This window comes from Phacochoerus africanus, chromosome 7 (genome assembly GCF_016906955.1).
Source record: "Phacochoerus africanus isolate WHEZ1 chromosome 7, ROS_Pafr_v1, whole genome shotgun sequence".
Classification (NCBI taxonomy): Eukaryota; Metazoa; Chordata; class Mammalia; order Artiodactyla; family Suidae; genus Phacochoerus; species Phacochoerus africanus.
The window spans coordinates 65,030,410-65,091,357 of record NC_062550.1 but is presented as its reverse complement, the minus strand read 5'-3'; the positions used below and the strand labels follow the sequence as shown (position 1 = coordinate 65,091,357).

The following is a 60,948-nucleotide window of genomic DNA, read 5'->3' as shown; positions in this document are numbered from 1 at the left end:
CACTGAGCGAGGCAAGGGATCGAACCTACATCCTCATGGATACTAGTCGGGTTTGTTACCACTGAGCCACAATGGGAACTCCTGTTTACATGTTCACTCACTAAAATGCAAGCTCAGTGGGACTAGGGTCTTTTATTGGTTTGTGCCACTAGAATCGTGCTTGGCCCAAACCTAGGCTCAGTACATAACAAATTTAAGGGATAAATAGTCTGAAAGGTGCAATAGATCTGAGAAGTAATGACATCAAACTGACATACACTGTAGTATTTCTCAACTTGGGGGCATTATCTATTCCCCAAGGGAAGAAATGTGCAGTGTGGCTGAAAAGAAGTCCCCTTCCTCTTTTCTGAAAGACACACATATACAAGTACAACATGGCAGCTGGTGTTGAAAAGCTCTGGGGTGAGAAGTTCAAAGCTGTTAGAACTGCTAACCCCTTCATTAATCTAAAGAAAGCTGTTCATCTAAATGCCATCAGTCACCTTAAGCGAAGATTTACTCCAGAGACACAGAGCCCCAAAGCAAGCAAGCCTAGTGCTGAACTCAGATGTGAACTCGTTCATCCAAGAAGAATCCCATTTCCTATGAACTCGGCTCATATGCCTACATTTATTAAATAGCACTAATCCATAATCCATCATCCATCTGTACATTTGGCTTTGAACTATTCAGTGAATGAGGCAAGGAAAAAACACGAAATATATACTGAGATAGGAAAACATACTTTACTTATACAATTTTTTCCTTTCAAGGGTAAAAATTTTATTTTTGAGGAACTTCATACGGCACATTTTCAAAGAGAGTCACTTAAGAAAGCAAAATGTCATCCTCCCCTCATCCTAGAAATAAATAAGAAGGGCATAAAATTTCTTTTTAAATCATGACACTTGGAAGTTTAGCACCAGCATCCAAAATGAACAAAAAAGGAAAAAAAGCATTTACTATATATTTCAAGATTTCTTTGGTTTTCTTCTTTCAATTCATATTACCAAAACAGTAAAAACCAGGAAAAAAAATATAAACCTAGTAGTTGCTGAAACTGGGGAGGTTGCTCTCTTGTTCTGTGCAGGCGTTCCCAGGATCTCAGATTGCTGGAAAAACTGGCTGACATTTTCCTTGTGTAGTTGTTTGTTTTGTAAAGAATAATAGTAAACATTCTAATGTCCACATCTTGGTTATTGTTCTTCCACTTTATTGCTTGGACGTTTCTTTGGTGTTGTGTTGGTAAGGTCACGGTCTGCTTTTTGCTTTGTTTTATTTTTTTGAATGGTCATTAGTTCTTTAGGTCACCTGGAAAAAAATTCAAATCAAACTTACCAAGAGTGACAAGATGTCCAAAAGTTAAAGAATAAAAAGGCAAAAATGAGCTGCTCTTATGTAATTAAAAAAAACAATACTCTAAACAAAACCTATACATGTATCATACAGATTTGTACACTAAAACTTTAATGGAAACTTAAGTAAAATATTTTTATAGACCAGAACAGTCAGTATATAGTAGCAAAAATTTCATAAAATTATATAAAAGAAAATTCTCATCATGAAGCCTTTTCAAATAAATGATACTACAGCATTGATAGGTCTTCATAATTATTTCAGTGGCTGCACAATAGCTCCTAATACAGATATACCACAATATTTAACCACTTCTCCAATACTAGACTATAAATAGTAGACATTTTTTTCCTTATATTTTGGATTATTTTCTTAGGAACAGTATCTAAAAATGTTACTAGGTAAAAGACCATGACCAGATTGATACATAATTCTGCCAGTTAATGCAAGCAAGCTTGACTATGGAATTTACTTCTATGATAAATTGTCCATTATAGCCAGAGATAAAACAGAATTATTAGCATAGCAAATGTCTACCTAGTGAAAGGCTCATTTAAATCCCAAACCTCTGCATATAAAAGCAGATGGCATTTAAAAAGTAGAAACTCACAATGATCTCAAAATCTTAATAATTTTTGGAAAAATAACACTGATGCTATGAGCTCTACAACCCATCTAAATTTTAACTGGAAGTTAATTTCCTATTTATTTATTTAATGAAAAGGGCAACAACCAAGAAACACTGAAAAATTAAATTCTCAGGATTTGTATTAGATGAAAAACCCAAAATGAAACATTCTCGAAAGACAGGCTCCATAATTGAGTCAGTGTTTCTGATCTATTTCTACTTAAATAAGTACAATTTCCAAGATCTTTAACAAGAAGACAGAAAAAAGCTGGAAGCAACAATGAAGAAAAACAAGCTAACTTTTATGTCGAGCTTATTCTCCACCACGCCCTGCTTAACAGCACTTCCACATGTCACCTCACTAAATCTTTGCAACCTCCCTAGCAGGGAAGTCTAGCTGGTAACCTCAGTTCACCAGCTGCTGACTCTACTAAGGCAGAGGTTAAAGTAACTGCTCAAGATCATTCAAGCGAATGAGTAGTAGGTACTGCACTGGGTATATAAATCTACCAGCTTTCGTGCACTCCATGTACTGCATCAAAACACATAATGTTGGTTTTTCAAAGGGAACAGGCAAGAAAAAAACCACTCTAGTTTATTCTACAGGTTATTAAACTGAGGCCTTGTCAGGCACTTTAAAATGACTGAATTGGCCACTAGGTGTCACAAAAGTTAAAACTTCAAAAGTTTTCTTAAGTGGCATTGGTAGTTAACAACTGTCTTATCTAGAAAACTAACTCTGTCTGCACGTTTATGTCCCCAGCCTAGCAAAATAAGATCAGTCTCAGAGTTATTTAACCACCAAGACGGCTCTTTCTCCAGAATCCGGAAGGAGATTAGAGGCTGGCCCAAATGAATCCAAGAACTCGTTTAGACTGATTTGTGCTACTGTGAAGACCTCCGCGCTGTTTCAGAGAACATCAGCTGGGGTGTGGGCTGCCTGGGCCCCTACCTGCTGATGGTGAAGGTGCCTGGGGAGCCGCGTGTTACTCAGCACTGCTCTGCTCGGTGGCCGGAGCAGGGTTGTCAGATGGTGCTTCGCCTGCTTTGGTCTAAAACAACAAACCGCAAACCAGAAATGAATCTATTCATATGGCAGTGGGAAGTTCAAGACTAAAAGGTCTCAAAAGTCAAAATCTTCCTGCCTATGAAAGCAAATCACTGCGCAAAATAAAATCTTAACTATTCTTAAGTAGGAGTCAAGAATTTAGAACCACAGAAGGATGGCCTCCAAATGGCAAACACACACCACCTCTCTCTATAACAAAAAGCCACACAAGATGTACAGTTGCTTCCACCACGTGCCGAGAGGCAGGTTCCTCTCTCTAAGCGCTGTCCTTTGTGTAGAGAGCCCCACACATTTTAGCTCTGAATCCCCATCAGTATGGACAACTCTTTCAGAGGATGTTAATTAGCTGAATTCAAATATTTGGTCTGTGTTTATGTGCAGGTCATCCCTGCACCACTGCCATTATACACAAATATATGGAGTTTTAAGCAAAGTGCTAATTATATATAAAGATATTATACATTTTTTTTAATACATGAGTGTCAGTTTTCAGATTATAAAACCACTCTCAGGAGGGATCCTGAAGTTAGACGTGACTAAGCATGATCTGGCGGCACTGCCTCTGGCTGGCTGGACTCACCTCTTTGCCATCTTGTGAAGGAGCATTAGGAGGACGGGGGCGCCGCCGATAGTTATAGGGGCGCCGGTACCCACGGCGAGCAGGTGGCTGGTTTGGGCCATTGGCCGCTTGTTGATTCTCTTTATCTTCAGCCTCTCCAACAGCCGGGGCAGGTCGTGGGCGAGGAGGGCCCCTAGAACAGAGCACATAAGAGAAAACACATGCAACAAAACAGAGCCCTCAAGAACATCAGGTTTTATTTTTCAAGATTAATAAGTCAAAGGATGGAGACTTACTCCTAGAACTATGCACAGGTTAACATGGCAAATGGAACGAAGGCACAGTGAAAAAACCCTGCTTCTCCACCATTTTCCACCTTCACCTGAATACTTATTTACAGTGAATAAACATCTAAGAACATACACCATGGTCTTACTGGGCACTGCGATAGACACTGAGGATGGAACAAATCAAAAAAGGAAATGTGCTCTGGTATCTGCCCTCTAAAGACAGTGTCGAGTGGAGACTAGGGATTAATCATGGGAAGGAAACTAACATCACTCACTGTGCCAGAGCCTGCACTGGTGTGTTTTCATGTTGAATAGCTAATTCGATTTCAGTGCTAATTCTGTGAGTTAAGATTTATAGTGATAAAACCAAGAGGTTTAGAGAGGCTACATATTTGGCTGAACCATAGAGGATTGTTGCCTTTACAGATCAAAAAAGGTCAAACATGACTTTCCCAAGATCACACAGCTAGGGCTTGAAAGAGCTGGGATTCACATATTACTACTCTCTTTTTTTCCATTTTTCTTAAGACAGTTCTATGAAGCCTCTTCTATTTCCAAAAGTCCTTGGGAAGGAATCAATAGAATGATTATGTCTAAAACTAAAATGAATCTTGTGAGAAAGAAGGACATAGAGTAGAACAAATCCTTTCTCAAAATAATATACTCACTCTCCTCTCAGTGAACCCACAGGGCCGAACTTCAAGGTGGTGTAAATGTCACTCAGGAATGAAGCTCTACTTTTTCCACTTACCTCCAGGATATGGGAAAGGAACAAGAAGGATTATGATATAAAAAGCTTAAAAAGAAGCTTAAGGAATCTAGCTCATCTCAGTCTTTACAAGGGATAAAGAAGGAATAAGATGAACTAGCACTCTTCACTGACATTAGCATTAACTGGTAGTAACAATGACTGATGATTGAGTGGGGGCTTACTACACCCAAGCACCATACTGATTATCTGAAACATTTTAGTATTTCACCCTATTGACAACTGTTGAATATTCCTCATTGTCCCTTTTAGAAACTCGGTATCTAAGTCTGAGACCAGGAAATTTGCCAAAGGAGATACAGCTACTAATCACAGGTGCGATGAATCATAGGGTGGGAAATTAAGCAGAGATGATTTGATCTGTAGCCTGATACAGCCCCTGCCATAGACCACTTCAGTTCTCAGAATATTCAGTATCCTGAACACTCACGGGCACCCAGTTCTTCCTCCATTGGTAGCACTCCCACTGAACTACACATAGAGTTCTGTTTAACTCATTAAATAACAAAAATTAAGTATTAATTCACTTCCTGTGCAAGTTGCCAGAAATAAATAATACTTTGGTGCAGGGACAACTAAAAATTCTAATCATTAAGTAGGGGGGAAATGTCACACAGCCATCTAAAAACATATACTGCAGAATTCCCCCCAAAACTTGGACATACAGAGAAAGCAGTCACATCTTCTAATTACATAATGAATCCACAAAAGAGACCTGAAACCTCCTCATCCATCCTACTGTCACTCACTCACAAGTTCTCTGATAGGTCATTACTAGTAGAAAATGTTACATACCTACTACGGTACCTTGGGCGGTAAGTCGGATTTCGATGAACTGGTCCCTGAAGCTGTGTTCCCTCTGGGACTCCATCCTTCATTTCTCCAATCTCACCAGCCTAGGAGGAGGCAAGGAATGCTGAAGGTGAGTGTCAGGCTATAGGCTAAAACAGCACACAGTTGCATTCAGAATTTTTTTAAAAAGGAAAAAATAAAAAGCTTCATTACAAAGCTGGGAACTCTCCAACCTAACAGTAAACTGTGTACTGACTAGATCAGTGTGGATGACAGGAAAGAAAGCAAAACTCATTCCCACTATACAGTCTTTCGCCTCATCCCAGTGTGCCTCATTTTATTTTAGAATATTAAACATCTTGAAGGGTTGAAAGAAAGGCTCTATTACAAAAGGAAATGGAATGCTATACCACCCTGGAGCAACGAGAATCTTCTCTATTCAAACTCAGACCAACTACTTCTACAAACTGGGTACCCCTTCCATATGGTTTCTATATTCAAAAGTTCTCCTACACCTCTTACCTACATCTCCGATTTCTTCCTCTCACATTTTTTCCTTTTATCTATTTGCATCATTACTTAAGAATAACATTTAAAATAGAATATACTTCAAGAAATTTAAGCTGGGGGAATACAATTTATTGCAAAATTTTCAAGGGAAGAAAACTAAAAACTAAGAAACAAACAAACACCAACAATCTCTAAAATTCATTGTAATACAGCCACATTTCAACCTTCCTTTTTTTTCCTCAAAACTAATATCCCTTCCTCCTCCATATTTCACTAAGAAAAGCAATCAGAGAAGAAGCTCCACATTCTTTCACTATCAAATCTACCAACCTACCTGCATTTGTTTTTTCCTTCTCTCATCACACCAATTAAGTGGTCCAGGCTCACAGCCAAAGCTAACCCCCTTTTCCTGCACCTACTAGGGTACTTGAACTCTCAATCCTGCCCTCTGCTCCTTCACTGGATATCATTTCCCTCCTCTCCTCCGTCACTTCCATCCAGGCATAGAAACACACCGAGACAGCACCCATCTTTTCCAACTTTTTTCTTTAAATAATTACAAACTTACAGGACAGGTGGAAGCATAGAATCTAATCCACAGACCCCATTCAAGTTTTGACAGTTGTCCCAACAATGTCCTTTTTTTGCAAAAAGACTCATTTAGAACCATGCCTTGAATTCGGCTGTCGCTTTATCTGCAGTAGTTCTTCAGTCTTTCCTTGGCTTTCAGGACCTTGACACTTTTAAAGGTTACAAGCCAGTTACTTTGTAAAATATTCCTCAGTTGGGGTTGTTTGGTGTCTCCTCATGATTTAGTTTATGCATCTTTGGAAAGGAAGCTACAAAAACGGCACTGACTACTTCTCACTGCATCCTGTCACACAGCATATGGTTTCAATTCCTACTGCTGCTGACAATGTTCACGTTGAGAAACAGTTACAGCTCTTCTGCTCTAAGTTTATTCTTTCCTCCTTTGTAATTTATGAGCATTCTATGGAAGAAGTACTTTCAAAGTCTGTAAATATTTCATTCCTCATCAAATTTATTTATTTATTTATTTATTTATTTATTTATAGCTACAAAGACTCCTGGTTTTCTATTTTATTCAATGGGCCATAATCTGTTACTATCATTACCGGCCAATGGAACTCTCTCAAGCTGGCTCATGTCCTTCTGACATGTCTCCAGCATTCTTTGAGTACTTCCTTGCTTTCTGGCACAACAAGATGTTCCAGGCTCATATTGTCCTTTCTCTGGCCTGGCTCTAAAATCACCATTTCTCCAAAGGAGCTTCTTTTTTATTGGAGAATGGTATTTGTAAATGAACAGTCAGGGGCCAGGCATGCTCAATGCTACTAAAGTGTCATTGATTCCAGGCCATTTTTGTAGACAGATAGAAACAAGGAACACACATGCAAACACACATACACATAACACACACTCTAAGTTACACATGCATAAGTGTGTGTGTGTGTGTGTGTGTGTGTGTGTGGCATATTTGATCTGCCCACATAATGGATTTAGGAGTAAGGTGTTGGTGAGGGAAGGTGTGCAAGGAAGACCAGGAGTGAACTCACTCAATGTCAAAACAAAATCAAACCAAACAAACACCTTGCCTGACCTCCTCCAGCCACGTTCCCACCTCTCTGAGCTTCTCTGCTGACATACCTATTATAGGAAACCACCTCTACCACCACAGAAACCTCCTCCAAGGGGAATATACCTCCTCTTTCTCATCACTTGCTCTTTCCTGACTTTTATCCTCACCATACCACTCACCTCCAAGGTACCAGCCTCACTTCCTCGACTTATCAACAGCATTTAACACAGCCTTTCCCCCTTGAAGGACATTCTCCCGGTCTGCTCCTACTCATTGTCCTTTGCTAGACTCCTCATCTCCCTAATCCTTAAAAACGGGCGTGCCCCAGAACTCGGTCCCCAGCTCCGTTTTCTACTTACGCTCATTTTATAGTTAATCTTGCCTTTAAATTCGTTCTGATGTCTCCACGGGTGTATCTACAGTCTCGGCTCTCCCGAAAGGCTCCCTTCCGCCTCTGAACTCGCCATTCCCTCTGCCGCCCATGCCCTTCCCAGTATGTAAACAATCTGCCCCCTTTCTTCTTTTAGGGCTCTTATCAAACACAGCCCCAAAGACTCTATCAATCACTTTATCTAAAATCACACCATCTTAACTCAGGCCACTTTCTACCTCTACCTTTGTTTTATTTTTCTGCCTACTTGACTTATCCACTTGGAGGCAATATTTAATGTGTGAAGGAGTTCTCCAAAGGACTTCTGTCTCTCCCCTCAAACCTGGTCTTTCTTCACAAAGGTAACCTTTACTCCTCACACCACACATGCACCCCATCATTAAATGCTGTCACTTGTATGTATAAAACATTTCCTAAATCTGACCACTTGCCACACTGCCACTGCCAGCCCTCTAATCCACGCCATGATCATTTCTCCCAGGGAGGGGACAGGAGCTGGTTTCTCTACTGCTGCTGCTGCCTCCTGTGGTCCAGTCTCCTTAAACAGTCCAATGTCTTCCCAAAAACTTTCTTCCCTGCTTAGATCTCTTGACTGGTCTTTCATTTAGAATAGGCCAATAGTTCTTATCATGGCCCACCAGGCATGCTTGGTCTGCCCTGAGGCACCACCTTAATCTCACCCCCAACCCTCTCTTCACTCATACCACCCCAACCACATGAGCCTCCTTTAGTTCTGTGAACAAGCAAAGCTGTTGCTTCTTCAGTAACCTTGATACACACACACACACACACACACACACACACGCACAGAAAGAGAAAGAAAGAGCAATCTACATGTATAAAGGACGAGCATTTACTGGAATGAGACTGGATCAACAGACTGGGTTTCCATCAAGCTCTACCACTTCTTGCTCGTGTAGCCTTAGATAAAAGTTGTTAATTTTTTAAACTACTCAAATCCCTTCATTTACAACCACAACAAAAATAGAAACCACTGCCAACTCCATAAAGCTGTAGGGAAAACTGAGTAAGAACTGATTTCAAACATCTGTCACTTAGTAGATGCCAAACAATGTTTCTCCCTTTCCACTACCATGTAATTCTTTTTTCAAAGACTACAAATAGCTGATATTAGCTCAGTAACCAATTCTACTTATTTTTCAAATATCTAGAATTATTATCTTTTATAAATGGAAGTCATTCGGAACACTAATCTATCATGCTATGTCCTTGGTACATGCTACTGGCCTGCATATCATCCTTTCCCTGTTATGTCCAATAAATTTCACAGTTCTGTATATAGTGGGAAATATTGGCAAAGACCTTTCTGTGTGACCCCAATCATTTTTACCATCTCAGAGATCTAAGTTTTTAAGCCATTACATGGACAACCTGGAAGTAGCTTGGTTCTATGGGAGAAAGTTTTAGGGATTTTCATTTGGTGCTGTTGGTTGGCTTAAGCAGACTTGTGTCACTGAACATTCAGTATGGTATGTATTAAGACTCTAAGGAAAAACTGCTGAAGCGTTTATTTCAGCTATGAAGTGGTTAAGAATTTCAACCCGAGTTAAAACAACTAGATGACATTGCCAGAATATGCACACACTTTTCCAAATTAGTTTTCAACCTGTTTCTATAAATGATGTTCTACATGGCACTAGAAAATCCCTTTGCTCTAAACCTTCCATTCCTAAGGGGAAATATATTTTATTTCAAACAAGTTGGAAAAGAATCATAGTCTCAAAAAAAAATATGATACATATGTATATGCTAAATACTGAGAAGGATTATTTCAGGAAGGTACTACTAACATCCTAAAAATAAATGTGTATGACAATCTCCCTGACTCTTCCTGTCCTCCTTTCCTAGAGGCCCAGAGTGCTGCCCTAAAGAAGCCTACTATGCCTCATGTACCCAATCTCTCCATATATGTAAGGCGACCTGTTATTTTTAGCGCATTTGTCAGGGACAGCTGTTAAAGAGTAGAAGGGAAAAAAACAAGAAGCAATGTAGAAAGAACAGTCATGCATGATAGGCTAGGAAAAGGGCAGCAAAGAACAGACTGAACACAATGTTCAGTCAAAACACTTAATGGGAAAACAGAAACCAAGGACACTAAGAGGAAAAAGTTGTAGCAGATAGCAACAAAAACAATGTCTTATCTCAAGATTTATAAGGTCCTGGGAACTGCAAAGTTGGTATAAGGCTTATTAATTACAGGTCAAATTCATTATAGTTGTATCAATACTTTGCAGTAAAAAAGGAGAATCAATCAACAGTCTCCAATCTGTGTGAGGTTTTTGTAATAATCAACACCATCTCATCTAAATTAAGGACTTTGTAGTCCTTAATTCAATCCTGAGGCATCACACTAAGTCTTTACTCTTGAGTTTGCATCACCACCCCATGGTGGAGGAGACCATTCCCATTTAATGGATGGGCAAGTTAATCTCAAAAGCTCACAGATAGTAAGTAGCAGAGACAAGATGCAAATCCAGGCCTGCCCACCTTCAGGGTTAAGCTCGTACACATGGCATCTGTCTCCACTTTATGTCTTTTATTCTTCCATAAACTAGGAACTGGGCCCTCTCCACCCCCCAGTTATAGTCAAGGCTCGTGTGGTCCTGTTTTGGAAGTGTTCTAGGGTGACTGCTCTGAAAAGGCAGGCTAGAGGCCAGGCCTCCGCTGTGGTAGCATCGGGGAGCCAAGAGCAAAGTTTTATTTCCGGCAGCTGGTGTTGGAGGAGGAGGAGGAAGAGGAGGCAGAGGAAGGACGAAGGGGTGAGGACGGCTGAAGAGAAGTCCCAGGTGCCAGTTTACCTGCATTCTGTTGGGATGGGGAAAGACCCGAGAGCGGCGGTCAAAGGTCTGTCCCACGTGGTAAGGCGGGAACCGCCGCCGGTACTGAGGGCGATACTGGGGGCGGCGCAGCTGACTCCGGGCCCCAGAGAACTGCCCGTCAGTGGCAGGGGGCTCAAATCCTTCACTGCTGCCGCTCCCTTCCTCCTCCTCCTCCCCAGCGTACTAGCGAAGCAAAGAAACAGAGATTCAGAAGGAGTTTCAGCAGGAAAAGAACCAAAGAATACCATTTAGGATGAATAACACCAAAAGGGAGAAAAAAAAAATCTCCCCAAAGGGAACAATCCCTTCTATCATACAGACAAAATGCACTTATCCCAGATTATCAGGTGATTACCTGGGATAAACTACATTAAGAGTAAAGTAGATCTGTGCAGATAAAATACCAAGAAGCAGAAAAGCAAGTGCAATGGATCTATAATGCATTTAGGATGCATCTAACTAGAACTGGTGAAATACCTGTTGACCAACCAACCACCCAAAAAACATCTACAGAGTTGATAATATTTAGCTTTTTTGCCAAATGCATCTCCCCCGACATTTGCCACCCACTCAGGTAGAGTCAAGAAAAATATATTTTGTGGTGTTATCAACAGGTTGGTCTTAAGTTGTTTGCTTCCTGAGGTAGTTCTCAAAGTATGGGTGGGGTCTCTGAAACTCATAATGCTGGTAAGATACTATCTCTCTTCCCCTCTCATGCATGTTGGAGGGAGGCCGGGTCCTCCCGGAAGCTACAGTGTCACATGGCCTCTTGGCAGCCTGAATGCAGGAACTGCAGGAATCCAGCTGTCTTCTATTAAACCAGATATCACAAGACTTGCAAAAAAGCAATACTACTCTTCTCAATTAAAAAAGTACCATTTTCATAAAAATGGTGTTAATATCTATATGTAATGAGTTTAAGTAAATTAAATCTTTTAAATGTCTGCTTTAATTTTTAATACAATAAACATTCACAGATATAAACACACAAACAACAAATTCTGGGATCCTATAGTTAAGCAGTTAAATGGATCCAAAAATCAAAAGGTTTGAGAAACACTGACTTACGGCATGATCTTCTTTATATGTTTAGGAATAAAGTTTCAATTATAATAGACAGTAGTAAGTAACAGATACAGTTTCTAAATATAAGCGTTATTAACAAAGGGAATTACTGACTCATATTTTTTCCTGTATTTAAACTAACATCACATACTAATATTTTATATCAAAAAATATAAGCAAACAGTTCAATATCCGTCATAGAATTTTTAGTTCAAATCTTAAAAGAGGGATTGAAATGCTGAAAGTAGTCTTAAGGGAAGTAACTACAGTTTTAAAAAATGAACAAAATAAAATGACTGATTTATTTTGGGGATGAGGATATTTAAGATTTAGAACTGTCCAGAACCAAGCCCACAGAGCAATTAAATTTCCCAAAGAGGAAAAACCTCAGCTATAGCTTCAACTAGTTTAATTTCAGAAAAACCATGCCATTCTACTCTTTATAAAACCTGTAGCAATGACAATCCCCAATTACGTAAAGATACATTAGCATGGAAATGTTCACCAAAATATTAAGTATGAGACTGCATAAATCGTCTTCTCTTTGGTTTTTCTCTATCTTTGAAGTTTTATATAGCCACATCTTTGATTAAGAGTTTTACAGCAATTCCCTTGTGGCCTAGTGGTTAAGGATTCGGCATTGTCACTGCTGTGGCTGGGTTTGATCTCCGGCCCAGGAACTTCTGCATGCTGTAGGCATGGCCAAAAACATAAACAGAAATTTAAAAATAAAGTTAAAATCCAAAACATTTGTTAAAAAAAAAAGGGTTTTGGAGTTCCCATCGTGGCGCAGTGGTTAACGAATCCGACTAGGAACCACGAGGTTGCGGGTTCGGTCCCTGGCCTTGCTCGGTGGGTTAACGATCCGGCGTTGCCGTGAGCTGTGGTGTAGGTTGCAGACGCGGCTCGGATCCCGCGTTGCTGTGGCTCTGGCATAGGCCGGTGGCTACAGCTCCAATTCGACCCCTAGCCTGGGAACCTCCATATGCTTCGGGAGCGGCCCAAAGAAATAGCAAAAAGACAAAAAAAAAGGGTTTTGTAAAACAAGAATAATGATAGCACCTTCCCCAAAAGTGCTCTCGAGAGGTACTCAATAAGCTGTCAGGACTTAAAGACGTCAAAAGAGAAAATCTTCATTTATGTATACTTTCAGAATTTTGATAATTTTATTGCTAACTATCTTTTACCTGCATGACTTCAGAATTTCCAGCTGAGGAAAAAAGTCTTTAATAGAAAAATGTTCACTAAAGGCTTTCTACCACTTTTTCTTCTGAATTAACCTAGAATCAAAGTAATTAAAACTAGAGCTCCATGAATTCAATGAACTTGAAAGAGTTAATTAACACAATATAGTAAATGCTATGGCACTTCATTCCTACCACCCCCCTACACAGCTTGTTAAAAATCAAACAGGATAAGCAAAACCTGGGTAAGAAAACCAATGAAACAGAAAAATAAGATGTCATAGAGAATCTGATAATAATCAATTTGGGCTGCATGTGAGGATGACGGAATGAAGAGGGAAAGCAATTAGGTGAATGAAAAGATATTAATCTATCCAAGCGCAGACATAAATCATTCTTAACCTGCAAATACTTTATTCTGGTGATATTTTTCAAAAGTTTTCCTTCAATGATATATAACCACAATCCTGTTCTCACAAAGCAGCTTGAGTTTTACACCGTAGCATCACTTTGAAGTACTAAGTCTAGAAACATTAAAAGATGCCTCGTGACCACAAATTGGATGGGATTCTTTTTGGGTGCCTTGAGAATACTTTAAACTGAGCTTCCTAAGAGAGCTCCAGCTCTACTTTTTTGTAAAGTCTTTCACCTGGAATGTTACCAATCTAGAGAACTAAAAATCTAGTGAATTAGCTATTCTTTGAAATAAGGAGAAATGCCATGCTAAATAAAATATCTACATAATGGAGTCAAATCAGCTAATATTTCTGTGGCCAGCACTGTTCATCACATATTCCTGAGTGATTCCCCATTCTTCCTTGCCAAGCAAAGGGTGAATTTCTTAGCCAGTGCCAAGGGTTGAACACACGTTTTAGTCAATCAGGGAAATCCCAGGCCCCTTTTCCGGTGGATGCCACCTGACCCAGTTTTGGCCAGATAAAAAAGCCAAATGAAGAGAAAACCTGACAACCTTGGCCCAGCCCACTTTAAGTAAGCCTTCTTGACTTGCAGCCAAATACATACAACTGACGTAATCGATAAGTGGCAAGTTTCCAATAGGAACAGCGACTAAGGTTAAATTTTGGACACTAAAAATTTCCCATGGATTAAAAAAACACAAATCATCGTGTCTCCTGGAGACGAGTTGGCACTGATGGGCTCCAAGCATACGCACTAACGTTAGAGGTGAACACGTCAACCGCTGCCTTAGGAGAGGGAGCACGTACATTGCGAGGAGGCCCACGGCGCCGGCCGTAGTAGCCGCGTCGGTAACGGCGCCGATCGGCAGCATAGCGGCTCCCCTCCACCGGAACACCATCCGGGCCGGTCACGTTGGCTGCTTCTGCACCCTGACAAGGAAGAGAAGCAAAGACAGCCTTGGAATTAAAAAGACGCCAAACTAACTACCAAAAACACCACCTTAGGCAGCCAGCATGTTAACAAGGGGCAGAACCTACTCGAAATGCCTACTGTGACCTCAAAAACCCATCCAAGTTTTGATAAGATGAGCAAGCTGATGTCGCTATTGAAATGTATATAGCTTGTTGGCTTCCACAACCTTTGCTTTCTTGTTTGCGTCAAGAGCAATATGCGGCTCTTTAAAGAACATAAAAGGTAAATAGAATGCAACTGTAAAGGAAGTAATGCTACACCAGGAAGAACATTTCTCACTGGAAAATAACCGTGTTCTCTATCTAGAAAATGTTGAAAGCTATGTCATTCTACGAGAGACTAAGAGTCCCTTCAAGGGCTCACATGGCTCTGTCCAGCATTGAGCTACAGTAAGAGAAAACTCCCATCCAGGCAGCAGGAAGGAAGGGCTCTTGACTTAGCCTGCACAAATGCAGCCCCTGGTTTTTTTGGTTTTTGGGGGTTTTTTTGGCTTTCTTTTGTCTTTTTAGGGCCGCACCTGTGCGCATGTGGAGGTTCCCAGGCCAGGGGTTGAAATGGAGCTGGAGCTGCCGGCCGGCCACAGCAATGTGGGATGTGAGCCACATCTGACCTATACCACAGCTCACGGCAACGCCAGATCCTCAACCCACTGAGCTGTGCCAGGGATCGAACCCATGTCCTCATGAATGCTAGTCGGGTTCGTTAACCATTGAGCCAGGACAGGAACTCGGCACAAATGCAGTCCCTCTTTAAACCTTCTTCTTATGTTTTGCAACACTTGACCTTCGTTCCTATTCTCACATGGACAAATGGATCAAGTAATGCTTCAAAAACACAAAATATTTGGACAAAAGAGATTCGAAGTGTGTGTTTCCCATTCTACATCAATCTGCAAAACCTTAAATTATGAAAATATACTGAGGTAAAATTTCCCCGGCCAAACAAAAATTTAAGAATTGGACACGACAGATGATTATAGACCAGCCTTTGCTGGTAGATAATTTGAAACTCAGAGATTTGCAAGATACCTTGGGGATCACAGTGGTAAAGAAATCATTTAAACTTCTGTATTAGATGAAATAAAGTGATTTTTAAAAAAAGAAAACCAGAAAACAGTTCGAGAGCTGCTAAGAATATGGACTATGGGATGGTGTGTATGTGAAAAGAGCACACACAGGAATTAAGCAGTCAGTCACTCAGCTCATAATTCCACTGCCACACTTAGCTGTCATGGCAGCTGTACCATATATAGTTTTAAAATGTTTCTATTCTTATCTCATACTGTTTTACTGATTATCTATATATAAGAGACCACTGGTTAAAGGACAAAGATTAAAGGACATTACTAACATTGGAATTAAATATCTAATAGCATGAAACTCTGTAGAAGCACTTACAAATCACAGCCTAAAAACTTTATTCTTAGAAAAAAATATCTTTGGCCCCAAAGCAGCTTTTATCTGTTTTTTAACACTATAAAACAGTTTAATTTTAATCTGCCCTTGAATATACATTTGGTACCTAAATAAAATATGTCATTTTAAATCTTGAGAAATTAGCTTTTACTTCTTTGATTAAATAAGATTCATCATTTATTAAAATACTCTTTTTTATACAACTTCAAACAATGTATATAATGATAATAAATAGAAATATTTTTACTTAAAAGTCACACCTTTCTGCCTTACAAAAAAAATCCAAGGCTGAGAGACCATTTACTATGAAAGAAACCTTAGGATATCCAACCACAATTTCCTCTCACCTTCTCTCCTTCAACCACATCAAACTCTACAGTTTCTCCATCTCCTACACTGCGCAGATACTTCCGTGGGTTATTCTTCTTGATGGCAGTCTGTCAAAAGAACAGAAAATTCTAAGTGAAGTATACATCAAAATCGGCCACAGATTTCACTGCTTTCAAGTTTGCTGGCTATATTGAAGAAATTGTTGATCTAATATTACTTTTTAAAAGTATTCTTCTGGGAGTTCCTGCCATGGCTTAGCAGAAACTAATCCGACGAGTATCCATGAGGATGCGCATTCAATCCCTGGCCTCGCTCAGTGGGTTAAGGATCTGGCATTGCTGTGAGCTGTGGCGTAGGTGTAGGCCAGCAGCTGCAGCTCCGATTTGACCCCTAGCCTGGGAACTTCCATATGCCGCAGGTGTGGCCCTAAAAAAAAGGTATTCTTCCAACTAGCCTGGCTCTCCAAAACAAAAAACCTCTAAAAACTATGTTTTACATTATTTTATTGATTCATGTTATCCTTCAAAATTCATCTGGGTAGGTGGATTAAACTGAACATATAGCCACAGCCTACCACCCAGTCATGATACTGGATAGATTCATTCCCTCACACTACCGTCTTAGATCCAGACTACACCTTCATTAATGGGGGGCGGGGGGACTGGGGGGATGCCTTCATGAAATCTTACATGCACACATAAAGACAAAAATACACTTTGGAGCTAGAAATGTCTGAAGACAGCAGAAAGTGCTAACCTCAAAAGAAAATTCGAAAATGCCAAGGGGATAAATATTTCCAACAGAATATACAAAATTACCTTAAGAAAAAAAACATTACTGACAGTCTTCTTCTTCTCTCCCATTTTATGGATAAGGAAACCAACCAGAGGCTGATAAGTGGATTTTTCTGCGGTTATAAAAATACTGGCTTGGGGAAGAAGGTGGGAAGGAGGGTAGGTAGGGGAAGCGTAATAGGGCAGGTGGGGAAACGTACGCCCCTATATTGTAACTGTATGATATTTACTCAGCTTTTTCCCGTCACATCATTCACATGTCACCTCATCCCTATATGTACCCCGAGATAAGACATTAAAAGATTAATGAAGATATTATCCTGCCTTGAACAGCTGTACCTACATATCTGTATATGAATGGCCTTTCTTTGTCAATCAATGGAGGGAAGAGAATAATTTCTACACTGAATTCCCATTTCTTTAGCTGGTATCTCTAAATAGTTAAAGGGGCTCTGAGTTTCTATGGAACTAGGTCAACCTTATTTTATAAAGCGATTAGGCATGTGTAATCCAGCCCTTCCCTTACTCTGAGTAGGAGGGAGGAAAAAAAAAAAAAGAATGAGCCAATAGGGCAGAGAGACCTCACCCACAGAGGAAGAAGGCAGTTCTGGACAGGATATACGCACCGAGCCTGAACATCAGCCATTCCAAAAACAGCCCCTCCCTGCCGGCTTGTTCCCTTTTTCCTGTTAAACTGGGCAAGTCTCAACACATGGAGGTGACTCACCACGACCTCAGGGGGCTGGAATCAGGTCAGACACTCACAGGCAAATGAAGCTGGCCACCAGTGCAGAAACTGGGGAAGTCCTTTTACTCTAGCTGCCACCAAAATGCAGAGTTCTTACCCCAAAAGGTCGACTGACTGCTAGCTGTGATGACACTCCCTTTCAGTCTGTTATAACTTTAAAAATCATTGTATCTGAACAAAATAATCTACTCCAATTACCCAGCAACAACTGACATACAACCAAGAGAAACCACAACTAGAGAGCTTATTTTTAGGTATCACTCTCTCCCGTCACCAACCACTACCCCAATACACACGCTATCCTAAATAGAAAGGCTATAAACAGGCTTGACAGAGGTGAACAGTGCTGGTTCCAGTAGCTGCCTCTGCGCTTCTCGGTTGTTACACTAAGAACTGCACACACAGAAAGACAATTCACTGAAAACTAATTTCACTAAAACAACACTAAGTGCACCTATTCCCTCCTTTAACCTATTCTGCCAAGCAAGTCTAGGATACACAATAATGGAATAATATCCTAGGCTAATAATGTAAAGAAAGACTGAGACTGCTATACAGAGAAACCCAGGTTTTCCATATTTTGCCCGTTTTCTACATCTCCTTTGGATTTAGGGGAGTGTGGGCATTGACCTGGACACATGCTAGCCATGCCTCGTTTTAGTGGAGGGAGGAAGGGAGGACTATCCTGAGAGTTGGGAGTCTCCTCGTGTCTAAGATGCACGCACCTTAACCATCTGCTTCACTTGCTATTTCCTTCAAGTGTGAGCTGCTCTGATGGTGGAGCTTGAACCAAAACCCACCCAGGAAAAAGCAAGATGGGTTCTACTCAGGAGAACAGGAGGCTAACGAAGCAACAGAAGGGTTTTTGCTAAAGATTCAAAGGCTTTACAAATTAGAAAGTGGTCTAATTATTGCTTTATTAAACTGCAAAAACAAAAACTGTTTGATAGCAGTTAATGATGGGACAGAAGGGCTTATGTGCTAATCTTAAAATGCGAAGCTGAGCTCCCTTGCCAAAATAAAACCCCAGAAAGAGTTTAGAACAGAACAGTAACATGTAGGACTTCACTTTGGGAAGGAGACAATAGCACATTACAGAGGCCCCTCTCCTCACGGGGCAAATGTCACACTTATCCTTCTTACCTGATGTACAAACACATCTTCTTTGGTGTCATTTCTGTTGGAAGACAAAAAGCTCACAATTAAAGGTACTAGGTATGTGGGAAAACTTAAAAAGAACAGACGTTTTGTGAGTGTAGATCCTAAGACCTCAAAACACAATATAAATGTTTCCTTATCCTCTAAACTTAATTCAGATGCCTTCGATCGATCCTCCTTCAAAACTTCTAAACCCACAAGATACCCACCTTACTCCTCCCCATGACCACAGAGCTTAGATATAAGCACCCAGATTCAACACAGAGAAGCATCCCTTTCCTCTCTCATCTCTTTCTAAATCACATGGTATGTAACCAGAGCCCTAGACTTCCCTCCCAGCAAAAGCAAAGCAAGACAGTTAAAAGGACAGGGCACAGCTGTGAACTAGGCTCTCCTTACACTGAAACCTAAAACAGCCCCTCCACCCCACTGCCACCCTGTCCTCCCCCCACCCCCCCCCCCCCCCTGCCACCCTGCCTACCAAAACATGCAAGGAAGAAACTGGAGGACTTTTTTCCAAGAAGCGGGGCTGGGGAGGGGGAGTGACGAAAATGACGGTATCATATAAAAACATCAGAATACTCCCAGCAGCTTGCAGTTGTGTTCTCGGTCCTATATAGTTAGAAGTTACCATGGTTTAAAGAAAACAGCAGGGTTTCTACACAGGACTTGGACCAGACCTGGGTTACTGATGCAGCTCAATTACTCACTAGTTGTGTGACCTTAGGAAAGTTGTTTAACCAGTCTAAGACTCCATTTCTCCATCTGTGAAACTGTGGATACCAACTCAATTATCCTAAGGTCCTTCCCATTTCTGATTTACCCTCATCTCTCTCATCCTTTTTTTTTTTTTTTGTGACTAGATTTTATAAAACAAGTTATTTCTCAGTGTTTTGGAAATGCATTTTAACTAGTACTTAATGATCAGTAGCTTAAAAATGAGAATATTTACATGCTCAGAAATCTTATAACTTACACAAGCCATTAATAAAGAATGATAAAGAGCCCCAACAGCAGGTGCCATGACATGTTGTGCATTTAAAACATGCAGAGATGTGTGCACACATACCGATTTATAAATCCATATCCATTTCTGACGTTGAACCATTTGACAGTGCCAAGGACTTTGGTGGCTAAAATAGGATTAAGCAGATAAATTAGTATCTGACCTACAAAGAGATAGAGCTCATATCACTAAGGTCTTGATAGCATTATTTAAAGCCTAAACATACTTGAGGAAACCATTAAAAGCTTAACTCCATAGTATACTGGGAACAGAAAATGGAGCAACTGAAAACATCACAGGGAAATACTGTTCGGAAGACGGAAACCTTTCCTTTTTGTTAAACTTTTCAGTAATGTCCTAAGGAATGGTCCTAAGTCTATACACTCCACAGTAATTAAAATTGAGAAACACCGTTTAAGGCAAAACACCACGGAAATGTGCTCTTTCAAGTTTTAACACAGAAAAAAAAATTTAAGCACAAAAGAAGGGTCAAAATGAGAGCAACTATAGACATGCGAACAAGGTAAGTACCAACGACGTCACACGTCACATTCACACTTTGAAATAGTAGGCAAACTTTAAATAGTGAAATAGTAGCTCCTTGTTAATAGCTAATCTACAAAGACCTGAAGAAACTTGTCTCCATGCCAGATGGGGGCCTATCAGAGGAGTCAAGAGTAATAATAGAACTGATGTCTGTCTCAGCCCAGTTCTGTACTTACCACCCTGAGACATGATGTAACAGGCCCTTTCAAACCAGTGATGAACTTGGGATTCTATTTCATTGTTTACCCTACTCTCCGGCAGTTGGTGGGAATCAAACTCAGCATTTTCGTATAAAACCCCTCTCTTTAACTTGATTACTGTCTCTATGTTCCATCATGAGTAGGACCACTTCTGTACAATGCCAGATGTTAACACAACTCAAGAGAAGGAATCTGAACAAAGAGTATGGTCATAGAACTTGTACTTTGTAGATTCAAATTTATTTCAATCATTTATGATTTTAGATGACTCCTTTGAATTAACTTTAAATACCAAACCCAGTACCTCTAGGAAATGCCTATGTCTAAATTCAGGAAATGCATAAAGCAATTATCAAGACTCATTGAAACAGGAAATCTGACTACAGAGTAACTTTAAAAAAGAAAAAAGCTTAGTAGAGAATGAACATAACAATTAACATTAGTCTATGCCTCTCTGTGAGATACAAAGTTTTTTAATTTTCAAGCATAAACAATAAGGATTCCCTTTTAAAAATCAAGACAAATAGTAATTAGGACTTGCTTTGCTGTGGGCAGGGTTAGTTCTGAGTTTTGCTGGGTTGATATGCTTGAGGAAGTATTTCAGCTCTCTATAAAAAGAATAAAAAAAGACAAAAAACTCTTTATGCCTTCAAAGCCATCCAGCCCACCATTTACTGAGCAATCTCCAGCTCTAATTCCAAGTAAGGAATACATCTCCAATGAAGAGATATTTTAAACCATTAAAATCTTCAGTTTTAGGCCATTTTAACTAGAGCTGCAGGGCAAAGAAGAAAAAGCCATTTTATGTTTTCAATCCAAATGCACAGAGAAGACTGTTTTTTGATAAATCATATGCTTTTAAATCACTTAGTATGTCAAATGATATGCTTTTTTGTGTCTCCTTTCCTTTGCCCCCAAATTAATGACCTAGAGGAATGTAAGGAAAACATAAAGCTAGGAACTCTTTTTTGATTCATTTTCATAGTTAATGTCTATAGGCACTGCCAAAGGCATAATCTTTATTGGAAAAACAACACAAAGAAGGACAAAGATGAAAGTGACTTGCAAGTATAACTCCAGACTGAAGATTATTTTTATTCCCAATGCAGTTTTTAAAAATTTCTGAATTCCACAAATATTCCCAATGAGTTCATAAGGCCAAACACATTCATGCACACTTCTTGCTTGAAAACCATCAACTCACTTCACATGCACAGAAAGGGATGTGGAGACAAAGTTGAAGACCATTAAGCTTCAAAGATGTTCCAAAAGGGAAGTGTTCTTGTGGTCAGGTAAACTACTTTTCCTGACTATACACTGAAGTTAAAGACCGTTTGTTAAAATTAAAAAACACACAAACAAAACAAAAAAAACACTGGAATGGGAAACTCCCAAACCAGAATTCCATTTCAGTCAGCCCTGTGTCTGGCACATTTTAGGCACCCATGTGTTTGCTTGGCTAAGGAAAGTTGATGGCAGAACACACTGGACAGAGACGGTGTTGAAATGTCATGTGGAAGGCTGTCCTTGCTTTTGAGTTGGAGTGACAGTGGAAAGATCCAAGACCTCCAGACTCATCACCAGGATGTGCTACAGACTTAAAAGCAGTTGGTGGTTGAGGAAATTTTAATGTTATCTGTTTCCTTCATCTTTAAAGATATCTGCTTCGGTTTAAAATTCAGAAGTTTAGTCAGATCAAGGGAAAAGCTGCAAAATCTCCCTTAAAGGCAAATAAATTATCATTAAGAATAGATCTTAACACTGCTTTGGGTAAGCCAAGGTTGTCTCTCTGGTATTTTGCATGGAAGTGTTCCAAGGAACACTTGTTGGAAACTATATCACCATGCAAACCTTACTAGACTTAAAGCAACTTTTAAGTCCAGCGATATGAGAGCTATTTGGCTTCTTAACCCTACACATATTACATTTAGCACGCTGTTTGACAGTTAACTGAATAAAATTTAGCCCAGGGGAGGAAGGGGGGGGCATGAAAAGAGGCCTCTCAAGGCAGGAAACATGGAATCGGAATCTTATTAAACTTTTCTTTACATTATTCCCCCAATTTTCTTCCTCGAAAACTGGGCAAGCAAGACTCAGATCAAACATGCCCTATCCAAAATACTGAAAACTTCTTGGAAGCATCCCACAGCATCTCTTACCTTCCCTGTTTTAAAAAAAGAGGGAATGTTACAACACACACCCTTTAGAGAACTTATTCCCCACCCACCTGCTCTGTAAACCGGTTTAAGGCCCCACCCAGGGCTTTACTTCAGGAGAGAATGCTGAAATATTCGATAAAACCACCAACCACCACAGACGCCTTTTGTTATGCTCTGCTCCCCCACCCCCGACCCGAAAGCCTCCTATTCCGATCTCCTTTCCGGAGTTCCAAGTCCCAAGATAACGATGCTGTGAACTAACGTCATACCCACACTTCCGACGAAGTTTTTTCAGCTGCTGAACCAAATGCTTTCCCACAATCCGGGAAGAAGCAAACGTGTAAGGATTGGAAAACACTGACTGGTTCTTTGCAGCAGCGGGCAGAGAGGGAGGGGGACGAGGGACCAAAGCCCAAGTTTCCCGGAGAGGATTGCAACACCTCTCCGCCGACATGTGGCCGACAGAAGCGTGGCCTCGTTCCTGAGCCCCCGTGGGAAGGGCGCGAGGGACAGACACCTGAGCCTTCCCAGCAAGATGCCTTTGCACCTTTCCCTCCCGTCTGGTCCGGCGCCTTCCTCTCCCCCGAAGGAAATGCTCTCCTCACCCAGAACCTAGGCGAGGACTACTATGTCCTCGTCCCACGTGGGTGCTGTCCCATCCCTACATCCGCATCTATCCCAAATCTGGATCCTCTTTCCCGACCGCCGCTCCTTTCCCCTTTGCCCGGAGGGATGCTTCGCCATGGGAGTGTGCGACAGTGCGTGCCCAGGGGACCCGAGTTAAGTCCCGTCCCTCACGGGCCTGGGACCTGAAGGGACGCGCTCAGGCGGCGGGGAGCGCAGGGCGCCGCGCGCTTACCTGGCAGCGCCTGGGGGACTGGCCACCTGCGCCAGGGACCCGATGTCCCCGGGGACCCCGTGCTGTCAGGCCTCCCGCGGAGCGGGTCAGGCGGTGGGAGCTGCCCACACGTGCTCCGCGGCCGCCCGCTCCTCCCGGGGCAGCCTCCATCCTCCCGGGCCTGACTCACCGAGAACTTTCTTCTCCGCGTCTTCACTGCCCGCGGCGGCCGAAGAGGCGGGGGCCGCGGTGCCCGGGGCCGTGGGGGCCGCGGGGGCCGCGTCTCCACCCGGGTTGCCCGCTACCAGGGCGGCGGGCGCCGGGGCGGCGGCCTGGGGCGCGCCGCTGCCCGCCGGGCTCTTGGGCGCGGGGTCCTGGGGGGCCGCGGCGGCCGCCTCCGCCGGAGCCTGCGGGAGGGTGGTGGTGGTGGTAGTGGTGCTGGTGGTGGTGGTGGCCTCGCCCGCCTCGCTCATGCCGCCTCCTCCGCTCTCCCTCGGGCACCTCGGTGGCGGTTGGTCGGCGGTTAGCGCAGCTGGAGGTCGCGGCGGCCGGGGCTCGCTCTCGGGGAGGCCGGTGCGGATCTCGTGGCGCGGGCGGCGGCGGCCGAGGTGGGGTCTCGCGGCGGAGGCGGCTCGAGCTCTCGGGCTGTGCGCTCGCTCTTGGGCTCCTCGCTCGATCTTACTGCCCCAAAAATGGCCCCGCGCAAGTTTTTCTAGGCGGCGCACCGGCCCGAGAGGGAAGAGGGTGGAGAGAGTTGGCTCCCGAGTTGGGCATCGACTTCATTAGCATTTAAAGGGGCCCGGTGCCCTTTCCACCCGCCGATTGGCCCGGGACTGAGCGCAGGGGCCCGAGTGGCCGGGAAAGGAAAGCAAGGGTGGATCTGAGGTTGGCAGGGTACTCTGGAGTTTTCTGCCGAGCACGCTCTGCCGGCCCTTTGTTGGAGCCGGGCAGCGGGGCACTCCTGCCTAACCACATCTTCTAGGAGGAGCAAAGTAGGGCATCCAAATGACCGGGCGCTTCTCTCTCTCAAATACTGTCTTTTAAAATCCGTTCTAGTTATCCAGGCAACGTTTATGAAGCACGAAAAACTGTTTCTGATACAGCAGTGAAGAACTGGAATTATACAATCTTAAAGCTATTTGGCTACTTCCTCTTGAAAGATGTTAGATGGTTTCTTCTATAATCCACAGGTGAGGAAACTGAGGTCCAAACCTCCATGAAGTAATGCAAATATCAGAGTTTACATCAATGTAATGGCAACAAATAGTGAGCTGCTAATGTATATGTAATAATACTATACTTGGGGCGGGGGGGAGGATAAATTTCACCTTCTTTTCTAATTGCCCCTGCCAGCTAGTGAAAACTTAAGCAACTGAGCCCTCTTAGTCTCAGGGAGGAGAGTGACAGAGAAACGGATCACCCAATAAACGGTAGTCCCAGTTTGCAGAGCTCACATGGCCTTTGGAGAATGGACGAGGTCATGCTGAACACCAGGCCAGAGGGACCGTGCTCTGCATTCAAGAACTATTGGGATACAGGCTATCAGGCGTCCTTCACCTCCAGGATCCAGGCAAGTCTAGGTTTACACTCTAGTGCTGCTCTTAGTTAATGGAGTCAACTTGGACGAGGTGTTCAATATCCCAGAGTTGGTTTCTCAAAGGAACGTGGATGGGATTTTCACATGTAACTCCAGTGTCTGGTCTAACGAAAAGTTCCGTTTTTCATTCCTTATTCCCCTAAATCATTTACACCCTCCACCCTCGCCCGACCCCAGAATTCTGTGTTCTGTGGCTGCATCAGAAGGGTGTAATTCATCAGGTGTAGTTATCAGGTGTAATTCATCATTATATTCCCACTGGTTAGCACACAGTACCTAACACAGAGTTAGAGCATAGTAAATGTTTACTAAATGAAAACAAAAAGACCAACATTTTCCACACTCACTTACTTATGAACACATTCATTATCAATAATTGTTTTTTAAATAATGACTTGTATTTTTTCCATTATAACTGGTTTACAGTGTTCTGTCAATTTTCTATTGTACAGAAAGGTGACCCAGTTACATATACATGTATACATTCTTTTTTCTCACATTATCATGCTCCATCATAAGTGACTAGACAAAGTTCCCAGTGCTATACAGGAGGCTCTCATTGCTTGTCCATTCCAAAGGCAATAGTTTGCATCTATTAGCCCCAAATTCCCAATCCATCCTACTCCCTCCCCCTTCCCCTCCCCCTTGGCAAACACAAGTCTGTTTTTCATGTCCACGATTTTCTTTTCTGTGGAAAGATTCATTTGTATTGTATATTAGATTCCAGCATTATCAATAATTGTAATGCCTTGCCTTATTGCTTTCTTACTCCATCCATGAAAAGTACAACTTAAAAATTAATTCTTAGGAAAAAAAAGCAAAATATGGAATATTTGACTTTTCCATGTAACTCATCTATATTTTAAAATTTTTAATTGACAAAGGTGTTAATGTTAGATTCATATTTTAGACTTTAATATGGACCATACAGTGATATTATCTATATGTAGTTATGTTAAAAAAAAAATGCTAGTTTGATTCTAAGTGTGGTTAAATTATTTCTTAGTTTTAAAGAGTATAGTCAGTTAAAATTATATGCATGATTTATTCTGGTGAGGATTGGCCATTGACTTTCTTATCTAACAAAATGATTATCATTGCTATGCAAAATTGGATTGCAAGGAAAAAAATGAGGGCTTGAACTGTTCAAACTCCAATCTAATAGCCAAAATCACTCTCTCTATATATATATTCACCCTTGGAAAATAATTCATGACTAACAGGTGTGGTCTCCAACCTCTGGAAGACCCTAAAATAATTACAGATGCATCCGGGGATTTCCTAGAATTTTGTGCTGGAATGACTCCCAAAACTACTCATCGTTTTCATCCAAAAAAAGCAGCAAGCAGCTGGGAGTTCTTGGTACTGTGCTAAATAAATCTAGAGAGAATTAATTAAAATAAACATAATCTGTTGTTTTAATAATCATAACAAGAAAGCAATTTTGATATGGATGCACACAGTTTTCCATTCCTTTGCTTACTCATTAATCCATATGCTCATGCATTAGCACATATTTATTAATCTATATACTATGCACCTAAGTGCTACATTATGAGTATCTAATGTTGGTCTAAAGCCTGCTCTGAGGTTTTTTTCATGTTGTTAACTCATTTTTTTTCATTTCTATTCTAAGAAAACGTCATTTCTTAAATTTAAGGTTAAGAACAACAATGAAAAAGAATCACAGTCTAATCATAATCTAATTGGTGATGGCAATCCTTTTTAAGCTATGGCAGGTTTGGTCGTGAAAATGAAAGCCACGCTGTTCCTAGTATGAACAGAGAGTTTCACAACTGTTGGAAGGGGAGAGAAAGCTGGAGAGCTCCACTGAAGATCTCAGACTCCAGCCCCACCAATGCAGGGCTTCTCAAGGGCTTCCCTGAAGCCACTGGCGGCACAGGATCTCCAGGAGGCTCCCAACTATTCAGAGCTAGAGCCAGTTTTGTAAGACCTAAAGTCTACCCAATTGGGAGCTCTCTTTAAGAATAAAGAAATGAAAGTGTGAATACAAATTTGCAAGCTACTTCCAGAGTTTTAAAAAAGGACCATGCAAGAAAGGCGCCCCGAAGTTTAAACTGCATTAGCTTCACCATGAGTCCACCCACATCAGCTATCTCAGTTGGCCACATGGATGCTGGAGTTCCTCAAGAAGTTTATCTGGGAGCAGCTTTGAGCCTCCATGTGCCCGGATGTCTTCCTATAAGTGACTGGAAAAAACAGTGTCCTCTTCTGCCTTCGAAATCTTGAATTAGTGCCTCTTATTAACAGTTTCTAATCTGGAACCTTTCAGGGAAGGAGACTCTGGGAAATAAAGTTCCTGCCTTGAGGGAGCTTAAAGATGATGCCGAGCTGACAAAGGACTAGTGTGCATACCACCCCAGGGAAGACAGTGCAGTTGATTGACTAAAGAGATTAAGGAGCATTTGAACCACTCAAGACACTGAAGCTTAAGTATGGACGCATTACTATATGAGCATATATCAAACTGGAATACAGTGAAGTATTAAGCAACACCTGATTGATTCTAAAACAACACAGAAGGGAATCAGCTAGTTTGGAATAAAAAAGTAGAGGAATAAGAGAGCAAAGGGTTTTCATGGTCTCCAGCACAATGTTCATGGGAGAAGGTACCCTGATTATGTCTCTGTTGTTCAATAATAATCCATTCACTGCCTTTATTGATTATTCGCATTAGATGCCAAGGATATCATGCAAATCAAAACCAGAATGGCCCTATATTCAAGGAGCTTATGGTCTAGACTAGTACCATCTGATTGAAATATAATTTGAGCCCCAAATATGAGGCACATATGTAATTTTAAAATTTCTGGCAGCCACAACACATAAGAAGAAACAGATGGTATTAATTTTAATACATTTTACTTAGCCCAGTATATCCAAAATATATATCATTGCTACATTTACTCAATATAAAAATTAGTAATGATATATTTTACATTATTTTTTCCTTTGGTACTATCTTTAAACTCTCATATGGTATTTTAAACCTATAACACGTCTCAGTTTGAACTTGACACATTGAATGTGTCATACATGTGTCAGTGTGGCTAATGGCTACTATATTGCCACTAGAAGAGTTATACAAGTCTTCCAGATAACTAGAACTTTATCTGGATAATGCTCCAGAATAATGCTCCAGAAGCCCATTGTGAAAACGTTCTGGCCCAGCAATCTGGACCACACATCAGTCTGTGGTAACCCATCAGGATAATGTGACCTATCATACTTGCTTGAGCTTTCTTGTGCTGTATAAACCCAAACCCAAAGAATGTACATGAACCATAATTCTGAACAGCTGTGTGGTGGTGATAAGTTCTAGTGTATATAAATTAAATTAATTTATAATTTCCATTCATGCCATTACTGCATTTGCAGACATACATACACTTTTTTTCCTTTCTATTATGGTTTATTACAGGACATCAAATACAGATCCCTTTGCTGTACAATAGGACATTTTTGTTTATCTGTCTGATATATAATAGTTGTCATCTGATAGTCCTAAACTCCCAATTCATCCCTCCCTGCCCCCCATCTGCACCGTCTTGGCAACCACAAGTCTGTCTCTATGTCTTCATACACTCTTCTTTTTAAACTTTAGTATATGTTGCCATACCAATGTGAAAGTATTTTGTGGGCTTTTGTCCTTTTCATTAAGCAGCTAAGAGTAGAGTGCAGAATTGACTGTGACTTAAACTTCACCTACGGGAAACTGGATTTAGGATTTGAAAAATGTTGCACTTCTAGGTCTGAGAATATTGAGAGGCGAGAAGCAATTCCTGAGAACTTTAAAGAGCAGGTTTAAAAATAAAAAAAAAAATCTGATTTGGGAGATGCCATCATGGCTCAGAGGAAACGAATCTGACTAGCATCCATGAGGACACAGATTCGATCCCTGGCCTCACTCAGTGGGTTGAGGATCTGGTGTTGCCATGAGTTGTGGTGCAGGTTGCAGGCGAGGCGTGGCTCGGATCCTGCATTGCTGTGGCTGTGGTGTAGGCCAGCAGTTGCAGTTCTGATTCGACCCCTAGCCTGGGAACTTCCATATGTCACAGGTGTGGCCCTAAAAAGACAAAAAAAAAAAAAATTCTGATTATTTAAATATCTGTTGATTTCATATGAAAGTTCTAGCTTCTAAAAAGCTTGTATTGGTTTTGCTTCTATTGTTTTTTTTTTCCTAAATTATTTAGATAACTTCCCAATATTTCTCTAAAGACTAGCAAATTGGTATACTTTTGGTTAAAAAACTTGAAAAAAGTATCTGATAGAGAACTAAAAACTGGAAGGAAATCTTAGAAATTACGTGTTTTGACCCCACTCATTTTACCAATGAGTCTCAGAAATGACTTCTCAAACTCATTCATCTCTGCAATGGCAAAGCTAGAACCCAAACCTGAGTCTCCTTACACTCAACCCAGAGCTCTTTCTCTTATATGTATAGTTCTAGTTGAAAGAAATCCCCGTGGTCTGGTCCTGAGTCTGGTGCTGTGTCAACTCTTCTCTTTGATTAAGTGCATAATAACTGGAATCTGGTAAAAATCTAAGAAACAAGCAGAGAAATCTGTAAATACTCAGAACTCACCTCAGAAAAAGACTTAACTGAGCAGGGCTCTCTGGACACTGGACAATGTGCTTATCTTCCCACTTAAGAGATCTTGGATAGGAATCCACACAGCTGTGTGCAATTCATTTTATAGCATTTTGGAACTAACTCTCTGAAACAATTAATGAAATCTATTCTCCTTTTCCTGAAAAAGCTTCCCCTGTCTTTTTATGCAGATCACTTCTCTTTTTTTCCTGTTTCAATCTGTTTTCTCTATTTCTTTTCATCTTCATTACTGTCCTTTATGCACTCTATTGTTAAGGAATTAAATCTCACCGGATAGCTAGTCTGCATTCTTGTCTGGAAGATCTAACGTCCTATTTTTTTTTTTTTTTTTGGTGGATATGATAATTCTGGGAAATAAATCCTCAACCAGCAAAAGAAAAAAGGATAAGCTTTCCAATAGATCTCTTCTTCAGTTTCAGCTCTTCAAAATTCTTTCTCCTCTTCTCTTTAACCCAAACTCTTCCTCTTAGTCGGACTTCCAATTTATCCCTAGTAGAATCCCTGACTACTCTCTGTCATGATCTGTTTTGTACTCATTTTTTGGACATAACTGTTCAATTTGACTTTTTTAAGTTTTATTTAAGTCTAGTGATTTACAATGTGGTTTTAATTTCTGCTGTACAACAAAGTGATTCAGTTATACATGTATACACATCCATTCTTTTTCAGATTCTTTTCCGTTATAGATTATCACAGAATATTGGGTAGAGCTCCTTGGGCTATACAGCAGGTTGTTTAATTTGATTTTGATACTCCCCAACATGGGAATGTTAGGGTAGAAATGAGAAAGAGAAAATCGGGGAGGGTAAGGAAGAAAATAGCTCCTAATATGACTACAACAGAGAATATAAGTCAAGTTCCATCAGAGTTTTGACTTCTGTATGACAAGGGCATAATGTTGAAGAAAAAAATATATATAGGAAAAAATTACCACAAAGTAGCAGTGCAGATCTGAGTGTGTATTTATTTTGAGATTATGAACTAAATATAAACAAGGAGAGTAACATTTACCTCTTCCAAGTACTTAGATCACTAGAAAACTTACTGCACCATGAGTGAACTATTTCTATTCCTCTTTCTTTTAGTCTGCCTTTACCTGAATCCTTTGCATCCTTCACTACTGAAGGATCGTGGTCTTTTAATATACATAAGATGTTAAGAGAGCAGAGTATGAGCAAAAATTAGTATTATAGTAGGACACCCGTGTCCTGACTAGGTGAACTGTACTGAAATTTGCAATTACAGAGAAGCTTGTTGCAAATTTTCAGAAACACATCCACCTAATACTGTTTTGGATTAAGGCATGAAATACATTTTCAAAAATAGTGTTAGTAAAATAATCTTTTTGATTTGTATGCCTGCATAGGCAATTTAGAGTAATTTTCAACATCTTGACTCTCAAGCCACTTCATTTTTTCTTTTCTCTTTGGCTTCTTAGGCCATTTCAGGTGAAAAGGAGTAGTAAACAAAAGAACATCTTCATTGGTAAAGATGGAGCAATTTTAAAGATGAAAGCAGAACTTTAAAGTTTAAGCTACACCACAATGAGTCCCCACAGTGAGAGTTTACAGCAATAGAAAATTTAAAAAGCCTGGGAGTTGTGAAATATCAACAGGGAAAATTTAACTTCAGTAGGCTAGTTTTTAAAAACAAGATTGGAAGAATCAAGTGGAGTAGCTGTGTTTGTTTTTTAAAGTTCCTTTGTTTTGGTGGTGGTTAGGGGTGATGTGTTTTTTTGTGCGTGTTTGTGTTATTAATTTTTGCCATTGTAAAAAAAACCCACTAATCTAAAATCATGTCTTCGGAATGATGACAATATAAAGAAGAATATTACAGTAAAGACATATGTTACACTATTTGGCTATGGCTACTCCTATTCTCCATATCTCAACTTTGTGAGTTTCTATACAGATTCAAAGTCCATAATCTATAACTATAATAAAATGAAATGTTGTCCTAGAGCTAATGGACGTGGTTCAAGCCCTGGCCTTGCTCAGTGTGTTAAGGATCCATCTTTGACATGAGGTGTGGTGTAGGTCACAGATGTGGCTTGGATCTGGCATTGCTGTGGCTGTGGTGTAGGCCAGCAGCTACATCTATGATTCTACTCCTAGCTTGGGAACTTCATATACTGTGGGTGTGGCCCTAAAAAGACCAAAAAAAAAAAAAGCAAGAAAGCCCCAGAAGGCACGATGTCAGGGCCTGACAAAAGGGAACAATGCCATTTTCTTTGAATTTGTTAATGTATAATAATGCTATCCAGCTATGTCATTATCTCTAATGAAAGTAAACTAAAAGAGCCCATATTAAGATGTACCAAGAAGGATCTCTGTTTAATAACACCTAACTGTGAGGTGGTAAGGAACTCAATCATGTGACAAATGACTTTGAAGTGTCCCTGATTGGAAAGGTTCTAGAGTCAATCTCTGTGGGCAGGAGCTTGTTTGGCAGTTGATGAAGTCTTAAGCTAGTGTGAAAATACCCACAGGGTCCTCAATGGTATTTTACTACCTGGATTTAACAGGAGCAGGCGTCTGCTCTGAAGGATGGGACACACTTCACCTCATCACTCAATGCTTCTTTGTAGCTTAGGAAATAAGATTTACCATGGCTGTTCGACAGGTATAACTGAGCACACCTTAGCCTGAGTATTCTGGTCCCTCAAGATTCAGTGGCACTTTCCTGACCGCTATGATGGCTGAAACTCTTAAGCAAGCTGTACATACCTGCCAAAATAGGCCACAGTGGTGTTTAAAAGAGAAGTGTATCAATAAAATGCTGGCTTGGGATTACTGATGCCTTTTCCTCCAGAGGGAGACCAAACTCATACCGGGAGAAAGTTGGTAATCTAGAGGATCCTTCCTATCCCCCTCTCAAACAAAAACCTGAAAGAAGAGACTTGACTTTTCCAGGGGCCATTCTTATCATTTCACTTGTCCTTAACTCTAATGCAGTTCATTTTTTAATCCATCAAGTTCTCAGATCTTTCTGTCATTTGTTGTTTTATGTAGTATTGAGGATGGCACAGTTTCTTGAACAAAACTAGGAAGCATCATTTATCCAATATTTAATCATAGTCTAGGCACAAAACAGGGGCCTCATAGTTATCATTACCTAACACTGGCTCCGCAAGATGAGTGTCATTATCCTGATTTTACAAATGAGGAAACCCAGACTTAGACCTGTGACTTGTCTAAGGTCACAGAGCTGGTAGAGCATAGAACAGAGATTCAAACTCAGGACTTTCAAGGTCCAAACCCAGGACAGTCTCCTCGATGCTGAACTGCTTCTTCCACCAGCCCTTATTCACACACATTATGTGAGGCTACCAGCTCTAGAAAGTTCTCTAGCATTCATTCAGAGAGGGAAGTTTGAAAATTGTAGAGGAAGCCTTATCACTATTTGGTACATTTATCTGCCCACACCCCTCCATTTTTATCAAACTCAAAGGCTTAGACACATGGAAGCAAAGTGAGGAAGAGGAATGGGTATATAGGAGTGAAATAAAAAGATGAGGCTATGACTTTTTCTGTCTTTTTATACTCTGGTTTTCTTTTTAAATGTATATTTTCTTGTTTCTGTCTTTCACGCTTGGGTTAATCTCGATTTCCCCTCTGTTATAGTACCCCAACACCATTTAAATTTCCAATTTGATTGATGCAAATTAAGTTGCATTTACTTATGTTGCAATAGAAGAATCAGGGAGAATTCTGAATAGCTGGGTTTGTTTCTGTGGGTTTTTTTTTTTTTTTGCCTTATTCCAAAAAGAAAGCCAAGATTTTGGCAGTTAAGTAGTCTCCAGGACTGAAGACAGAAGCTGACCCAAGAGCTCTTTTTCTCTCATGAAAATCCAAACTGACTAAAGACAATATTCTAGAGTGTTTTGAATGGAACCAGAGAAGAGCTTGTGTCTTTGTAAGAAGATAGGCAAAAGCAGAAGCCAAGACAAGAAGATTCTCACGCCTGAGGAAGAGAGGGTAGGTTGCTGTGGGTAACTGCAACCTGTTCCCCCTAGCTGCCCCCCACCCCCACCCCCGGTAGGGACTTTATCCTGTGAGGATGTCTTCATGGTGCGAACATGTCGTCATGTTCCTTGGCATTCTTGACTCTGGTAAAGGCTCCCATGGATGCTTTGGCACAGAGCCTCAGGACCACTAGACTTGGATGTGCTTGCAAGTTTGGACAACGCCCAGCTCAGCAGCAAGTGGGAATACACTTTGCTCTCTGTAATAAAGGTCTTGGGTTGGATGGACATGGGTGGGAAGGGGAGACAAAACCCATGAATGATTGAATTTCTTTGAATTTGAATTTCCTTTTCCCACATTGATTGGATAGGTTCTCCAAAAAAGATTGTTTTTAAGTTAAAGAAAATAATATAGGCTGAATATTTTTGTCTGTAGAGCTATTCCCCACCTTTCTCTGCCCTGCTCTGTGCTCCAGAGGGCTAACCTTTCTGGGTGGATTCGGCAGACTTCTTTGACCTCTGCATTCCAGTTGTGTCCAGCCACTGGGCGGCACCAGCAGGAAATCAAAGAAAGGGAGAGAATGAATTGGGATATTTATTTCCAAGGCTCCCTCCCTATGGGTTGACTGGGTCCCTTTATCTGGTGGCCCTTTCTTATAGTTAATCTCTCTGGATTGCATTCTGGTAACCATTTCTTCTCCTTGCCTCTCAAACTTAAGATCTTTGGAAGCTTCCTTTTTGTTATCCTGCGGTAGGGGTGGGGGAGAAAAGTGGGTACTGTACCATTCCTATTTGATTTCTTTTCAACATATCTATGCATTTTAAGTAGCTTCTTTGTTAAATCCTCCTCAGTTAATTACCTTTGATCATGCCATCTTTTTATTGCCAGGACCCTGACTAATGCATTACGTGTCTTTATTTTTTGACACCAGAGTATGTGGATTTATAACCCTTATATAATATGCCTTTTTTTTTTTCCTTCTGGAATTACCAAAATTACTAGTGTGGTCCATATCAGAGCCATGGGCAGATTACAACTCCTAGCACTGAAACCAAATCATTTTGAGGTTTTTAGTGCTGAAATTACCACATCCTGGGAAAGGACTCTGTCCGATGCAAATAGGATCAACCTGGTTATGACTTTTGTGTAGATTTGGGTGTACACTCTCTGAAGTTCCTGTGGCATCCCTGGTGGCTCAGTGGGTTAAGGACCTGGCATTGTCACTGCTGTGGCTCTGGCTACTGCTGTGGTGGTGTTTTTTTGTTTGTTTGTTTTCTTTTTTGCTTTTTAGGGGCACATCTGTGGCATATGGATTCCCAGGCTAGGTGCTGAATCAAAGTTACAGCTGCTGGCCTACCACAGCCACAGCAACATGGGATCTGAGCCACGTCTGCAACCTACACCACAGCTCATGGCAATGCTGGATCCTTAACCCACTGAGTGAGGTCAGGAATTGAACCTGCATCCTCATGGATCCTAGTTGGGTTCATTACCTCTGAGCCACGATGGGAACTCATGTGGTGCAGGTTTGATCCCTGGCCTAGGAACTTCTGCATCCCATGGATATGGCCAAAAAAAAAAAAAAAGTCGCTAGGGATTTGTGTCCCGTGGGCTACGATGAGGCAGAATTTAAAAATTACTACACAATTTTACGTACAAGATTGTCCAGAAGTAGATGAAGGAAATTAGGGTAACTGCAACCCTACTCAACAAATGTTTCCAGAACACTTTTTAGTGGGGGATGGGTATAAGACACTCATTTTTGAATGAATTGTTAAAAATTAAGCCACTTCTTGGAGATGGAGGAAGAATATTGTCAGAATCCAGAATACAAGGTGAAAATTATTCTCCAAACTTGGACATGCCACCAGAGGCATGTTAAGTGTTGGAATGGATGATAGAGCTAGGAAAAGACCATTTCTCTTGTGATAGAAATGATTGCCAGACACAGAGAATGTTTTTAGGAGATACAATTTCCACCCCAAGAGAAAAGACAGTTCTGTCTTGGATACAGCTAATATTGAGAAGGCAGGGCACTGAGAAAAAGAACACGATCTAGGAATGTCCCAAGAGCCACTAGTGCTCTCAATTAAATGTTTCAGTGGCTGTGGTTGGCGGTACTGGAGGGCTGGTTCCAGGGGCTTAAATCCAGAGAATATGATAGTTAAACATCCTAAGGGTTGCCAGAAAGTGAGAGAGAACTGACTACATTCCTAGTAAGGGTAGATACTTTATTACCAAGGAACCTTCCCTGAGAGCCTGGGGAAGAGAGGAAATGACTCACTTAGCACAGGTGTGGGCAGGAGCAAAGATGAGCCTTTTCCCTGCACAAAGCATAACCCGACTGAACTCAACCCCTCTACAAACTTCTCCTAAACAGGGAAGCTGGTGAAAGGGGAGATGAAGAAGCAGCACAACAGGGAGGCAGAGATCAGGAAGATGGGTCCTTTTTCAGCTGATTAGCCCAAACCATGTAGAGAGTAAATGGGGAGCTAACAGGACAGTTACAATCTCTGAATGTCAGCCAGAAACTTTTCAAAGTTGTAGGTAACTAACTGGATATCTTTCTCCAGTTCTCCCTGAGAACCAGCTTCTGTGATGAGTGAAACCTGGTGTTCCCACCAAATTGTTATCAACCTTGACCTGCCATCAATATGATGGCCAGAGGAACCCACTTGAAAAAGACTGGACCTCATGGTGAGACTAACATTGACCAGCATCTTTGGTGTTAAGAGTGGTGGTCTGGGAGTTCTCTGGTGGACTAGCAGTTAAAGGATCCACTGTTGTCACTGCTGGGGCTTGGGTCACTGCTGTGGTACAGGTTTGATCTCTGGCGCTGGAACATCTGCATACATGGGCGTGGACAAAAAAAAAAGAGTGGAGGTCTGGTGCTCACTTTGGCAGCCTATATACTAAAATTGGAGCGATACAGAGAAGATTAGCATGGCCCCTGCACAAGGATGACACACAAATTTATGAAGTGTCACATATTTTTATGTGATGTACAGTACAGGGAATATAGTCAATATTATAATAACTTTGTATGATGCATAATCTATAAAAATATTAAAACACTGTCATACACCTGAAATTAATATAACATTGTAAGTCAATTACACTTCAAGTAAAAAAAAAAAAAAAAATGGAAGAGTTCCCGTCATGGCGCAGTGGAAACGAATCTGCCTAGAAACCGTGATGTTGTGGGTTTGATCCCTGGTCAGTGGGTCAAGGATCTGACATTGCTGTGAGCTGTGGTGTAGGCTGCAGATGCCGCTTGGATCCTGCGTTGCTGTGGCCGTGGTGTAGGCCGGCAGCTGTAGCTCCAGTTAGACCCCTAGCCTGGGAACCTCCACATGCCGCAGGTGTGGCTCTAAAAAGAAAAAAACAAAAAATGGAGGTCTGAAGCCCTGTTTTCTAGAGTTTCAACTTTATGTGCTGTGTAACCTTGAGAAAATTCACATCTCTTCAATTCAGGTTCCTTATTTGTACATTGAGGATAATAGTAGTATTTCTTTTATAAGGTTATTGTGATACCTAATGAGATAAAGTTTACCAATATTAGAATAATACCCATCACATGTAAAGTTTTTGTTAAATGTTTGTCTATCCTCCTCCTCATCAGAAGGGACACTTATGGGATATTTGCCTAAGAGTTAGGATATACAGTCACCTTCCTTTTATCATGTTTTTAAGGAAGATCAACATTCCACGAAGGACCACACAATGAGTGCTTGCAGTAAAGTTCCCAAGGGAACACCAGTGGATCCACTCTCATCTCAGTAGAGGTCACATTCACTTGGCACCTCTTTTCCTTGACTCACAGCCCCTTAACCCTCTAATGATCTACTTTATGTGCCCATGTTTCAAATACAATTAGCTTTCAGAGCCTGCTCAGAACATGGGTTATTAGTTGTTTAGCAGGTAATTTCTCTTCACTGGAGAAGTTTTTGTGCTTTATTTACGGAATAGTTTTTCAGAAATAATAAATAAACTGGAATTTGGAAAAGGAGGGAGGTAGTCTAACCCCTCAGCAGGTAATGGGTGAAGATCAAGGCTGGATAAAGGGTAGGGAGCAATATCCCACCTTCTCACTCTTCCCCCAAACATGGGTGGATGTGAGCAGGAGACCTGGCCCCAAGAGGTGCCTCCAAGGATGACAAGTAGTGTCTCTAAGAATGAAGAGGCTTGGCCAAAGATTTGACTTAAGTAAGCAACTCACATTACTTCCCACCAATAGACCATATGTTTCTGCCTTAAGCCCCTGTTAAATTAATTAAACACAGAGACGGTTAGATTGAGGTGGTGTTAATGCCTTAGTAATGAAGGAGGTAAGCAAACAAAAACCTCAGCCTGTTAACTCCTCATGGTTAAGAAATTAAAACCTAAGCACAACCAATTACAAACAGCCAACTAGGCTTTCCCAAATAATGCAAACCCTAAAGCCATAGCCAGTCAATTGCTTTGTTTCTGAGTCTTTTCTGTAAGTCTTTCCCCAGCTCCTGTCCGTGGAGAGCTCCTGAGCATTTCTGGTTTAGCACAGTCCAATTTGAATCAATTTTTCATCAAATAAACTCTTAGCATTTTTAATATGCCTCAGTATAGATTTTAACAGTCTTCTGTTACTTGTGAGCTCCAAAGGAGACCCCTCACCTCCCAGAATAGCCTGGGGGGAAAAGAGCGATAAGCAGGCAGGGGCACCCCCTGAGGCCCTGTGCTCACTGCTTTTTCACCGTATCTGGAGGCTGCGGAGAAACATGTGAGCTCTGCAACTTCTGTATTAACAGCTTTTGGACTCTGAGTATTTCTTTCATCAGACTGGATCTGGAGTTGGACTGCATCCATCTTAAATCACACTGGATCTGGGGTCAAACTGGGACAGACTTAAACCAGACTGGATCCAGTATGAGGTCTCAGGCTAATTTAACCAAAAAATTTGTTTAAGAGTAAAAAAAAAAGAGAAAAAGAGTTCCTTCAAGCCCAAAGAATCTGAGACTCCTGCATCTGGGACTCTGGCTAATTCTGTGTATAAAAATTGTGGGCCTGGAGTTCCTGTTATGGCTCAGTGGAAACAAATCTGACTAGGAACCATGAGGTTTCAGGTTTGATCCCTGGCCTTGCTCAGTGGGTTAAAGATTCGGTGTTGCCATGAGCTGTGGTGTAGGTCACAGATGCGGCTCAGATCTAGTGTTGCTGTGGCTCTGGTGTAGACCGGCGGCAACAGCTCCGATTGGACTCCTACCCTGGGAATTTCCATATGCCACAGGTATGGCCCTCAAAAGACAAAAAAAAAAAAAAAAAAAAAATGGGCCCAGAAGTTGTGTTTGTTTGAACAAAAAGGTTAAATTTCTGAAAGATAATATTGAAATACAGTGGTCATAATGGAAAACTCTGAACCTAGATAAGCTTATCCATTTATGAGGTGCCCTGGAGGAAAAGGCGTCTCAGCCAAGAACTCAGAAGGGCAGAGGGAAAATTATTTTTTTTCCCCTACAGTTTCTGCTCATCCAGATGGGACCTGTCTGAACATCCTACTCACTCCGGCGCCTGCAGATGGGATCCTGGGAAAACTGGCACAGACTGACAAAAGCCAAGAATCCTTCCCAAACTTAGCTTCCAGGATCTCTGTCAGAAGAGCCTGGTGGAGAGAGAAGTGAAAATCTCACATTGTCCCGTCTCTCCCAAACTCTGGCTCTTGTGAATTTCGTCTTAGAGTACCTCTTGGTTATCAATTCTTTCCCTCTCAGGGACCGCTATTGCTCTCTTGTGTGTCCTGCTTTATGTCCTGAGAACTTCACCTGGCTTTCCTCCCATTAGGGCACACAGGTTGTCAGTTCTTGTCTGTGCAGCTCGCTCGACCGTCGGGGATGGGGCCCAAGAATATGGCTGGACAGAAATGTGGTTTGAACTCTGTTTGCGGTGGCCTCCCCACTGACTGTTGCCAGGTCTCATGGGAAATGTCTAGGCCTTTTCCTTTTCATTACCTTTGAGAGTGGTTCTGGAAATAGGAGGGGTATCTTTTGGGCCTTCTTGGAGGACTCTTCTTGGGTCCACGGTTAAGCTATAAAACATTTATTGGTTTGGGTTTTGAGTCACTTTATAGGTAGGCCTTTGATTTAACAGGAAGAAGAAACAAAATTTAAGGAGTACAGTACAACTAGAAATATTTTCTGTTTATCCAGGTTAAACCGGATAATAAGATATTTGAAAGAATTTTTTAAATGATTTAAATGATGACCAAACTGGAAGCTAATATTCAGAGCTTGATAGAAACTTTTTTTTTTTAAGGCCTTCTTTCCTAAGCTAAAATGACACAGTGTACTCAGAAGGAAAGAAAACATCCTGAAGCTACTGTGGAAGGATTCACTAAAACAGTCCAAAACATGCAGCTCCAAATCTAGAATTCTTTTGATTTCCATCTCTATTGGAAATCTTCTCCCTGGTATAAAGAAACAAGTTGAATGGTGGGGTCAGTTCCTAGATATTGCAACTCACTTCTTCGAGGAAGAAGAAATAACTATTTTGCTTTACAACAACAGAAATGCAGCACTAGAAGCAACTCAAAGCCCACCAATTCTTTTTAATAATCCCTCAAGCTTTCCTATTTATTTCAAAAGGCTTGTAAAAGATCAGGACCTTGGAAGCAAAACTTCTTGGTGAAATAACTTCTATCTTTTCTCTGTGCCTTCGAGGTGTACGTTTTTGACCCTGTCTTCTCTAGGAATCTAGAGCCATCTTTTTGAAATGCAAACTGCAGGGAGATAATCCTTATAAGAAGAAAAAGAAAAGTATCTGTCTCATGACTAAAATTTTAAAATAAAACCCATAATATCTCTCTTTGTGTCTGTATATTTACGTATGTCTAAATACATGTAGTTAGATGTGTAATTTTTCTATCTGTAGAGGGTATTGCCAAAATTAATTTGTAAAAGAGCTCTATTTAATTAGCTTGAAGAAAAGTAAATGCTTACACAAATCAAGCATTCTCTTAGAACTATAGAAACCAACCCAAATGTTTTTCAAGTTCAAATGATGTTACTCTTCAGTAAATAAAAACTACTCTAAGTTTTGTTGGTTTAGTTAAAATAGACATATCTTCAGAGCTATAAACATTAAATATAATGCAGACATATAACTTTTGTTCTACCTATGTTTACTAAAATTCAAATTAAGCTCATGTTATCACTGTTACAGAATTCATAAGCAAGAAAAATAACTTAAGATGGTTTGATGTCTTGTGAAATTTTCAGGAGTAATCAAGCATAATTGTTTAAAAATAGATTCCAAAATCTTTTTGTTAGCTTGAGACCTTGAAAACTTGAAAAAAAACTATACTAAGTTAATTAAATAAAGGATAGTCAAGGAATATCGAGATCATTTCCAAATAAAATAAAAAACTGAAATGTTAATTACTGAATAAAGTTTGGCTATTTTTGGATGCTTATTACAAAGTGATTAAAGATGTTTGAGTCTAATGGTAAACATACCTTCTGTCACACTGAAAAGTTTACTGAGAAAGAGTGGACTTCTAGAAATTATTAAAAAATATTTATAAATTTGCTAGGGGATAGAATGCTCATGTAACAACCAGTCCATTATTGCTTACTTCTCAGTTTTCACTAGAAATTATAGTTTCTAAGGGTTAAGGATCCTAATCAATATATTGAAAAATGCTAGAAGTAATAAGAGTGGAAGAAAATAACTATGTATAGAAAATAGGTAAGGAAAGTAGAATATGTTTTTGGATTAAGTTATGAAGAATATACTTTTGTTAAGAGAAAGTAATTTTGTTCAGAAGTAGAATAATTTGCTGTTGCAGAATGAGAAAGGAAAAATATAGAACAAAACCTGAGTGGATACAAATAACTTGTATAAGATTTGTAGAAAAGGAATCTTGGAAATGAATTTTATGTGTGGTCAATCTGGCTATGATTGGAATGATGTTTTTAAAGAATGAGCCTTAATATCAAAGGTACACTGGCACGAAATTAGAAGATGGTTTTGTTTCTGTTAAAAAGACAGTTTTATCAGACGATTGGTCTGAATTTGATAGGAGACTGTGAAAGCTTTTATATTTGTTTTCGAGGTTTTGTTGTTGTTGTTACCTTTTGAGTAATCTACCTGGAAAGTAAGAAATTGTGTATCTTACCAAAATAATTTCCTCTGCTTCATATTGTTTTTATTATATCTTTGATTATCTTGGAGTCTTCTCCATACTAAAAAAGCTAAATTTTGTTCACAACAATGTAACCTTCTGTATTGGCTTTACAATCTCCCATAGTTGTAATTAAGCATTTTTTCATAATGACCTGTGGTCCTATTTAATCAAGTGTTCAAACCTTTTGACATTTTTTGCAACTTCCCAAATCAAATCTAAATGGAATCTTTTTGACCTCAAACTAACTTTGAGATTTCCCAGAGGGGCCCTGGAAATTCTCAAAGGATTTGTCTCTCATCTTGTAAAGAAGACGTTAAACTAATTAGGTTTATTTTGCATATTAAATTATGAGGAAAGCATTGTCAAATAGGAAGTGATAATAAACCTTCTTAGGTTATATGTGTATGGTTATAAGTTACTGATATAAGTACTCTAGAAACTGAAGTTCATAGAAATATATCAAAACTTTATTGTCTAATTATTTCTTTATCAAGTGAACTTTCTCTCTCTCTCTCTCTCTTTTTTTTTTTTTTTTTGCTTTTTAGGGCTGCACTTGCAGCATATGGAAGTTTCCAGGCTAGGAGTTGAATGAAAGCTACAGCTGCTGGCCTACACCACAGCCGTAGCAACACCAGATCCGAGCCACATCTGTGACTTACACCACAGCTCACAGTGATGCCAGATCCTTAACCCACTGAGAGAGGCCAGAGATCAAACCTGCGTCCTCATAGATATTAGTCAGGTTTGTTTCCACTGTGCCACAATAGGAACTCCCCAAGTGAATTCTTATCAGATTTTGAACCATGGCCATAAGTCTTTTGGTCATTTATAGAGAGTTACTATCTTACATTGATACTTTTGCAAAAATGTTGCATCTCCAGAGAGGATCATGGGAAAGACTCAGACAAGTACTCTGTAATACAAGTTTCTGGAACTTTAAAACTATAGAACTGGGTAAGACGTATCCTGAGAGGGATGACATCACCTAGGTCGTGTTCAAGCTGCAGAGGCACAACTGAATCTAATGATGAGGAAATATTAGACAAACCCAAATGAGGAATCTTTTATTAAAAAGAAGCGGGGGGGCTATAGTCTTCAAAAATGCCAGTGTTATAAAAGACAAAGAAAAGCTATGGAAATATTACTGATTGAAAGAGGCTAAAGAGCCATGACACCAAAACACAGTACCAGGTGGGATCTGTGTGCTAGAAGATCCCCCCCGCCCCAAAATGCTATAAAGAATTCATTGGCTTAATTCACACTATTGGAATTCACACAGTAGATTAAAGTATTACATCAACGTTAGATGCCCTGAAGTTGATAACTGTACTGTGGTTATGTAAGAGATTATCACAGTTCTTAGGAAATACACACTGAAAAGTTTATGGGTAAAAGGCTATAATTTATGTAACTTACCATCAAACGATTCAGGCAAAAAGAGAGGATAATGACGCAACTGCGGTAAAATGTTAGTAAGTGAATCTGAGTAAAAGGTATACAGATTATTTTTGCACTAGAGTTGCAACTTTTCTGAATGTTTGTAACTACTAAAAAAAGTTAAAATAATTTTATATACATTTGCAATATTTTATATGCATATATACCATATATTTAAATACATTTTTCTGTCATTACAAACCAAAGTTTAAAAATTTATTCATCTATCAACTGCTATAGAAAAACCACAGAACTAGGCCCCAAAGAGGAGATGGAACATGTCTCTGAGGTGCACCAAGAATTAGAAAGCCTGGAAGCAGACCACATGGCAACTTTGTAATTGATTGTGATGTTTATGGTGGGGAGGGGGAGGAAAGGATCAAAATGAGAATGAGAAAGAGAAGAGACTGGTGTGAATATCTTACCACATCTGAGCACCCAAATTAAGATATACAACACACTCTAGATAATATATATGGGCTATTATATATTTGACATGTAGTGTAACTTAACCATCTTAAAATATATATCAGAGTTTATAATCTGTGTAACAACTAATGTATTGTGGAGATTTAATAACACTCGAAGGTCACTAAAAAAATAACATGATTTTATTAATTCCTGCTGGTCAATTACAATGCTCATGACCAAAAGGCAAGAGATTCTAGATCCTAATTATAAGAAAGACTCTGTTACTGATTATCACTCCTTCAGAAAATAACCTGAAAACTGAGGTCTCTTTTTCCATTCTGTAAGAAGCCGTGACAATGAGACCTGTCTCTCAGTATTGCTCTGAGGAGTATCTTGTAGAAGAGTGTAAAAGACTTCAATACCTTAGGAGTGCCTCTTAAAACTAAGTTAATAATGACACAGTGTCTCCGCTCCACACAACAGAGCAATCTTTGAATGAAAAGGGCGGAGGAAAGGGTTGTTTTGAAGACCTGCTAACCAGAGGCAACAAAGAGCTTCATGCAATGTTATATGTGAACACAGTGACAGTATTATTTGGGGACAGAATTCCTGAAGCGATGTACGGTGTACCCAAACCAAATTAAATACATGAAGCCAAGAATCAACACAGCTTCCAAAAGGTAGATGATCAAGTAGCCCCAGGAAGTTTGTTTCAGGTGCTTACCTATCTCTCCCTTTCTCACCTCAGTGATAAGAAGGAGAAATATAAAGGAATTCTCAGAGTTTGACTCCTCACACCCTTTGCTTTTTCCTTTAATCACTCTTCCTCCACCTCTCAGCCCCTGGTCCATCTTCAGCAACACTAACTACAACCTCTTTACGCTTACTTGACACGGAGACCCAAGGCTGTCTGTCACCAATGAGAACTACTTTGAGTTATTCAAACTAAAACCTTCTCCTACTGTAAAATAGCTGTCCCACTAAACTGAAATTCTACCAAATAGAAATTCGTATATTTCACTTAGGGTGGTTTTGGCAAAAGTTGCATGGTTCTGCAAGCTGCGTTTGGTTGGTAACGACTTGTTGAGAAGGACTCTGGGGTAAGGGCTCCTCTGAGCTCAGTGCAGAGGAGGATGTTGAGGGAATAGTGGTATCTAGAGCGGTTGGATAAGCGAGTCATGGGGGCATTCCCAGGTCAGATCTGACCTTGGAGGTACATCTAGAAACCTTTTTATTCATGTGATGTCCCATCTCCATGCATCTTTATAGGCTATTTTATCTACTTGGAATACCCTTTCTCCTTCTACACTGTTCCTTCAAGACTGTGTTCAAACTTTCCTTTCTCTGTGAAGCCTTCTCTACCTTCTCCATGCATCTTCTGGAATCACTAGATTGTCAGCGTCTGGAAATCTGGTTGCTAGTCTTCCACAGAGTCTCTGAGCACCAGCAGAGTGTCAGCACCAAAAGAATAATGAGTAGGTAATGTTCACTTTCAAGAAAAATCACAATCTAGTAGGGGATAAGAAAAAATAAGTAGTATTTGATACAGAAGGTTGAGTATAAAAAATGGCAGAAAAAGGACTCTTTTAGGAGGGTAAGAAAAATTTTGGAATAAGGTGAAGGATTATAAGGAAATGGCATTTGAGTGATACCTTGACAAATCGATAATATTTGCCTGGGAGAGGTGGCAGCTAATTTGGGCAGATATCTATTTCCTCATGAAAGAAGATAGGAGAGGGATAAAAATACCCTCTAAAGTCATTTTTATCATTTATAACAATGACAATACAATACAGACTAGTTTATGCTATAAAACAGATTCTCTTGTACTGAATAGTCAGAGAGGATGAGCAACTACGTTGTAGAAGTTCAGAGTCAGATTCCCAAGCCCACTCCCACCCCTACCCCTGGGAGCAGAGTCTAATAGCAGAAAAACTAAAGAATTACTCAAGCAATGTAGGAAAAAGATGGAGACTTGATTATGAAAAATAAATTTTCCTCATATCCTAGTTTTTCTAATTAACTCTGCCATCGAGGTCTTGATGAATTAAGATATAAAAGTAGTGAACATTACAGAGAGAGAGGAATGCTAAGGGCAAGGTATGGGAAATCTACTAAATGAGGAAGTCTTTCTGGAATAAGAACCTCTGATTCCATAACTTCAGCCAGGGACCTTGGGAGGAAAATGATAACAGGGATTAGAAAACTCATCATTTCAGAAAGGCAAACATTTGGCCTCAAACTCTTGGGTGTGTGTCTTTGACTTTTTGCCTAGAGATTTGGGATTCTGTTTTCTTGTTTGCAAAGTGGGAATGCTGGTGGTTATGATGATGATGACAACTCAAGGGGCTCTTGTGGGGGTTAAACAAGCTAATGCACCTAGTTGAGTGCCTTGCACATAATAGGACTTTAATGTATGGTGGCTAGTACTTTTGAATGCCTACTACATGCTAGACACTGTGATACATGTTATCTGGTAGTGTTCTCAACATCTCTTTTAATAGGTATTAGGAAAACCATACCAGATGCCATACTTGGTAAATGGCAGAGCTAGGCCTTAATTTCTGGATGGCTAGACAACAAAATCTGTAGTGATTCCATTATATCATGATCCTTTACCTTGCAAATCTTAGCCTTGATTATAGCTTTTGAGCTTCCATTCATCTTTGAGAAGATACAAGATGTCATTCATGAATGTATCTATAGATTTAACTCTACCAACCATCATTTTCTACATCTACAATTGGGATAAACTGGGACCCTGAGAAGTAAGCCTGTATTTTGCTGGGTTTTTTTGTTTGTTTGCTTATGGTTCTGGGTGTGTTTGGTTGTGTTTGGTATAACTCTAGGAACCCAGAAAAAAGTTACTTAGAGATGGTTCTGTCCTAAACTGAGAGCAGGAGCTCTTAAAGTTCTCAAAACTCCCTGACATCAGTCTTGGCAATAATTTTTTGGGTTTGACACCAAAAGCAAATGCAAACATAAACTGGTGGGGCTATATCAAACTAAAAAACTTCCGCACAGTGAAGGAAACCAACAACCTGAAAAGGCAAACTATGGAATGAGAGAAAACAGAGTAGAAAAGTGGTTGACAAGGGCTAGGGATGGGGGAAATGAGGAGAGGTTGGTAAAAGCTACAACTGAAGAAGGGCTGAGGAGCAAATTATAACATGCTGACTATGGTGACAACACCTGCATTGGATTGGTGAAATTTGCCAAGGGAAGAAAACTTGCATGTTCACACACACACACACACACACAAGTGAGAACGGAAGGAAGGAAGGCAGAAGGAAGGCAGGGAGGAGGAAGGGAGGAAGGACGGGGAGGTGGCATGGAGTGGAAGGTTTCAAAGAGCAATCCCTAAACCAGCAGCATCAATGCCTTCTGGGAAGTTCTGCAAACTCAAGTTACAAATGATTAGACCCTAGCCAGATCTAAAGAATCAGAAACTGGAGGAGGAGGGCAGGCAACAATCCTTGTTTTAACAAGACATCCAGGCAATTCTGAAGTGAACTAAAGTTTGACCATCACTAATATGGAGAATAAACAGTATGTAATTCAGTTTTTGATAGTAGCCTTCATGTGTAATGTATTGGTAACTTTCACATTTCTCTTTTGCTAAATAGAATAAATGTTGGTTGAAAACGACTTAAGGATGTCACTTAATTTTTTTTTCACTGACTTGATTCTAATCAGGATATTAAATATCCATGCCAGATGGGCTTTATTATTTAAGGATTATTTTTCCCAGAAATAAGTGTTTGTTGTCAACAACAACCTATTTCAGTGACTCTTTAGTCAAAAGTGTTTTTGTATGTCCAAATTCATCTTTTGTCATTTTAAGGCTATTTCTATGTGATCTATTATCAAAGTCCACTTTAATGTTTACAGTTCTTTTTAAAATGTGCAGGCTGATAGATGGCCTTTTGGGGGTTTTTTGGATGCAAACTGTTATATTTGGAATGGATGGGCAATGGGACCCTACTGTACAGCACAGGGAAATGTGTGTGACTGTGTCACTTTGCTGTACAACAGAACTTGAGGAAACACTGTAAATCAACTATACTTTAATAATTAAAAAATAAAAATAAAACAGGCAGGCTGAGGTATAGATATTGTAAGTGTAAATTCAGAACTTTCTAATTTTAGTCTAACTTTGAATATCCTGAAAAATTATCAAAATCTGTGTCCCAAATTATAGTTTGATGGTTATCACTATTGACGTAGGGGGAAATGTGGAAATACCAAATGGTTTAGAATGTCATCCTGATAGTCTTTCAAATTCCCCAGAAAGTTATTTTGCCAGTGGTAACATACATCTTTTAGGGCGGCTGCCTGGCTCAGAACATCCTCTATAAACAATTATCACCCCTGTCACTCTAGCGCATTGTCCTACCAAGTTGGATTCTTTTTCCCACAGGTGAGGAATCTGGTTTCAAAGAGGTGGACCAGTCTCTGCTAGCCGGCGGAGCTGAGGGTGTGTGAATTCAGGAGCCATGGGGTCTAGAGAAGAAGAGAAAGCCACTTATTAGAAAGACGCAATAGCCCAGACATGCCAAGAAAATAAATGGGTTGAGAATGTGGAGAGAAAAAATGAATATGAGCAAATGCCATAATTCCTAGTGGCTTTCTGGTTCCTGATTCTAATCTTCTGTATCACTTAAACGTCTTGTCTTTGGATTCTTTGAAATTCATCTTTATTCCATAGAAAAATCATCTTTTTCCCCCCTTTAACCAAGTTTGAAAGAAATTCTTTTATTTCTAACTCAAAGTGTCTTGATGAAGATTACAGCCAATGGGTGGAGGGTGGGGGTGTTCCTGCTTTATTTAAGCAGCAGGAAAAAAAATAGGAGTGACACAAATCTTAAAATCGAAATCCCCAGAGTCTACATGGGAAAAGAACCTGAAAAAGAATGGATGTGTGTACATGTATAACTGGATCACTTTGTTGTACAGCAAAAATGATCACAACCTTGTAAGTCAAGTATACTTCAATAAAACTTTTAAAAAATTTAAAAAAGGAAAAATTTACTGAGTGGCAAAAAAAGAAAAAGAAATGAAGTTGCTATAGCAATCAAAACATCATTTAACAGTGTCTGGGAAAGTTATTTGTCTTGTCCGGTGCTTAAGCTGAATCAAATCGTTTAAGTGTCTCTTCAGTTATAAAGAAAAGAGTAAACGTCTCATTTCTGTATCCCTGAAAGGGGGTTAGGAAGGAAGGTCATTTGTTCAATCAGATGAGTTTTCTTCTGCACCTCTAGCAAGTATGGTGAGCCAACCGTGGATTTTAACCAGAGACAAAAAATTTTGAGTTCTGGCTGGATCACTTACTATCTCTGCTACCTTAGATAATTTACTTGATTTCTCTTTCCAAATTTATGTAAAATGAGGATGGGGGTGGTAAAGACTTTTGCACGCCTGGGAGGATTGCAAAGCGTGTAGCTCATAGTCGAGACTCCCATGAGAGTCGTCATCATCCTCCCGCTCTGTGTACAGCCTTTGTTCTCCCAGCCTCTCTGGCCTCGGTGACATCATAAAGGCGGAGGAAGAGAAATGTGTAAACATTAGCCACTGAGGAAGCCTGTTTCTTAGAATTCCACTGTGAACTTACTTTTAACTCAGTGTTATTGCCACCCTGTGGGTTTCTTGGGTAATGAAACTCAGTCTGAGGGATTATGTTTTTCGGTAAAACTCAGTTGTCAATGTGAGCGCCCTCTTCTGAGCTTTGGAGGAAAGACTACAATCACCATTCCTTTACGGGTTGTAAAGTGAAAGGTAGAGCTGGAGCAGGAACGAGATTGTTCATTAATCTCCCCTCCTCCCTGGACACCCTCGTAACTTTCAAATATTAAAGCTGAATCCCAAATAACGTTAAATTTGAAGTCTGGTCAGTGGTAAATCTAGGAAGAGAATATGGGACCTAAACTTGAACTGACCATACTTGGCATTCCCAAAGTTGGATTATAGAGCCTTGATTTTACAATTAGCTAATGGTTATTTTTTCAATATTTGCTTATTTTCTAGGCAGTCCTTAATAGATCAGTTAGTTAGCTTGCCTTATAGCACTGTATTTACATGTGTTCCTGCTCTCTTCTAGTCTATTTTCTGGGTGCTGCCAATTTTCTTCCTTTAGAAGCATTTTCCTGTCATTCTTTTCTGTAGAAGTATCCATCCAGAGATAGTTCAAGAGCCTGTCCCTGTTCACCTTTGTGTATTCCTGCGACTTCTTGAAATATCCCTCCACTTCTCTGATACGGTATAGATCATATTTCTTCTAGGTACAATTCAAATTCTACTTACTTCTGAGTCTTGCAGGATCCTTGCGGGACACAGTGGCTCATGCTAATCTTTTGGGGGCTCATATCACTAATTTACAGGTTATTTTAACATGTGCATTACTATTTCTTTAGCTCAACTCTGATCTCTTTGAAAACAAAAGTATCTTAATTGTATTATGAAAAGCACTTGAATTCCCAATGTATACACAATTAATCTGTATTTCTTGATTCATTGTGGGTGTCCCTGCTTTTATTTTCCCTTTTCTATCATGTTTCCATCTTTCCAAGCAAGCAGAAAACAAAACAAGACTAAGTAGTTGCAGATTATTACCTTTTGTTTCCATTGATTTTTCTTTGTGGCAATCCAGTTCCTCATTTGTACACATACATGCATGGTGTGTGTGTGTGTGTGTGTGTGTGTGTGTGTGTGTGTGTGTGTGATTTCTCCCATAACTTCCAGTTCTGAGCAATTCATCGATGGGTATTCTCTGTCATCTGTGTTCAAGTTTCTTTTCTTCCATAGCGGTTCTCTTTTTTTACTTCTGAGAGGCAACTGATGGTATCAGTATAAAACAAATTCTTAGGCTGAGGTTTTGAGGACTAAATGTAGCAAACGTATTTGAAGGCTGGTTTGTGATTAAGAATTCTCACTAGAGATAATTTTCCCTCTCTCCCCTCATTTCCAAGGTTGAAACCTTTAATAAAGCTATTGTTCCTTTTTCTGAGGAGGGGAGTTTTTTTGTTTTTTTGTTTTGTTTTGTTTTGTTTGTTTCTTAATTTGTTTGTTTACAATTCACCCTTGCAATGAGAGTATAGTTCTGTTGTTTTCAGGTAGATGTATGTGTGGAGGGGTTGGTTTCTATTAATTAAGTCTCCAACTTTTTTTTTGAAGTATAGTTGTGTTAGTTTTTGGTGTACAGTGATTCAGTTATACACACATATGTACAAATCTATTTCTTCAGATTCTTTTCCCTTATAGGTTGTTACAAAATATTGAATATAGTTCCTTGTGCTCTATAGTAGGTCCTGGTTAGTTACCAATTCATCTCCAACTTGACTAATTTTTCACTAGTGAGCTTGATTGAGTACTTGGTTTTTTTGTCAGTCCTTTTTTTCTCATGGGTTTGAAAAATGGAAGTTCAAGATCCTCCTGGTTGGACAGATCCCCTTAGGGCAGACACACATTTCTGGCTTTATTTCCCTCCATGTATTGCTTTCACTTTATTTTGTTAACTCTCTGAGCGGTTCCTAGGATTTTTGCTAGCTCAACAATGCACTGGAAAAGGTTTTTTTCATGTAATACTAGAATTCTTAGTTCTTTGAACAAGGATGGTTGTTCTTGTATGCACAATGATCATTCAACTTATCAGACACATTTTAAATTAATTTGTAAATTTCACAGAACAATTCTGTAATGATTTGGGACTGAGGTTTCACTGAATCTATAGAAGAATTCAGTGAGACAATACATTATTTATTCTTCTCATTTTTAAACATAATTTTTCATTTCTTTTATTACATCTTTAGTATATCCTTCAGTAACATTTATGTTTTCCTTTTACAGTTCTATACACTTTTTGTAAACAGTTTTTTATTTTTATTTATTCATTTTTGTCTTTTTTTTTAATGGCCGAACCTGCAGCATGTGGAGGTTCCCAGGCTAGGGGTTGAATCGGATCTGTAGCCACTGGCCTACACCACAGCCATAGCAACGCCAGATCTGAGCACATCTGCAACCTACACCACATCTCACGGCAGCGCCAGATCCTTAACCCACTGAGTGAAGCCAGGGATCAAACCTGCATCCTCATGGATACTGATCAGATTTGTTTCCAGTGAGCCACGATGGGAACTCCTTGTAAACAGTTTTTTAATCTTGCATTTCCTATTGGTCACTGCTGTTTAAAAGGATGAGATTTACATTGTCCTTACCATTTGCTGGGCATTAAGTCCTTTAGTAATCTTTTACCTGGTGAAATTGTTTAACTTGAAAACTGTCACCTAACGTCTCGAATTTCAGTAAAGGAAAGTATATCACCTATGGTTATCGACTCTTTCCTTGCCTTTTTTTCAGTATCTGTGCCTTTTATTTGTTGATTTTTTTTTTTCTTATTGCTGTGCTATTTGGTCCCCTCCATTTTTTTTTTTTTAATTTAGGGGCACACCTGCGGCACATGGAAGATCCCAGTCTAGGAGCTGAATTAGAGCCATTGCCGCCGGCCTACACCACAGCCACAGCAAACACCAGATCCAAGCCCTGTCTTCGACCCATGCTGCAGCTTGCAGCAATGCTGAATCCTTAACCCATGGAGAGAGGTCAGGGATCAAACTCTCATCCTCATGGATACTAGTCACATTCTTAACCCTCTGAGCCACAAGAGGAACTCCTGGTTCCTCTCTTTAATGAAATAGTTTTTTTCCCTGTGTGTTTTGTTAGTCTTGATTGCAGGCTTCTATTTGCATTTGAGAATTCCTCTTTTCCTTACTGCGGACACATTTTAAATTTATTCTTGCCTGCCTCCACTGTTACAGTGAAGAGGGTTGGAATTTACTAGCACAGAATCTTCCAGTAGTTCCTATTAGGATTTTTCCATTCGTTTGGGTGTTGCCAGCCACCTGGAAGACTGTATTGCCTCTGTGACCCAGTTATTCATACTGCTTCTCCAGTCTGGAAGCAGATGCTGAACTGTTTACTGCTTGGCTGTGTGTATGGGGTGTGTGTGTGTGTGTGTGTGTGTGTGTGTGTGTGTGTGTGTTTATGTAGGAGGGGTGGAAGCACGGTCAACCTGCTTGACTGCTTTACATTCCATCTCTTAGCAATCACCCTAATCACGGTTCTTGGCTCCCTATTCCATGTCATTTTCATTAATTATGAGTTAGAAGAGGCTTCAGTACTAATCTCGCCTCTATCAGCCGTTATATCTGGTGCCAAATTCCCTTCCTCAGTGCAATTCTGTCAGATTTCCATCTTTTAGACATATCATAAACCATTCTGTTTCCCTAATGACATTCTTTCTTTTTTCTAGTATGGCTAAGGATTTAGTCCCACCCACAACATATGGAAGTTCTCAGGCTGGGGCTCTAATTGGAGCTACAGCTGCAGGCCTACGCCACAGCCACAGCAACGCTGCATCCTGAACCCACTGAGTAAGGCCAGGGATCGAACCTGCATCTTCATGGATCCTAGTCAGGTTCATTAACCACTGAGTCACAACAGGAACTCCCTATTCCTTATTTTTTTTTTTGTCTTTTGTTGTTGTTGTTGTTGCTATTTCTTGGGCCGCACCCACGGCATATGGAGGTTCCCAGGCTAGGGGTTGAATCGGAGCTGTAGCCACCGGCCTACGCCAGAGCCACAGCAACGCGGGATCCGAGCCGCGTCTGCAACCTACACCACAGCTCACGGCCACGCCGGATCGTTAACCCACTGAGCAAGGCCAGGGACCGAACCCGCAACCTCATGGTTCCTAGTCAGATTCGTTAACCACTGCGCCACAACGGGAACTCCCCTATTCCTTATTTTTAAGTTCACTTTCAAAGATGTGTTGTGAGGTGAAGTTTGTTACATTTGCCCATTCTGTTAGTAACACCAATTAATTGTTTTCCTTATTTCAAGCTACTTCTTATTGGCTCAACTGCCAGTAAAACACATCTTAACAATACCCGTACTGAAAGAATATTTGTATTCAGCAACCTCTGATCAATACATAAATCAGGGAAACACTGAACTGAATAAAAAGTGAATATTTACCATAGGCAACTCTGTATAAATGGACATCATTTTGCATTTTCCAAAAAGCTTATAAATTATGTCACCAAATTCTCTCCACAAGTCTGAAAGAATCATTATAATTTCAAGTTGAGAAAACTATGTCCAAAGATTAACTGAGATTCACCCTTTTTAGTATGTAGCAAAGAAAGATTCAATGCCTGGGGAACCATAGCTGTTAAAAGCACAAAATCCACACTGGTTTCAAATACCAAATCAATTACCAGCTACTTGTATACTTTTAAAATTTTAAATTTCCCCATCTTTTAGTTTTTCCAAATGTTACTATTTACAGTATTGCCCTCAAAACACATTACACGTAAGAGCTCAGAACTGTTTGTCACATAACATGCACTCAATAACTAGTCATCGTTGTTGTTATTATTATTATTGTGACTATGTTGAATTCATATCCAGCGTCTTTTACTACATTGTATCATTATATGTGAGACTAGTGTTAAAAGTCCTTTTGAATTTGGGCAGAATGCTCTTCAATTCATCTCCTATAGTAATGGAAATAAAAACAAAATAAATGAATGAGACCTAATTAAATTTAAAATCTTTTGCACAGCAAAGGAAACAGTAAACAAAAGGAAGACACAACCTACAGAATGGAAGAAAATATTTGCAAACAATGACAAGGGATTAATTTCCAAAAATATACAAACAGCTCAAACAGCTCAAAAAAGATAAAAATGGGTAAAAGATCTAAATAGACATTTCTCCAAATAAGACATACAGATGGCCAACAGGTGCATGAAAAATGCTCAATATTGCTAATTATTAGAGGAATGCAAATCAAAACTACAATGAGGTATCACTTCACACCGGTCAGAATGGCCATCATTAATAAGTCTATAAATAGCAACTGCTGGAGAGGGTATGCAGGAAAGGCAACCTGCCTACACTGTTGGTGGGAAAGTGATTTGGTGCAGCCAATGTGGATAACAGAATGGAGATTCCTTCAAAAACAAAAACAAAAAAACCCCTGAAAATTGAATTTAGGAATAAGGTCAGGAAAAATGAAAAGAACTCTCCAAAAGTGCAAATATACATAAATACACACATGCACACACATACATAAGTATTGTCCAACCATTTGTAGTGGAAACTCCACCTGGTGCTTCTTGGTTCTGGGCTATTAAAATGTGTCAAGAAATACTGTTGAACAAGACAGCTCTTCTGACTTATAAACCAGGAGATGAAACAGATGTTAAAGAAGAGATTAGGAGTTCCTGTCATGGCCCGGGGGTTAACGAATCTGACTAGGAACCATAAGGTTTCGGGTTCGATCCCTGGCTTCGCTCAGTGGGTTAAGGATTCGGCATTGCTGTAGTGTAGGTTGCAGACACAGCTTGGATCTGGCGTTGCTGTGGCTGTGGCGTAGGCCAGCAGCTACAGCTCCAATTAGACCCCTAGCCTGGGAACCTCCATATGCCATGGGTGCAGTCCTAGAAAAGACAAAAGGACCAAAAAAAAAAAAAAAAAAAGGAAGTGATTTACTAAAAGTCATTTCAGTTGTACTAAGGGCTTTAAAGCAAGAAATCATTTAGCAAAATATTGCTCATAAGACTTAGAAATACTCGAGTTCAATTACAATGACTGGAATTTTATCTCCCTGAAGGCATGTCTGAAGGGTAATTGCTTTCTAAATTGTAGAAAAAGGTTATGCAGAATATCCATGACTCTTATTAAAAGAATTGAAAACAAAACTTTATCATTTCATCTTTTACTATTCAAATGTAGGAAACCAAAGAATCTGACAGAATAATTCAGGTCTTTGGAGACATGCAGTCTATTGTGAAGGGAAGCACAGACCTGCTGTTGTTGCAAGGTTCTGGGGGCAGGTGGTTAAGACAGAACAAATATGCATCAATGGGCTCATGGATTATAGGTAGTATGTTAGGAAATTGCTATGGTCTGAATGTTTGTGTCACTCCAAACTTCACATGTTGAAACCTAATGCCCAAAGATGATGGTATTAGGAGGTGGGGTCTTTGGGAGGTGCTTAGGCCACAGGATAGAGCCTTCAGGAATGGGATTAAACTTCTTGTAAAAGAGACCCTTTAGGGTTCTCTCAACCCTACCGCCACCTGTGCACACAGTGAGATGCTGGCCGTTTGCAATCCAGAAGAGGGCCTTCTCCCAACCATGCTGGCACTACCCTCCCGAACCATGAAAAACAAATTTCTGTTGCCTGTAAATTAGCCAGTCTGTGATATTTTATTTTGTTATAGCAGCCCACAAACCAAGATGAATCAAAAGTAAAAACTGCCTCTGTATTGATCAGAGAGTGCTGAATACAAGTATTTTTTTAGGAGTTCCTATCGTGGCTCAGCAGTAATGAATATGACTAGTATCCATGAGGATGTGGGTTTGATCCCTGGCCTTGCTCAGTGGGTTAGGGATCTGGCATTTCCATGAGTTGTGGGTGTAGGTTGCAGGTGTGGCTCGGATCTGGCATTGCTGCAGCTGTGGTGCAGGCCAGCAGATTTGAGCCCCAGCCTGGGAACTTCCATATGCTGCAGGTGTGGCCCTAAAAAAAAAAATTATTTCATTCCTTTGTCTTTAATCTACGTTATTAATCTGTGGTTCCCAGTTGAACCAGTAAGAAATAGACTTCAGGATCTAATAATAAACATTACCTGCAATATCAGATACATTCCAACTGCCTACCGTGTCCCAGGTATATTTCTAGGCATTTGGGGCATATGTGTGAGCAAAACAAATAGATATCTCTGACCTTGGGGTCCTTTAAATAATTCATTAGGAAGTGTCTACCTACACTGTTTTTGTGGGAAGAGATAAGGAGGAACAGGACACTTTTCCGATGATAGAATTGAGGGCAGCAAGTTCCCTGATGGTCTAGTGGTTAGGGCTCAGTGCATTTTCCTCTGTGGCCTGGGTTTCATCCCTGGCAGACAGAGACAATTTAAAAAAAAAAATTTTTTTTTTATAAAGAACTGAGGGCAAACCAAAACTAACTGAGCTCCAGTCAAGGAAGGGGACAGAGGAGATGTCCCTCTTGCTGCTCTCCATGATGTTTGCTGACCCGAGGTATCGTCACAGTTTACCCCTGACAAGCAGCTGCAGCCAGGTATATTGCTCCATCCCAAGCATCTCAGGCCACCTCTGCTTCCAGGCAGAATATTCAGGACACGTGCTGAGGATGGATGATCTTTCCGGTGTAATGTGAGTGGAAGCCAGGACAAGGGATTGAGAAGAGAAAGATGGTTAAGGAAGTCTTCTTAGATGGCAGAGGGAGAGTTGGTGAATTTCGATGTCCTTAAAGCATTCATTCTGGATTCTGCCACTCAGATTTTTGCCACAGGGTTCCTGACTGAGGAGTTACCATGAAAGGAAGAGTGGACAAAAGAAAAGCACACTGCAGGGGCATTGACTCAGACACCAAGTTAAGGACCAAAGTCAGAACACAAATTGAAAAATCATGCAATGACAGAATTAACCATGATAATCCTGTAACTGGCCCAAATTAAAGTGCTTTGCCCTGTTTTTATTTTTATGACTATATATCAGGTCCTATAATCTTCTATTAGTCTATGCCTTTTTGTGCCCTTGTTTAATTCTTCCATCTCTCCTCTAAAAACATCGACAAATTCACCACCACTCATGTCTGACTGCATGAACCATGCATTTCTTTTCCTCTTTCTATTTCCAAAATACTTTGAATCAATTGTGTATTATTTCTTTAGGTTTGCTAATACACATCAACTCTTTTCAGCTTAATAACGTAATATAAGTGATGATGAATGTATAGACAATATTTCAGTAAGTTAAATGTATGGAAAGCTTTCACTATAACATTTGCAGTTGTCTGGGTAGGCACAGGGCAATGTAGGACTATTTGGTATAAACTGAATTGCAAGTACAGAGGTGAGGCCTCTGACTTTCTCTCTCTCTCTCTCTCTCTCTCTTTTTTTTTTTTTCTTTTTTAGTTTGTAGGGCTACACCTGTGGCATATGGAGGTTCCCAGGCTAGGAGTTTAATCAGAGCTACAGCTGCCGGGCTACACAACAGCCACAGCAATGCCAGATCTGAGCCGCGTCTTCAACCTACACCACAGCTCATGGCAATGCTGGATCCTTAACCCAGAGAGCGAGGCCTGGGATCCAACCGCAACCTTATGATTCCTAGTCAGATTCATTTCCTCTGCGCCATAATGGGAACTCCTAGAAGTTGTTAAGGCAGATACCCAGCAGCCCTGCGCTGCAGCGTATCAGCTCTGGCGACAGCCCCGTGTACCAGCTCCGGCAGCTTTGTGGCTGTAGTGGATCAGCTCTTACCCGGTGAGAAACCAAGCGAGCACGCGGAGAATTGGAGAACTCAGGTTTATTACGCTGGCGGGCTCAGAGGAGATCGCTCTCCAGAGTCTGAGCCCCGAAGAGGGGTTTCACAAGGCTTTTATGGGCTACATCTTCCGGGTCCATGCTTGGCTAGTTGGACCGGAGTGACGTCAGGCAAGGTAGTAGATGGGAAACAAATTTACAGAAGCAGATGTGTGGGGGAAGGGTGGTTGGGACAGTTGGCTAGACTTTGCTTAGTCACCATGGCCGGGGTCTCTCCTTTCTACATTTTTATTGGGATATTTTCTCCTACAAAGTGAGGCGTCTGACTCTCTGTTTTTCTCTCAAGAAGGCTGAGCAGGAGGGAACACTTGCCTACTTATTGACTTAAACAAAGGACTTAGCCATGTGATCAGGAGAGAAGAGAATGATCTGTCTGCCTCCAGAGAGCAAGCCCAGCTAGGATCTACTCCAGGAAACAGATGAACAAGAGCGTGTACTCCTCCACTGCAAAGTTGTGGTCCTACAGTTGCAAAATGAACCCCAAATTCACAATGAAAAACACCACCAAAGGAAATGCCTCCTATTATTATGTTTTTTTGAAGAAATGTTCCTATGCCTTCCAAACAAAAATCCTAAAAAAACAAAATTCCTAAATGCTCTACTCTCCAATTTTCATCTTCTGTTCATTTTATTTAAGGCATTTAGATACCTCATTAGATTCTGTTTTCCTTTAGTTGTCATGGAGCTTAAGCCCTCGTTCACTTGAGTAATTATAGGTCCTTGCATCCCTAAAGTTGAAAACTGTCCCCTTGCTATCCACCCACAGGGTCTTACATGTCCCATTTTCCCAAAGAACAAAAAGGATAATTGCCCACACAAGAATATTACAAAAATATCTTTATACTTAAGCTTAGAAAATTTGCCTGGAGCAGTAACATTTAATGAGCAAAAGCAGTGCTTCCTCATTACTATTGCCAGCCACGGAGGCAGGGAAATAGAAAAAGAAACACAAAAACAAGGAGAAAAGTATTGTTTTCAACTTAGACTATCAATCAGCTTGTACCCGATGTCCGACGTCCACAAACTGTGAGCTGAAAATCAACTAGAAGAAATATTTCCCTTAAGAAGTTAATAGGGGAGTTCCGATGGTGGCGCAATGGTTAACGAATCCGACTAGGAACCATGAGGTGGCAGGTTCGATCCCTGGCCTTGCTCAGTGGGTTAAGGATCCGGCATTGCCATGAGCTGTGGTGTAGGTTGCAGACTCAGCTCAGACCCCACAGCTCAAAGCTGTGGCTTTGGCGTAGGCCGGCGGCTACAGCTCCGATTGGACCCCAAGCCTGGGAATCTCCATATGCCGAGGGAGAGGCCCTAGAAAAGGCAAAAAGATAAAATTAAAAAAAAAAAAAGAAGTTAATAGGGATTTAATGCCCTATGTATATATTCTCTGTCAGAGGGTGGAATGTCTCTGTCTAAAGTTTTATTGAACATTGCCTAAAGTTTACTTAAGGAAATCTTCCCATTTGTTTATGAGAAAATTCTAAATTTTCTTTTGGACCTCCTGTTACTAACATCACAATTAAATGGCGTCTTTCTTCCACAGTAGTTTTCACGCAGGGTACCCTTACTTGTAAAGAAGTCTAAGCAAACTTAGCCCTCATTCAGGTCTTCTGCTCTGTACATCTTTCTCCCCAGTCGGAGCCTCAGACAATGGGAAGCCCTACATTACAGTTGGTCACTGTCCCCTGCTGTACTTGACATTCCGTATGCCTGTGAATCTTGTTCCTTAGAGGAGGCTTCTTTCTTGCTCCCGAGGTCATTTTAGCTAGAGAATTACTCTGACCTTAGGCTTTTGACAAATGAGCTTTTTTCCCTCAAGGTCTAGCTTACCCGCAGTATCATGCATAGATCTTAATTCTATAGCTTCATGAACTTTGACATACGAATGGTCTCGTATAATGACCTTCCAGAGGGAGCTAAAGAACATCACTGTCAGCTTGTTCTTGAATTGAGCCTGTGGTGTTTCTGGAGCGAAGTCTGTCCCCAGGTCCAGGTGAGGAACAGTAGATCCCTTTTCATCAACCCTCTCTTTTCCACAAGCATGATTTTCTCCCCCCAGCTTCTCAGTTTTTTCAGCCCTTGATTAAATCAAGAGCAGCAGAAATATCTCTGTATTTTAACTCTTATCTTGAAGTGGAATAGGTCTCCGGTGCTTCTTTTTTTCTTTTTTCAGATGTGCCTCCATTTTTTCTCAAGCATATCCAACTTAATTGCTTTAACTGCACTTCTGTGATGATTCATGAAGCTGAGTATCCTTTCTTAATGGGCCATTTACTGTTTTGTAAAGTCTGTTCAAATTCTAGCTATTATTGTATGGGTTTTCTCAGGTTGTTTTTTTTTTTAAATTGATTCCAAGGAATTCTTTCTAACTTCTGGATACAAGCTCTTCTTAAAGATTTGCATTGAAAATATCTTTTTTTTTGTTTCATGGTCAGAACTTTTGGTGTTCTCTCAACTGCTGTTTTCATGACTTCCTATCACACCATTTAATATTTTTTAATACCAGCTATTACTAGGGAAATGATTCCACTTTGTTTTGTGGGATCTTGCTTTTCATTCTCTATAAATCAGTCTTGACTCATTAACAGTAAGTGTCTCACTTTTTTTTTTTAAGTCCAGTCTTTAAAAACCAGTAAGTATATGTACACAGCTTCTTTTCTTTTATGTATCTGGTTCATCTTGCTTCTAAATTCTCAAGTTTTTCCTCCAAGGAAGTTT

At 40.3% G+C, this 60,948-nt stretch overlaps 1 protein-coding gene and 1 non-coding gene across 4 annotated transcripts; one reads left to right on the top strand and one right to left on the bottom strand.

Annotated features, from left to right (window-relative positions):
- Window positions 1-701: 701 nt before the first annotated feature.
- Window positions 702-24,347, bottom strand: YBX3 (Y-box binding protein 3). Of its 3 annotated transcripts, XM_047787540.1 has the most exons (10): window positions 23,809-24,342; window positions 19,939-20,002; window positions 18,855-18,888; window positions 16,187-16,276; window positions 14,259-14,381; window positions 10,763-10,966; window positions 5,446-5,546; window positions 3,613-3,784; window positions 2,916-3,015; window positions 702-1,290 (listed from the first exon to the last, which is right to left on the bottom strand). In XM_047787540.1, the coding sequence occupies exons 1-9, from the start codon at window positions 24,089-24,091 to the stop codon at window positions 2,950-2,952; spliced, it is 1,137 nt and encodes a 378-aa protein (XP_047643496.1). In that variant the 5' UTR covers window positions 24,092-24,342; the 3' UTR covers window positions 702-1,290; window positions 2,916-2,949. The 3 variants fall into 3 exon arrangements, with proteins under 3 accessions (XP_047643496.1, XP_047643497.1, XP_047643499.1); XM_047787541.1 differs by lacking the exon at window positions 2,916-3,015 and having other exon boundaries at window positions 23,809-24,347; XM_047787543.1 differs by lacking the exon at window positions 10,763-10,966 and having other exon boundaries at window positions 23,809-24,337.
- Window positions 24,348-36,701: 12,354 nt separating this feature from the next.
- On the top strand, window positions 36,702-36,808 carry LOC125131901 (U6 spliceosomal RNA). The gene has a single exon (XR_007136076.1). It is a non-coding gene; the product is annotated as a U6 spliceosomal RNA (small nuclear RNA).
- Window positions 36,809-60,948: the final 24,140 nt, after the last annotated feature.

Coding starts and splice junctions, on each gene's coding strand:
- YBX3 (XM_047787540.1), bottom strand. CDS start 24,091: ATGAGCGAGGCGGGCGAGGCCACCACCACCACCAGCACCACTACCACC. Junction 20,003..23,808: donor CGCGGAGAAGAAAGTTCTCG/GTGAGTCAGGCC, acceptor ATCCTATTTTAG/CCACCAAAGTCCTTGGCACT. Junction 14,382..16,186: donor ATGTGGTTGAAGGAGAGAAG/GTGAGAGGAAAT, acceptor CTTCCTTGTCAG/GGTGCAGAAGCAGCCAACGT.